Consider the following 71,437-nt stretch of genomic DNA (forward strand, 5'->3'; position numbering starts at 1 on the left):
GACAATAAAGGGGCTATCGCACAAGCTAAAAAGCCGAGGTCTCATCAGCGGAGCAAGCACATAGAGCGAAAGTATCATCTCATTAGAGAGATTATTCAGCGAGGTGATATGCAGGCATCCAAGATTGGCACAATTGATAATGTGTCTGATCCTATGACCAAAGGATTGTCTCAGGCAGTGTTTGAGAAACACTTAGAGCAAATGGGCGTTAGAACCATGGGGGATTGGCTTTGATGTACAAGTGGGAGGTTGTTGGATATTGTGTCCATCAAACCTGACTTCATGTAATGAACCAATTCATTTCATATATAAATTATTTTTATTTTATCGCATGTGATCATAAAAATGCAACTGTGTCCATAATTTGTTTAAATTTAGTCACAACTAGGGTTTAGACTGGGCATCCATATCATATGGTTGTCGCATTACATATGGCCAGACATGGTGATGTCGGGATATAAATGCGAGCACACATATTGTGTATGTGTGTTGGCGAAGAGTCTACTATGTCATATCCCACATGCATAAATGCTTGTACTAATTAATGGGATAAATATAATGTCACATCTATCTTAAGCTAATTAATGGGATAAACATAATGTACACTTAGACATAACAATGACAGAGGTCCAAATTGGACCAACGCCGTTATGTTGGTTGTGCGTCTAATTTGCATGAGTAATATGTATGTCAACAAGGTAATCACTGCCCTTATAGGGGAACACCAATGTGGGGTTTCAATGCATGCCTTTGGATTGGAATTAGAGCTCTGTACTATTTGTGAAATGGTTCTAAGATTGAATGCTTTCATATTTTAACCAATCCCGTCATTTGCATGCGCACCCCTTGAATTATATACTATGGCATAAGGGTATGGCGATAATTTCATGCCTCCCTAATATTTCATTATGAGGGTGTTGGTCAGTGGGGATACTTGGGTAATTTTATATTTATTAAATACTTGATTTTTCTAATCCTATCTTAACAAGGTAATGATGGGATTGAATTATCCCTATTAGACTCTGCCTCTTCCCTTTCTTTGGAAACAAGCAATATGGTCTAGATAAGATTAAGTGAATTTGGGAAAGAAAAAATTCGGGTGACTCTTGGGAATTTGGATTCCAAATTAAGTAGTCTTGATTTTGGGAAAGAAGAAATTAGGGTGACTCTTGGGAATTTGGATTCCAAATTAAGAAGCCTTGAATTTGAGAAAGAAGAAAATTAGGGTGAACCTTTTGAGTTCATAATAAAAACCCCCTCTCTCTCTCTCTCAAAAATACTCTAGTCTCTTCTCTCTAATTTTTCTCTTTTTTATGTTTTTGATTATTCATTCTCCAAGAAGAGAAGGATATATATTGGTTTTGAGCAACGTTTTTCAAGCTTGTGAAGTTTTGGAGTTTAAGTCTAACTTAAAGTTCTAGACCAAAGCTTGTCTTTCAACAAAGAGGAAGAACCATTGGCGGTAGGAAGAGTCACATTTGAGGCTCTCTGATCAGGTATATTTTATTATATTAATTTTTTGTTTATATCTTTTGATATAAATTTCTTTTGGTTGATGAAATTGAATGTGAAAGAACCCGATTTTCATTTCCGCTACGTCTCGGGTATAGTTCGGGATTTCCAAATCCTATCAAACCCAACTCAGCTCGCTATGTTTAAAGCTTGTTTACTTTGCCCCGATATGTTTAAAACCAGTTTCTCAGCCTAACACATTTAAAGCATGTTTAGAGATAAGTGTTTTAATAACCCCGTTTAAGACCCATCTAGCCCAATTAAAGATCAGTATCCAATTAACCATTTATTAATGGTACCATGCTTAGCTGATGAGGCCTTATCACTTTAACAGACCAATCATGGTAAGATGCCCTAAAGAGGGAAAGCCCAATTAACCCTGACAAAAACCAGCCCAGCCTGAGCCATTGACACCTCTAATCGGAGGCCATAAACCCAATAGATTAAGTAACTGCTACATCGAGGAATATTCTTCAAAACCATGCATGAGTTGATTAGCCTATTTTTCACATTCACCCTATAGGAAAATGACTCCAAAACCATTGATGATGTCAATGGTCCTCAATGAGGATTCTAGGTCTATTCCAATAGAAGGGCATACCCTGTGCACGTAGCTCCTGCATGTGCAAGATCTGAGGGGGCGAGAATTATGTAGTTTTACCCCGAAAATGATGACAGATTGTTTTGACCACTTGACCACCAAGTAGTAACATTCATATCCTTTACCATTGGACCGAGCACGCCCCTTTACTGATAATGCCCAACTAGAGTTTAGGTCTAGTTAATGGCGTAATGCCCAACCAACTTTACTCAAGACTTATTTCATGCATAGAATATGATGAAAACCTTGATTTCTACTACACAATACATAATCCACAATTGAGTTTATATATATATATATATGTCTTGTAATTTTATTCACGTGCTTTACCAAAAAAAGTAATTTTGTTCACATGGGATAGTGATGTGGATTAGCCACGTATGAAAAAAAATTGATGGTTGGATGCCTAGCATGTACTTACATTAAGACAGCGGATGGGAAAAGATTGCACTATCCCACGCAGAAGATGCTCTCCTGTTTCCTTCTATTGGCCATGGGTGCTGGTGTATGCATATGTTATCGAGTAGTGTTCTCTCACCCTAAAAAAAAATTAAACCAAAATTCAATATATTTTCCTCCAGATTACCGTAGCAAATGCTGCTTAAAATAATCATATCAACTAAAGAGTATATACTAATTCTAACTTCCAAATTTATCTCAGGGAGGTGTGTTGCAAGTGAGGGTGGAGTTGTAGGGTTGAAGTCCGAAATGGTGCGGCCCCAAGAAGAAGAAGAAGGGGAAGACGTGGAGGTACAAGTGTTAATCAGTTCGGTTTCGATGTATACAGTACGATTTGGTTCAGTTAACATTTATTTGGCTGAAACAAAAACTAAACCATTTACTAAATGGTTGCACTTTCTGAAACCGAAACAGATTTCATGATTTTAAATGGTTTTGATCTCGGTTTAATCCATATGATTTCTAAATAGTTAGCAATCGATTTGCTAGTTTATTCGCATACTTACAAAAATTTGTTTTTGTTGATAAATGCTTCAATCTTGTAGAAAATTAAATGAGGCTTCGAACAAACAAGGATTTAACTACATAAACTACATAATAGGAGTAAATTATTAAATAGACTATTGGACAACCTTTATGGTCCTTAATTCTTCCCTGAATTAAACCCATCATGTTTGTTAAAACAACCAAATAACTATGTAAAAGAAAATATTATATGGAGAAAATGAAATAAACAAAGCTGCTGATGAACATAACTTATCATTAGTGTTTTAAAATTAAAGAGCATGAGGCATTGAAAACACATCAATTAACCCCTTATTCTATTAAATCACTACGAGTTAAATGGGTTGGTTTTGACAGTGTAAACGGTTCGATTTGAAACCAACGGGTTAAACAGCTAAAATCGAACTATTCCATTTCACTAACCGGTCTTAGACTTAATACTAGAACTGAACCATTTACTAAATGGTTTTGTAGTTTCGATTTAAACAACTTGATTCTGTTTTGATAAAGGGTTTTAGTTTCAAATTCACAACCTTACATGGAGGTGGTGGCGGGTTCCACATTTTTGTTTAAAAAAAATTGAAAGAAGAAAAGAATAACAAAACATGGAAAGAGAAATGAGGTGATGGGATATTTTAAGATAATAAAATTTGGGGATTAAAAAGTAAATCTTTTCAAAATCCACACATAGTGGATGTAAAATAAATTTTAAACCTACACATATCTTGTAATTAATTTTTTTATTTATTACCAAAAAAAAAAAATTTCTTATTTAGTGGTTTTAGATAATTAACCCCTATTTTACTTCTGCAAGGGTATTGTAGTCATTCTACAAAAAAGAAAGGGTATTGAAGTCATTTGACGAAGAAAGTAGACTAGGAATTGGATAAGAGACACGTGCCTACGAACAGCGCAAACTACAAACCAAACAGTGCCCTCTCGGACCATCAGAGATATAGCCGTTGGCACTGCGCTCCCTTTCCTTTCCGTAGAGTCGCCTCTCCATATAATTACAGTTGTTTATACTCCCTAGTGTGGCTTATGTATTTCAAAATTTCGACCGTTGGAATCGCAACGTTAATGCTACATTGCTACCGCTGTCAATCGCGCAACCCAAGTCGACTCACTTAAAAAACTGACCGTTTATCTCCTCCTCTGTTTCGCTCTCTTCACCCGTCCTGGTCGCGTTACCCTCTCTCCCCACCTTCTCTCCCTCACTGTAAATTGTTCCAAGGAATTCTAGGTTACGAACAACTGATCCAACTCAAATCTGTTGCAATGGATGACTGCAATACGATGATTGATGAGACTTACGAGTTTTCTGCGCCTAGGTATTTCGATTTCATCAACGGCGAATCGGAAGAAGAGAAGGGAAAAGCAGAGCTCTGGTTCGAGTCTGCTCTCAGCTATGCTCCCTCGCGTACGTTTTCCTTTCTTCTTCTTCTTCTTGTACTGTTCTTGTTTGGTTACTTCGCATGGTAGATCTAGACTTCGTTTCTTGGTATTTTGATGTTTTTAGGGTTCTTGGTGCCGATTGTGATCAATAACCGTAATTTGGATGCCTTATGCTTCAGGATTTTTTTTTCTCGAGTTTTTCGCTAGTATATGTACTAATTCGAAATGTTGGATCTATTTTCAATTTATTTCTAGGGTCATATTTGGTATATGTTTTAATTTGATGCAGCTTTCATGCCAAGAATCAAGACTGGAAGATCTGTTCACATTGAAGCCCTATGCAACTTCAGCGATGCGGAACAAATGCAGAAGGTAAATTCACAAATTCGTACAAGATTCCCATTTTCTTGTAAAAATCAGTTCTTTAGATGTGAAAGTTTCTGAAGACACACTCATAGGAGGAATGACTGAGTAAACATCTATAATCTCTCTCCCTTTCACGGTTTCAGGCTACAGGATCCTCAGAAACCTCGACTGCCTCCCATACAACGGCACCAGCAGACAATAGTTCAAGGTATCTAAATCTTGTATTCATTTATAAAATCTTCCCTCCCTACTCCGTTCTTTTGCTGATAATTTTTTTTTTCTTCTTTTGACCTATTTAGACTTGAGTCCGAGCTGGTCTCATTGGAAACAACAAAGGAAGAAGAAAAGAGAACGACTCCCATTGAAGAGGTATGTTCAGTCATTCAGCCTCTGTTTCCGCAAAAGTTCACCTTTTATTTCCACTTGGATTGAAATATAATCCCTATTTTTTGGATTCTTTTACTAAGCAACTTCCTTCAACCAGGTTTCTCTTTCTAAGAAGTCATCCGAAGATCTATGCATTCAACAGAAAGAAAGGTTTGTTCATTGTTCTAGCCCGACCTTCATCAAAAGCTCATGGTGGTTCCTAATATTTCGATTCTTCTGTTGGGTACAGTGTTTTGGCCGCTAATAGTAAGTCTTCAATTGTGGAGACTGGGAAAGCTAGTGTGGAGGCTACTTCCTCTGAGGTCCCTGTCATTCCAAGTAGGTGTCACAATTCAGGTACGTCACCCAAATTTAAGATCTCCATCCTCTATTCGTTTGATCAAAGCTCATCTACTAAGCAACTTGTTCTACAACAGGTACAGAAACTTGTACACCCAAACCGCAGATAATCTCCAGAAAGGAAGAAACAGCAACTACTAATTCAATGAAGAACCAGAAAGCTAAGAAGATAGCTAGTCTAGTCAAAAACCCATCTGCTCTAAAGCCCAAAAATCGTTGTGAATTGTCCAAAGCAAAGAGTGGAAAACCAGCGAGTAGTGAAAGGTTAGACCTCTTCCCTTGCTTCTTTGTAGTAGTATCACCGTATCCTTGACATTTATTATTTTTGTTACATCTACTTCCTATTGCTACACAAACCAACTGATTTATTGTCTCCAACTTTGTAGTTTGAAAACTGCAAAGAACACAGTTGCAGCTCCAGATTTTGCACAAGAAAACCAAGCAATTAAGAGACAGAAGCTTGATGGTGGCAGAACAAGACAGGTTATCATTGTAACTGCTTTTCTTTTATCTCCCTAGAATTTCATTGGTTTGCTGTGCCTGATATGGATTCCTTTTTTAATGACTGGCAAAATCTAGATTCTGAATATCAAAACCCACAATTTACCCCACAAGTCAAAACCTGCTGCGAATGGTGGTGGTATCAATTTCCTCTCTTCAACTACGAAGACTTGCAAGGAGGACAGAAAGGTTTGCGTTCGAGCCAAATTCTTATAGCTGACAAAAATCAAATATTCACTTGGTTTGTTGGACTTGCTGACATGATTAAACATGTTCTTTTTTTTCTTTTTTTTTTTATTAAGGTTTATGTTCGAGAACCAGCTGCTCCATTCGTTTCAATGGCAGAAATGGTTAAGAAGTTTGAGTCCAAGACTAGAGGGATAGATCTGACCCATGGCAACAACTCTCTCTCACATGTAAAGATCTATCATTCATTACTTTTACTAATGCGTGTGGATCTGTTCCTTGAGAATGTGGGTTCTGAAGGTTGTTTCTGTTTCAGGACGATGCTGCTTCAATTACACAGAGGAAGCCAAGACTTACTCTCACAAGGCCCAAGGAACCTGAATTCGAAACAGCAAATCGCCTTCGTCCTCTCAGGGTGAAGAGCACTGCTGAACTTGAAGAGGAGATGATGGCAAAAATCCCAAAGTTCAAGGCCCGACCAGTAAACAAGAAGGTCTGGTGCTTGCTGAAAATAGAATTAATGGAATTATGGTTATTACCTGCTCTTTTTTTCTATTGTTATGTATTGTAATCATATAGTTCCTTTCTATACATTTAAGATTTTGGAAGCTTCGACCCTGCCTGCATTGCCAAGAAGCATCCCCCAGCAACCAGAATTTCAGGTAATTTCTTTCAGACAGTTAGAATGGATGATGATCAGGAGACAAAGAATTGTTAGCTAACTGAAAGAGTTTCAACTTTTTTTTATTTAGGAATTTCATTTAAAGACATTGGAGAGGGCAAACCAGCATGCTGAAACATCATCAGTTGTTTCTGAATCCTCTTGTCAGGTGAAAATCCTCTTTCTACTTTTATCTTTCTTGTCTTTCAATCATCTAGCTTCTTTTTAGGTTATTTTATTTACTGGGATTAATCCTCATTTAACAGAATCAAGGGAAGCCGTATAACAAGTTAACTGAACCTAAAACACCTCGTCTCGAGACCTTACTCCGAGCTCGTCCACCCAAGTATGTATTCTTTAATTTTTGAAGATTTATTCTTCCGTTTAGGTAGCTTTCCTTGTAATAATTTACATTATGTACTGTTTGAAGGAGAAATGTTGATTATACATAGTAACTGCTCTTTGTAGGATTAAGAGTTCACAGGAATTAGAGCTAGAGGAGCTTGAGAAGATGCCCAAATTTAAAGCTCGGCCACTTAACAAGAAGGTTAGATTTATTTTTCCTCTTACACACTCTTTTTCAGGGGGCACCGTTACTTACTTCCATGTAACACTTTATATTTGCTTCAGATATTTGAGAGCAAAGGGGAACTAGGAATGTTCTGCAATACAAAACGCAATGTCACAAGGCCTCAAGAGTTTCATTTTGCCACGGATGAAAGGATTCCACCTCAAACTTCAGTGGTAGACCTGTTTGACAAGGTAAAATCACCAACATGAAAAATAGAAGATTTCTTCTGCTGCATTTCACTCTGGATTGTAAATTTCATTTATGTCGCTTGTTATGTTCTTTCAGCTTTCTTTGAATTCAGAACCTCGTAATGAGTATTATCAAATGCGGAGGGTCACCACGCCAAATCCTTTCCATCTTCACACAGAAGTATATCACCCTTCTCTCACACATCAATTTTCATGCTCCCACTTGAATTTGAGTTACATTCCTTATTTGCCTTCTCTTCTGCACTCCAGGAACGGGGAGAAGAGAAAGAGAAGAAATTTTTACTGGAAGTGTTACAGAAACAGTGGGAGGAGGAGAGAGCAAGGGTTCCGAAGGCTACTCCATATCCTTACACAACAGACTATCCAGTGGTAAGGGAGTCTGTGTCCTAAAATTTTCACCATCACACTAAGAGTGTAGCTCGAGCAGTTTGTTGCTTCTTGTGCAGGTACCACCAAAGCCTGAGCGTAAAAAATGCACACAGCCAGAACCTTTCCAATTGGAGAGTCTTGTGAGGCATGAAGAAGAAGTGCAGAGGGAATTGGAAGAAAGGCAGAGAATGGAGAAGGAAGAGGCCCAAATGAGAGTCTTCAAGGCACAACCAGTCATGAAAGAGTAAGATTGGTCATTTTAAGCTTTTCACCAGTATAACATTCCAAAGAATTGGATTTGATTCTACTGGCTTTTCTGTGCAGTGACCCGATTCCAGTTCCTGAGAAGGCAAGAAAACCCCTCACACAGGTTCAGGAGTTTGAACTCCAAGTTGATCACCGGGTCATAGAAAGATCAGAGTTTGATAAAAAGGTAACTTTATCTTGTTCTTTGAGTGTCCAAGTTATGCAAATAAAACACCTGAAGTATTTTTATTAACCTATGGGCTCATCTAAAATTGATCTTAGATTAAGGAGAAGGAAATGACGTACAAGAGGTACAGGGAAGAGCACGAAGCTGCTAAGATGGTAATACTTTTGTGGTCCTTGCTTTTCAAATGATATACACTTTCTTTGAATTTTATAGTTTGTGTTTTCCTTCCCAACATTCATATATGCTTGTGTTTCTCAGATGGAGGAAGAGAAGGCACTGAAACAGATGAGGAGGACAATGGTTCCTCATGCAAGACCGCTTCCCAATTTCAACAACCCCTTCCTTCCACAGAAGTAAGCTAACTATTGTTATCTACTTTACTTTCATCCATTATGCCTACTGGTTTTATACAACAACCCCTTATACAGAAGTATGCAAACTATTGTTTCTACTTTAGTTTCATCCATTATGCCAACCAACTGGTTCTGTCGATGATGATGTTCGATTGATCAAACAGGTCATCTAAGGAGACAACAAAGGCTAAATCCCCTAAGCTGCGTGTTATCCAGAGAAAAGAGAGGAAGAGGATGATGATGGTCAATGGTGCTATATCAAGTGCAGCTTCAAATATGAGATGATATCAAGAAAAACTGTATAAACTAAGCTGTTCAAGCTCTCTTGAACCCCACAATTGGAGTTGTTATACTATAGTAGTGATTCATATTGTTAGTCATTAATAAATGTGAGTTCATATATTCTTTGGCCCACCCTACTGAGAAGCTGAACAATAGGCATCCATCCAATGAGAGGAATGCCACTTTCAAACTCCCATGGTACTCTGGCACTATAGGTAGGTAGTTTCTCTCTCTCTCTCTCTCCCTCTGGACTACACTACTAGGTAGCAACCTGACGAAGTGGTCCTGGATAAGGCTTACAACAAAAAAATTAGTAAATAAAGAGTGAGCCAGATGGGGTGGTCCTTTCCATTCCTGCATGTTTCAGCCCTCTTGAATCTTATAAGAAAGTGACGAATCCCAGTTGCAGGAATGTGGATAAGGAGGTGACTCTGACTTAGCCACCGATCAAAGATGTGACTTTCATGAGATTTTAAAATTCTTTCAACCTTTTCTTGGAGTCAAGAAAAAAATGGAACTTTGGAAGAGACAATTATAATTTTTTTCAATTTTTGGGTGTTTTAGAATATGATGATGAATGTTCTGAACTCGTAGAATAAAATCTCAAATGTGAACAAAATCTGGAGTGGCAGTTAGAATTTCAATTAGAATTTTTTCCCCTTAGAATAAAATTACTCAGTTTCTCAAAAGGTAGGGTTGTTCAAGATTGATGTCAAATTCGCTTTGAGGGAGAAAGGGGCATGTTGAAATTCTCTCATATATAACTTCCATCCCCAAACAAGGCTAAGAAATGCCTCAGAAGTGTCTGCAACTTGCCTTACTAAAATATGAAAATAAGAATTATAAAAGTAAGAATCATCTAGTAAAGAAATTGTAGTTACATAATTTAATGAAAATTCAAGCCACACCTTTAGTGTATTTTTCCTGTATTTATTTGGAAAATAAAAACAGGAAATTCTCTCATATATAACTTCCATCCCCAAACAAGGCTAAGAAATGCCTCAGAAGTGTCTGCAACTTGCCTTACTAAAATATGAAAATAAGAATTATAAAAGTAAGAATCATCTAGTAAAGAAATTGTACTTACATAATTTAATGAAAATCCAAACCACACCTTTAGTGTATTTTTCCTGTATTTATTTGGAGTTGTAGGAAAGGCATGCTAACAAATTTGTTGGTGAAAATAGTTTCTGCCAAGTGACAAATCAAAATTCCACAATAGGTGGGGGTGGGGGTTTGGGAATGAAATTTATGGAAGGACGTAATTTTCTTGTACCCATAGTGAAGAGAGAATTTCTACGATGAAAAATAGTGAAAAATTTCTACCTTTATTTTTGCCTTTTCATTCCCCGATTCGTCCATAATATCAAATCACTATGACTTTGTCTGGTTGCAAAGGAAATTTAAGGAAAGTGAAGTGAAGTTTTCAAACCTAAAAAAGAAACTTTTGTAATAATTACCTCACATGATCATATTACTAATTCCAAATCATTTTATATTTGGTTATTAAATTTCACCTTATTTTAAATTCAAATTTCATAGACTTTAATATATATATATATATATATATATAAAAACCGTAAAACAAAAATTAGGAGAAAAGAACACTACCCATTGTGCGCTCCTATGCCCAAACACAGGTGAAATGACTATCTCACACCCTATTGGATGCTTGGACACATGCATCCATTCGTAGAGTGCAAGGGGCCATATGACCAAGGTAGTGTTCTCTTTCCCTATAAATTACATCTAAAAAGTATCATTACTCAATATGGTGAGAAATTTAAATAGTTTATAGAATCATGTTTGATAAAGATTATAAAAAAAAAAATTAAGATTGAAAATTTTTATTTATGTTTCCTTTAATTTTCTTTGCAACCAAATGATGAAGCCTATAAGGAAAACACAACGCGGCCTGATGGGTTTAGGGTCCATTATATGTAAAGGCTCTAATTGTATCTGTGTGGGAAAACCTAGTCACAAGCAACCACAACAATAATTCAGATTTTCCCAACTAAATGTGGTTGGCTACATGGATCGGCGAGAGGGTAAAATAAAAGGGGAAAAAAAAAAGAACGAAAAAGGGAAAAAGAAACAAATATGAAAGAAACAAAATCATAGGAATGTCCTACCTAAAATTGGTCAGCAACATGGATCTTTGCCCTCAAAACAGTTCTGTTTGAGGTCATACTAGAGTCAAGACCTAGCTTTTGCAAGTATTTTCTTACAACATCATCTATGGTCATTTTAGGCCTGTTTTTACCTATTCTTGTTCTTTGCATCTAAATCTGTCCGCTTCTCCTTACTATGACATCCCTAGGTCTTTGTTGAACATGGGCATTCCATCTTAGATAACATTCTCGGAGCTTGTTTTGAATCGGGGCTACTCCCAAATCATCTCTAACTTGATCATTCTTTACTCTATCTCTCCTAGTTTTTCCGCACATCCATCTTGATCCTTATCTCTGCTCTGCTCTGCTCTGCTCAACTTATCTACATTACACTTTTTGGCTGCCTAAATATTTTGCCCTATACATCATAGTCAATCTTACAACAATCTTGTAGAATTTTCCTTTAATATTTAGAGGAATATGTCGATCACACAACACTCCAGAGGCCACTCTTTCCAATTTGTTCATCACACTTTGATTTCGTGAGAAACATCATCTTCTATATCACCTTCCTTGCTTATGATTGACCCCTAATATCTAAAAACACTAGCTTTGTAGTATCGCTCTTTCCTTAAGTTTTACTACTTCGTTATCCATCTTTGTGCAACTAAAATTACACATTATATACTCTATCTTCGTTCTACTAATCTTAAGATCTCTTGACTCCAAGGTAGATCTTCATAACTCCAACTTATCATTATTCCATGATACTGTCTCATCCACCAGAACAATATCATTGGAAAAAATCCTACACCACGTAATATCACATTGAATGTCCTTGGTTAAATCATCCATAATAAGCATAACCAGAGAAGGGCTTAAAGTTGAACATTAATATAATCCAATTAATTGTAATTGGAAACTCACTACCTTGACTTCTCACTCTAGTTGCCACTCCTTCATACATGTCTTTAATTATATCTATATATATACTCGACACCCCTTCTCCAATACATGTCAGATTTAAAAACCTAGCCACAATCAAAGGAGTATTACTATGTGAAGTGGAGAGTGAAGTAGAGGGTTTTTCACCTTGAGTGGAAATCTTTGGTTATCTCAAGTGGATGTAGGTAATCTTGTCCAACAACGTTAAAGTCCTCGCATTTTGTATGCTTGTTTGCTTGTGTTCTTCCTTATGGTTTGCATTCATCCCCAACAAGTGGTATTAGAGCCAATGATACGGCCAAGGCGGGGGAACCCTATGTACCTCTGAGGATGAATAAAAGAATATCTCAATGGCTCTTGCATGAAGGTGATGGGAAGTTCTCGGATTCTACGTGTGGGGGGGGGGGGAATTACTGGGGTTCCAATTTTTTATTTATTTATTTATTTATTTTATTGTGGTTCCATTGGAACCTTCCAAATAATAGCGAGAATGGATTCCTTTTGTCCCCCAATGCTTTTGCAGATGAATTCTACCCAAATTCCTAATATATCCGACTACCTAATGCACCCTATGGTCCAAGATATTTGAACTAGGGTTTTTGACAGAGTAGTTTCCTACCCGTTCCCACCATCATTTTCAGTGTCTTCTTCTAGAGGAGTTTTTTTTGGTAAGAAAAAGAACCCATTTTCACCTCTACTTTTAAGGTTCCCACAATCAAATAGTTGAGAAATAAAATAAAAAGAAAAGGGTTATTGTCGCCATCAGGAGTGTAGGTGTAAAAATAAAAAGCATTTGTCATGCAAGTCCTGATACGACGAGGCATTATTGGAATTTGGAGGTTCCCCCCACATAACCTAATTCTTATCTGCCACATCGTCCCCTAATTGATCTCCATTTATAAATTAAATGAAAAAAAAAAATATCATTATATCCTTTGATTTATGGAGTATTAATTAACCTTGTTATTTTAAGCACAAACCTCCACTATTTATAGCAGATCAAGAAGAAGAGCTTGAAACCAAGCCAAGCCCTGACACTCACCCCTAGAAGAGAAGAAAGGATCAAAGGAAAGAGAGAGAGAGAGAGAGAGTGTGTTGTTTGTATCAATAATCAGAAAATATGGTTTTGCTAGAAAACTTCTGGGACGAGGTAGTGGCTGGGCCTCATCCCTATCAGGGCATGAGGAAGATCACCACCAAGCCTTTGAACCTTGAAAGATGTACTCTCACCCTCTCACATCTCTTTTACACTTCTTATATATATATATATATATATATATATACTTTCTCTGGTATATTAGTACTCTTCTTCTTGTTGTCGTTTAATTTTAAATATATTTCTATAGATGAGGGAGGAGAGGGAAGCAAATCGTTGTTGATGCCAGGGAGCCCAACGACTCCGGCAACGCCGGCGACTCCGTCGTCAGCTAGAAAAGAGAACGTGTGGAGGAGTGTGTTCAACCCAGGGAGCAACCTTGCCACCAAAGGCATCGGTGCTGCTCTCTTCGACAAGCCCGAACCCAATACCCCTACTGTTTACGATTGGTACATACACTCTTTCTCTCTCAACTTTACAACAAATGTAAGTAATTACATCGATCCAAGCTTTGCCTTGCCCTCCAAACCGTTGGATCTTATAAAAGTCTATGGATCGAACGTCCTGGAGTAATAGATATTTTATATATATCATTGATGATGGTTTCTTATGAAAGTAATTTATTCCATGAATGGGTTGGTTGCAGGCTTTACAGTGATGACACCAGGAGCAAGCACCGTTGAGAAGACTGAATGAAACTGTGAAGTGATTTCTACCCAAAAAAAAAATGTGTGAAAGTGACAGTGAGAGGACATTCAGGGTGTGGAGTATTGAATAATCGCACACATATAAGTAGTCATGTAGTGCTGTGGTATATAACTATGTATACCCTCTCCTTGTACATAAACTTTCTCGTTTTATGTGTGTGTGTATGTAAGATATCAGAGGGTAACAATTGAAGAGTGAGTTACTCTATTAAATCTTGTTGGTAGTAGAGATGATGGGTTACTGATCCATCTACTACTTTGTTCATTGTAATGTTGACAATCATGACCATTAATAAAGCAAAGTGCGTTTAAATTCATCTAATTCTATAATTTACAAGTAGCACAGAAGAGATTTACCTAAAAAAAAAAAAATAGCATGAGTAGGTCTTGCGTAAATAGTTCGTATACAGGAATCCACATGTCAAGGAGTGCTGGAGTTCCATACAAATGATAGAAGTAATAATCCCACATTGAAATTAGAGGATTTGATGTAAAGACTAATAAATACTTGGGTACTCCCTCTTTAATAGTTAACTTTTGAGGAAGAGTCATACCGAAGTTCCTAACAATGAGAAGAAAGTGTGTGCAAGAGAGTGCATGACATGACAATCATTTTTCTATTAACAAACACTAGTCACCAAATCTCAACATTATCGGATCATCATATTGACGTGTCAATATATGTTTTATGAAAATATTTACAAAATATTTACAACAATTTTGAGGAAAAGATAATGTTTATGACAGCCATGGTTATGAATTGAGGGCAGCATTAATCCATTAGGCCCATACCCACCCTCTAAACATGTCAAATAAAGAAGAAAAAATTTCCATCCACTATAACTGAGGTTGGTCAATGACTTGTTTTGTAGATCCAGATCCTCTACAGTCCCTCCAATGTTTATTCTACAGTTGGGTGAGATCTGCACACATTCTTGGGCTTTTCTAGCCATTGAATGCATGTTGTAGAGAGGCTGGAGGGTTCAAGAGGATCCAGATGCCTTGTTCAATGATATATATTGATATATGATCTCAGTAGTCCTAAATTTTTTATTACTATGTTTCGTCATTTGAAAATTTCAGTTAATATTTAAATTCGATATGTGATTATTAAGGGAGTTTTGTGTCTATTTGTCAACAAAAATTTTGCTCGATTCCATCCAATTTATCACATAATAGGAACTATGTGCATACTAGCAGGTAAAATCATAGCATCTATGTTGACCAAGACAGCTTTACCTTTAAATTTTTAATAAGGATTTTAGAATATTGCATCCTGGACTCAATTTGGATTCCTCAGATCTTGATGCAACTTAATGGATCCCAAGTAATGTTGACCGAGTTTGGGGGGAAATTGGGGTAGGTATTTCATCATGATTAGTGAATTTCATGTATGTTTTCAATATCATATTCTTGAATAATTTATTATTTATTATTTTATTTTTCAAATGTACCATTTTTTTTTCTCTATATTTTAAAGGAGTTCTTAAAATGTTTTTGAGTAAAAAGATTCTTCGATTTATTTACCTGCATAGATAATGTATAAAAATAAATTAAATTTTCAATTTATTATATTCCAACATATCTCACCTCTCTATGATTTTTTTCTTCTTATATATTAATTTACTAGTAATTAAACTAACCCGAACACAAAGAAAGGGGGAAGCAAGAGCAAAAAATATGAGGACCTCTATAATAACTTGAACACCAAGTAAGGGAAAAACTATCTATAGGATGTACTTTGACTTTTCCGTATTTGCCATAGTAGATTTTGATGTGAGAATATTGTAATCTTGTGGATCCTCTTTATTTTGGTAAGTTATTTTGTAATTCAACAAGGGGGGGGGGTTTCTCTTGATGTTTTGCTAGCCTTTATATGATTTAGGGATTTCATCATGAAGGGTTTTCGACATTAAAATTAGTGTGTGCTTATGTTTGCACACCCCAGAAGGATAGAAAGATAAGTAAGGAATGATCGAATTATCATATTAGAGTGTAGTTAAGAGTCGCCTCGATTCATGATAAGCTTCAAGAAAGTTGTTTGAAGCGACATGACCATGTTCAACGAAGGCTTGAGGATGCACCAGTAGAGACAAGTGATCTGATTCAGATTGAATGAATTAAATGTTATGGTCCTGGAAGAACTCAACCCCATAAACTGGTTTACAAAGTGAGGGGACCCAAGACCATATCAACACACATCAATTCCCATAGAAAATCGATACGGGATTAGCCCCCATAAGCTGATATGGGATCGTAAAATATCACCACGCTTCTGAACCCGACGTCCACGGTGGCCAACTCTGGATCAGGTAGCCAGCGCTGGTTGGATCGAGGATCGACTGCTCTGATACCACTGTTACAATCCTGGAAGAACTCAACCCTATAAACCGGCATATAAGGTGAGGAGACCTAAGACCATATCAACCCACATCAATTCCCATAGGAAACCGATGTGGGATTAGCCCCCATAAGCTGCTATGGGATCGTAACACTAAAAGACTTAAGAATAAAGCCTAAAATGACCCTATGATAAGTAGTGAGGAATGACATGCATATTAAGTCTTGTCTCAAGTTTGAGCTCGAATAGATCTAATTGAAAGAAAAAGATACATTTTGTCAAACCCATTTAATTGGGATTAAATTAAGTTGTCATTGTTGTTGTTATTAAATTGCATTTTGCTTTATATCCAAATTCCTTAGGCTTGAAATGTAAACTAAGAATAAAATCTAAAAAAAAAAAATTATTATTAAATATAGTAAAATTTTAAAATAATTTATACATTCATATTGACTAATAATTACCAAAATTTCTTTTTAAATTAAAAATGTTCAATTACCTTCTCTTTAGTTTTCTTACAATCAAATCAAATCTATAAAGGAAACAAATAATACAGCTGTGAACATCCTCCCCAATTCATCAAGATATTTGAGTGGGGTAGTGTCAGCTTCTAGAAGAAATTGAAAAAAGAGCCCAATTTCACTCCAACTTTAAAGGTCTCACAATGAAGTAGTGTAGAGATCTCTAAATGTAGAAGGAGAAGAAATAGTAACACCATCAGTAGTAGGGGTTTAAATCAGCAGTAAGAGTTTAAAGCATTTGTCATGCAGTCCCGATACTATGAGCTATTAATGGATTTGAAGGGTCCCCATAGATAGTGTTGCCATAGTATTAGGATAAGCTCATCCTTATCCGCCACATCATCCCTTAATTAATCTCATTTCTAAAATGAAAAAAATCAAATCATGATGTCCTGGACGAAATTTAGCTGTAGTCTGGGTTGCAGTCAAGTAGCTGCAACCCCTGTGGCAGCCAACGAAATAGAATCTAAAAGGGTATTTTGTAAAATACTATAATTTAAGAGGGTATTTATGAACCCTAGGGGGAAGTGAATTATTCCATTTATTTGGCTACCAGTAGAGGGTTACAGCTACTAGTGAATTATTCCATTTATTTGGCTACCAGTAGGGGGTTGCAACTACCAAGTAGCTGCAACCCGGGTAACAGCCAATTTTTTTCCTGATGTCCTTAGATTTATGGAGTGATTAATCTAGTTATTTATTTATGGAGTGATTAACCTCGTTATCTTAAGCACAATTAAACCTCCCTCCACTATTTATAGCAGAGCAAGAACTTGAAACCAAACCAAGCCAAGCTCCCACACCCATCCTGCCTAAAGAGAAGAAAGGCTCAAAGGAGATAGAGATTGTGTATTTTTGTCAATAATCAGAAAATATGGTTTCGGTAGAAAATTTCTGGGACGAGGTTGTGGCTGGGCCTTATCCTGATCAGGGCACGAGGAAGATCACCACCAAGCCCTTGAACCTTAAAAGATGTAAATATGTGCTCTCACCCTCTCACATCTCTTTTACAGTTCTTTTGTAACTTTCTCTGCTATATTAATAATTTTCTTCGTCTTTCTTGTTTAATTTTTTATCTATGTAGATGAGGAAGGAGAGGGAAGCAAATCCTTGTTGATGCCAGAAAGCCCAACAACTCCGGCAACGCTGGCAACACCATCGTCAGCTAGAAAAGAGAACGAATGGAGGAGTGTGTTCAACCCAGGTAGCAACCTTGCCACCAAAGGCATCGGAGCTGCACTCTTCGACAAGCCCCAACCTAACACCCCTACTGTTTATGACTGGTACGTATTACTTACTCCCTACCAACTTAATAACAACTATAATTACATGGATAATCCAAGCTTTGTCTTGCCCTCCAAGCCGTTGGATCTTATAAAATCTATGGATCTAAAGGCAGGGATCAGATTTTATATATCATTGATGGTATTATGAAAGTAATTTATTCCATGAATGGGTTGGTTAATTGCAGGCTTTACAGCAATGACACCAGGAGCAAGCACCGTTGAGAAGAGTGATGTGGATTATTATTATTGAATAAGCCCATACATACATAAGTAGTCAATCATGTAGTGCTGCGGACTTGTGGTATATATAAGTATGTATACCCTGTCCTCCTTGTACATAAACTTTCTTGTTCAAAATCATGGCCATTAATAAAACATAAGTGCACTTAAATTCATTGCTGGCCCCTTGTTATGGATTCATGATGATGATCATGATGATCATGATGATGAACTACAACTGAAGACTTCACATATATAATCTGATTTGCAATCTTATCTTTTTCTCCAATCAATTTTCCAGCTGATAATAATTGAGTCCGGATCAGTTTCTTGTACGAGAAGTATTTGATTCACATTTGGAATCCATTGAATGTAAAAACCTGTTGTAAAAATTAAAGAGAGAGATTGAGTGGATTTTATGTGTGGTTCAGGCACCATTCTCATACTAGGACCTGATCCAAACTCACAATAATTCACATGTTTGACCATCCAATCCAAAGTAAGAGTATGAGTAAGAGTAAAAATATTGGATTCACAGTGATGGAGACAATCTAATTCTACAATCTAGAAATAACACGAATGGATTTACCAAATAAAAATAAAAGAGGGGGGTGGGGAGTATTTCTTATGGGGGAGTGCAGTCCCTATGCATGTGCAAGGGCTAATGAGAACACTCAAGAAAATATCCACAAAGAGTCATTTTCTCTTTAATGGAGGTGGGTCGGTGTTTACACCTCTATGTGTCTAGGTGCAGAGGCCACACAATACTGCCCCACAGAATACATTTTTCAAAAAAAAAAAAAAAAAATAGCATAGGAGTGGGTGCTACATGATTCATATAAGGAAATCCACATGCCAGGAGGAGAGAGAGTGTCCAAAAGAGTGCATGACACCGGTAAGATGGCAATCATTCTCCCATAAATAAAAACTAATCATCAGGTTTTTCTTTTTTTTTATTGGTGCCAACTTTATAGAATGGGAGTGGGGGGGGGGGGATAGGCATAGTTGTTAATAACAATTGTTATTCATTTAATTAGAATGTTAATTGAATGATAGTTAGAGAAGTACGATGAATATCAACCGATGGCCATACCGAACTTGGATAGATAGCCTAAGGGGTTTTGGTTGGTGATGTGGCAAAAATTGACCGGATGATCTTTCTTGCAGTTCTTGGTGCTTTGGCCGACCTGCACAGAAGAGATGACAGGGGAGAGTTGGGCAGACCCAACGGGGGACTCTCCGATGCCTAAGTCAGATCTTTCCACAGCAGATGCTCAAGAGAGTTTTTCCAATAAAAGAAGTGATTGATCGCCCCCTTATGATGGAGGCTTACCTTGGTATTTATAGGCTGCTGATGGAGAGAGAAGGAGGGGCGTTTGTGGAGAGTCCAGTTTAGGCGTAGAGTCCTTGAGTGGAATGGCACTATAATTCTGGGAATATTCTGGGTTCCAGGGCATATTCTGAGAATATTCTCCATTGATCTCGGAGGTGCAAGTTGTGAGAGTGGTGGACGCCTCTGATGACGTCTAGTGGATAGAATCCTACCCCTATGATCAGGGATCACGTCCCTTGAATGTAGGAGTGCATGTGTGCACGTTTCTGAGTGCATTACTTGACTATACCGAGGCGAGGTTGGTAGCACGGCCTGATGGAGGGCAGAGGTGGCAGCACAACTTGTTAGAGGGTCGAGGTGGCAACACGACCTGATGGAGGGCCGAGGTGGAAGCACGACCGGATGAAGGGCCGAGGTGGCAGCATGGCTTGATGGAGGGCCAAGGTGGCAGCACAGCTTGATGGAGGGCCGAGGTAGTGGGTCAGTCCTATTCAGGTTTGCATACACACTTCAGCCGTGCCGAGGAAGGAGACATATTTTGCCTCATCACCAGCCCCCTGCTCTAGCAGTTCGAATTGATCTGCTAGAGCATTTAATTCGATGCGAAACGCACTGCTTTACTTTCTCAGTCGAGGCTGCTCAATGGTTCAAAGACGTGACTGTCACTTGTTCAAAGGCGAAGGAGGCAAAGTGCCTTCATGGGGAGCCGCACAAGATCACAGGCCAACAGGAGGTTGAGAAGCAAATGGCCCGATCTGAGGAGGTCCGTGCCAATGATGTCGGGTTGATAACTGGAGAGCTGGAACAGGAGGTTGCTAAACAGCTCAATGCCAACAACAACTTGATGAAGGAGAATAATGCTCTCTAAGATGAGTTGTCAGAGACTTAGGGTGCTCGCAAGGAGGAGGAGCTCGCAGCTAGGGTTGGTGAGCTGGAAAGGTAACACCAGACCGAGCTGGAGGGATTTTTTCCCATTTTTGATGAATGAAAAATTTGTTTTGATGTCATCTCTCAGCATTCTTGTGCTTCTTTCTTTATTTTCTTGTACTTTGAGCCAGCTCGAAATGAGTAACTTTTGGAAGAATAAGGACCAGTACAGCTGTCTGAGTGTGGCTCCATTCTCTATCTAAGCTCGGAATTGATCTTCCATGTCTAGCTTATGAGCTCTTGAGGTGCCAAGCCTGGGACTAGCCATAGGGGTGCTGAGCTGGGGCTCGATCTTTTGATGTGCCTTACGTTAAGGTCTTTTGTGGTGCCAAGTCGGGGCTGGGGCTTGCATGCTTTATTACGTAAGGTCTTGAGGTGCCGAGCAGTGCTCGGGCTTACATACCTTAATGTGTAAGGTCTTGAAGCACCAAGCCGGGGCTTAGGCTTACATGAATTAATGCGTAAGGTCTTAAAATGTTGAGCCGTGCATTGGCTTGCGTGCCTTAATGCGTAAGGGCTTGAGGTGTCGAGTTGTGCTTGGGCTTACATGCCTTAGTGTGTAAGGGCTTAAGGTGCCTAGCCGTGCTCGGTCTGCATGCCTTAGTGCATGCCGAGCTGGGCTCGGGCTTGCATGCCTTAGCGCATAAGGGCTTGAGGTGTCGAACTAGGTTCTGGTCTTGATAGTGCCGAGCTTGAGCACTATCTTAGATGCTGCCGAGGTTATACCTTAGTCTTAGATGATGCCGAGCTATAGCTCGGTCCTACATGCTGCCAAGTTGTAGCCTGTCTTTATGCATTAGTTGTTAAGGTCTTTGTTTCCTTAGAAAAGCTATATATTTGGGAGAAGCTTCATAGTATATTGATGTGTAGTATGTACTTGGGACAAATACATTACTTCGAAATAGAATCTAATCTGCTCCGTGAATAAAATTGAATAACTGAGATATGGAAGCTAAGGTGCTGACAATATAAAATCCATAAGACTAACACCCAATCGATGGGATTTCAATGCACTCTACTGATAAAACTGTTTACTGGCCTCAGTGATTGGGACAGTAAGTAGTTGTTCTACTGGCTCGGCTCGGGTCAAAAGGCTTTCATCTCGGCAATCAATAATTTCTACTATACATGCTAGGCCTGAGCATAGTTTCTTGACAGATTTTATGAAGTTTCCATAGCATTCCCGAGATGCTGGACTTGCATTCACCAACTCCATTACTGACGGGGAATTTGACTTTCATATGCTTAGTGGACACAATCGCCCTAAGGTCATTAAGACTAGGTCGACCAAGGATTGCATTATAGGGTGAAGCAATCTTGGCGACCATAAAAGAGACCATGGTAGTGGTTGTCTGAGCTCCTTGTCCGATGGTTATGGGCAAGTCTACAACTCCTTCCAGCTCTGCTGGTATGCCTAAAAATTCGTACAAGGGTCCTAGAGCTGGCTTTAGGGTCCCAGTGCCAAACCCTAGTTTTGTGAAGGCTTCATAGGACATGAGGTCAACGGAGGCTCCTGTGTTCACTAGGACCCTGTGGAAGGGGTGGTTGGCCACCACTAATTAAACCACAACAGCATCGTTGTGAGGCCAGTTCAACTCTTCCAGATCTCTGTCAGATAATGAAATGGGTGGATCCGTTCTGAGGGCTTTGATAGGATGTTCCGTGATGCATAAGAACGGCGCATGTGCTTTAGCTTTTCTGACTGATTCCGCCGTGGGTCCACCCATGATTGTTAGAATGGTTGGACCCACTGGCTGGTTATCATACGCATTAGCTCGGTCAGTGATTGGTTCCTTCGGTGGCTCAGTCCTATCTCGGCTCAGCCTTGCATCATCTCTCCTCGGCTCAGGCCAGTTTCCTCCATATTTCTACTTCAAATACTTGTTAAGGTATCCAGCCTTAATGAACTCATCAATTTCCCTTTTCATAGAATTGCAGTCTTCAGTGTCATGCCCATGGTCTCGGTGGTATCGACAGTACCGGTTGGGGTTCCTCTCCTCTGGTTTAGCCGTCATTGGCCTGGGCCAGCGAAAATACTTCTGATCTTGGATCTCTAAGAGTAGGTTTGTTCAGGAACGATCAAGTTCATATTGCTTGGGTTCATCAGTGTCAAGTGGCCGATCTGTTCTATTCTTCTTCAGCTTAAGGGAATCGTCCCTAGGCCTCAGAGTCCTTTTCTTCTCCTTCTCCGACTGATCACCTATCCCTCTGGCGGCTAGGATTTCCCCTATGTTAGTGTATTGATTGCATCGTCTTAATAGCTCGGGCATTGTTTCTGGCAAGTCAAGGGCCAGAGACTGGACCAGATCAGGGTTCATTACCCCGTTGCACAACGTGCTATACGCCACTCTTTCCGGTAGGTTTTTTACCTCCAATGTCGCCTTGGTGAATCGGGCATGGAACTCTCTTATAGTCTCTCTCACTCCCTGCCTCATATTCATCACGTTTTGTGTAGTTTGCTTCTGCTTCATACTTGCTTGGAAACGTGTGAGGAACGCTCTTGTCAACTCTTTATAGCTGCAGATGGACCGTGGCCGCAAGTTTGACATCCATACCAGTGCATCTCTTTTTAATGAGGCTGCGAAGGCTCGGTAGAGAATGGCGTCTGATCTACCATGAATCGTCATGGCCGAGCTACAGTATAGTAGATGATCATAGGGATCTGTGGTGCCGTCATATCCATTGAAGACGGGTATCACAAAATTTTGAGGTAGCTCGGTGTCTATCAGTTCGTCAAATGGTGCATTATGGGCCGAAGTTACAGTTATGTCGGTCGGGTGCCTTTGCCTCTGCATTCCTTCTACTTGCTTAGTGAGGCACTGGATGCGGCTCTCTAGGTCATCCCTTCTCACCTCGACTCGGTGATTTGGGGATCGTCGTGCCCTTTCACCTCTTCTGGGGCTTCTTCCTCGGCCTTGGTGACCACTAGGCAGATCCTGGCCTTACCGTGGTGCACCACTGGTCGGCCTGATAGGCGAGGTCTGACCCTCATGGGGTTGATCTTGCCATTCTTCTCTGTGCGGACAAGTGCCTCTAGTGAGTCTTTGAGGTGATAGCTGGCGTCTTCCTACCCGGGGTGGGGATCTATGGGCATCATGTGTCTCTAGACTCCAGTGACGCACGAAACAGTGAACTTTTCCATTCTAGGCAGGAACGGGACCTTGCCTGCACCCCTCGGTAGGAGAGAGGGGTGGTACCGAGTGGATAGTGTGTGACGTTCTGGCCGACCCCCTCCTTGCTGTTGATTGAGGGATGACACTGTTGTCAGGAGATTCATCGTTGAGTTGTCTGCTCGGAACAGGCTTAGGTGGCTGAGCTGAACTAGTCCGTGACACTGGAAGTGCCGAGCTGAACTGATGTATGAAGTCCCACACCAGTGCGTTTGTCACTAACACCTGTAGCTGCAGGCTCTGCATCTGCTCTTCCATGTTTGGGTGAGTTACCCGGGATGATGGGACATGGCGAGATAGCTGAGGGTTCTACTCACGTTGATCCCTCTCTCCCTGGGCAACTTGTGCATCAGGCCTGATTTGCTAGGGTCCTTGTGGAGGGGTCTCTACTGGGACATTCTCCTGCTCTACCATTGGTGGTGAATGGGGACGTCTAAGTGGTAACTCGTAGGTGGATCTTACTAGTGTTGTCGTAGAAGAAACGACCTTCTCACTCCTTAATTGCATTGGTCCAAGGTGCCTTTTGTAACTGTTCCCACGGACGGATCGGATGATCTTCCCTGCAGTTCCTAGTGCTTTGGCCGACTTGCACAGAAAATATGACAGGGGAGAGTCGGGAAAACCCGACGGAGGATTCTCCGATGCCTAAGTCAAATCTTTCCAGAGCAGATGCTCAAAAGAGTTTTTCTAGTAAAAAAAGTGATTGATCGCCCTCTTATGATGGAGCCTTACCTTGGTATTTATAGGCTGTTGATGGAGAGAGAAGGAGGGGCGTTTGTGAAGAGTCCAATTTAGGCGTAGAGTCCTTGAGGAGAGTGGCACTATGATTCTAGGAATATTTCGGGTTCTAGGGCATATTCTAGGAATATTCTCCATTGATCTCGGAGGTGCAAGTCGTGAGAGGGGTGGACACCTCTGATGACGTGTAGTGGATAGAGTCCTGCCCCCATGATCAGGGATCACATCCCTTGAATGTAAGAATGGATGTGTGCACGTTTCCAGGTGCATTACTTAATTGTGCCGAGCCAAGGTGATAGGTTGGTCGAGCCGAGGTGACTGGTAGCACGACCTAATGGAGGGTCGAGATGGAAGTACGTCCTGATGGAGGGCCGAGGTGGCAGCACGGCCTGATTGAGGGCTAAGGTGGCAACACGGCCTGCTGGAAGGCCGAGGCGACAACACGGCCTGATGGAGGGCCTAGGTGGTAGCATGGCTTGATGGAGGGCCAAGGTGGCAGCACGGCCTGTTGGAGGGCCGAGGCGGCAGCACGGCCTGATAGAGGGCCGAGGTGGAAGCACGGCCTGATGGAGGGCCAAGGTGGCAGCACGGCCGAATGGAGGGCCAAGGTGGAAGCACGGGCTGATGGATGGCCGAGGTGTCACCACGGCCTGATGGAGGGCCGAGGTGTCACCACGGCCTGATGGAGGGCCGAGGTGTCACCACGGCCTGATGGAGGGCCGAGGTAGTGGGTCAGTCCTGTTCAGGTTTGCATACACGCTTCAGCCGTGCTGAGGAAAGGGACATATTTTGTCTCATCAGTTGGCGTTTGCCCTAGTCTTGTATTGTTTTAGTCCTTTTACTAATAAAGCTCTTTGTTAATTCTTAGCTATTTAAAAAATAATAATAATAAGGGAAGTAGAATGCCATGTACCGAATGCTTTTGCCAGTAGGCCAGTCATTTCTCCCTATGTGTCTAGCACAGGGGCCACACTCCCCCATAGAAAATATTTTTCTAATATATAATTATTGGGAAAAAGAACCTGCTGGTCTAACGTAGCAAATTCCCAGACACAGTAGGTGTGAAATGATCGAGCTACCTCCACCCCTATGTGTGCTAAAGATGCTCCCGTTTGTGCTCTCATTGGCATCCACGTCTAGCATTTCCTATGCCAGATTGACAAGGTTCTTTTGCCCATAATTATTATTAAACATGTTTATATATATATATATTGGTTTGATTTGGGAATAGTCGTAATTCAGTAACAATTTCCTATTGAATGGTTTTGCCTTAAATTAATTGTTGACCCCTTGTAATTTGCTGATGATTGCCTCTTGTTCTTGGAAGTTAAATTATAAGAGATCTCATATCTTAAAGATAGCGGTGGCCAAGAAATCCACTTGCTAAAGTCCAGCCTTGTTTTCTACCTGAATACCCCTGTAAGATTCAAAATGTGGTTTTCTCAAATATATATAAGTGATGAGACTAAATATGACCATAGCTCGGCACATCTCTGCCCGAGCAGTAGGCACAGGCCTATACTCGCCGACTATTTGTCTCGGACATATCTTCGTTGAGCATTCACCTCGGCCCCAGACCAGATCGAGCATTTGCCTCGACCACAGACTAGGCCGAGCAGTTGGCTCGGCCAGATCCCCACCAGGTGTTAGCCTCGGCCACAATCCCGACCAAGCAGTTGCCTCGGCCATACCTTCGTGGATCATTTGGCTCGATCACGAACCCACTAGGCTCACATATGACTTGTTCATGAACAAGTCAATGCTTGGTTCCTGCATTCAACGGCACATGTCTCTGGCTCCCATTGTACAATGAAATTCGCCCTAAACTCGGAACAACCCACACTGAAGGACCTTAAACACCCACGACATAAGGGAAAATTCCTAGGGCCACCCCAGATTCTGGATTATTCCACAAGATTTCTTTGGGAATCGGGATATCCGTAGGAATCACAAAGTCACCACTACTTAGGACTCTAACCTCGGATGAGTTAACTCCACAAGCAGCCCCGTATGGGCACCTATAAATACAAGGTAAAAACAAGTAAAAAAGGAGAAATTTTAATTGAAAAAGATTTATCTGGGGATTACCTGATACTACTTTTTGACTTAAGCATCGGAGGGTTTTTAGCATTTGACTGACCTGGTGCTCTGCTCACTTTTTGCTTGCAAGTTCTCTAGAAAGTCCGAGGCAACTACAAATCCTTGCTGGTCAGAATTTGTCGCATTAATAAGGTTCCATCTGGAGATGGTCACTCCAAATATTTGGGTCTTTTGAAGGAAATAGGAGTTTCTATAGTCGCGATCTTAAGAGGCCTATCAATGGTACTTGTAAAAGAGTTCAGGGTTGGAATGAAATCTTCATTCACTAGCTAGGTGAGAAGTTCTTATCAAGTCGGTAACTGCCTCAATGTCAAGCTATGCATCCTCTCACTTTTGTCTCCCAAGCTCCCACCATGATATATTACGGGAAGCAATCTTAAATTTTTTAGGGCCAATACGAAGGTGAAAGGAAAATGCACTGGATTCCTTAGACAAGCTACTGCTGATCCAAGGAGTATGGTGGCCTCGGCTTCAGGGACCCGTTCCTCCTACTTCCAAAGTGGCTTGGCGTCTATGAAAAAATCCAGATTCTCTATGGGCCAAACTTGTGAAGGTGATCGAAGTCTAATTTTATGCATGCAAGCCTCGAAAACTCTCCCTCATGGGCATGGTGTAGTATGCTTGAAGACTGAAAATCCTTATGAATTGTTTATTGTGGTTATCGGTACCAACGAAAGCATAAATATTTGGGAATCCAATTGGTTTTCATACACCCACAAGTTCAAGATCCAATTTTCTCTACTTGTTAATTGCTCCATCTCCAAGTTGTTAAACTTATAGATCACCAACATAAAGTTTGGAAATAAGAGCTTCTTGATTTATACTTCTAGTCAACTGATAAAACAGCGATTCTTGGTAACAAATTAAACTTATTTCTAATGTCAGGCAGGTTTTCAGGTGGGGGGTGTTGCTTATCTTGCTTTCGAAGAATTCTGGTCCTTGAGCAGATGCCATTCACCCCACCCAACTGCTATTCCTCCCACAACACAAGCATCAATGGCATCCCCCCCCCCCCGGCTATGGAAGTAAACTCAGCTATGATGCTACCCTCCCTTCTCAGTTATCTTCAGGTAGACTATGTGTGGTTATTTGTAACTCTCTCAAATCTCCTGTTGTTTCTTATTATGAACCTACCTCATTCTCTTAAGTTATCATGGGGGAAGCCATGTTTATGGTGGTCTGTTCACGACCCTTGCCGAAGTTATCTCTTGGATTGATGTTGAGTCAAATAATATGGCCCTCATCACCACTATTCTGAACCTAAGCTCTCAGACACCAGTATCAATTTTGGGCATTATTTGTGATATTCAAATCTTAGTGGATAAATTCACATCATGTAATTATCATCATTGTTCTAGAGATGGAAATGTTTTTGCGCATTCGCTAGACCGGAAGACCATGTCTTTGGCATGTAAGACAACTTGGCCGCTTTCCTCTCCCTGGCTTCTAGATCTTCAAAATTTGGATGCCTTTGTCTGGAGTAATTGATATAAAGAAGATCTCAGATGATTTCTTGGATCATTTGGACCATCAGAAGACCAGACGGTCTAGCCAAAAATATTGATTACTGAATTTCCCCAGCCAAAATTCAGCCTTTTCAAGTGAGTCAGTTGGGACCATAACTTTTGACTCAGTCAAAGTTGCGAGAGTTGTAACCCCATTTAAGAAAGGCAAGCATTGCTCTACAAGCATTTAGAAACGTTGTTTATGGGTCTGGCAGTGGATTCATCCAATTCATCCATTTTGGGGGTCAACAGAGCCTGCAAAGTTTAGTCGTGTAAATTAGGTTTTTTTCTATTTTCCTGTTATTTTACGGTTTTACCCTAATTTTTTATTTTTATACAATTGTACCCTTCCTTGTAAGTTAACTTCCACTTTGAATCAAAGGATTCAGTTTTCTCTTCTTTCTCTTTGGAACTTGGGTTTCATTTACTTTATGGATCGAGGGTTTGTTAGTGTTAGAGCAATATCTAACCCAATGCACTTTCAACTGCGTCAATAACACTTCTACTTGCCAAAAAAAGATATTGTAAAGTAACTATTTTAGGTATCTTGGGACAATCATAAATAAAGAAGGTGATATAGAGGATGATGTTTCCCAGAGAACTAAAGTAGTACGGATGAAATGGAGAGATTGTCCGAAGTGTTGTGTGACCGATGTATTTCTTTAAAGCTTAAAGAAAATTTCATAAGACAGTCGTACTACTGACTATGATATATGGGGCGAAATGTTGTGTAGTTAAGAAGCGTCATAAATAATCTATGTATAGCAGAAGTGAGGATGTAGAAATTGATGTGTGGAAAAACAATGAAGGATAAAGTAAGGAATGATTATGTTAGAGTTGAGTTGGGAGTTGCCCCAATTCAAGATAAATTGTGAGAAAGTCATTTGAGGTGACATGACCATGACCATGTTTAACGGAGGCCTAAGGATGCACCATGCCAATAATTAAGGACGAGTGATATAATTTAAATGGAAGACTAAAAGACCTAAGGACAAGGCCTAAAATGACTATAGGAGAAGTAGTGAGGAAAGACATACATAGTTTAAGTCTTATCCCAAGGGACCTCAAATAGATCTGATTGGAGGGCAAGGATCCATGTTGTCAACCCCAATTAGTTGGGATTAGGCTAAGTTATTGTTGTTTTTGTTATTATTAAATTGTATTTTTCTTTACATCCAAATTCCTTAGATTGAAATATAAAATAAAATTGGGCAAGAGAATGCTACCCACTTGGGCAGTGAACAGACCAATGGGAGGCTGCGGAGGCATCTTCAATGCAGAGACCAATGTTGCATTGTTTCTTTTTTATTTATCTTTTAGCGTCTGTGTATATCTAGGTATAGACACACATAGGCAGATAGCTTTCTTTTTCTCATAAATATTACATCTAAAAAGTATCATTACTAAATATAGTAAGAAATTTAAATCGTTTACACAATCATGTTAAATAATAATCATAAAATTTTCCCTTACCTTTTCTTCAATTTTCCTTACAGCCAAACAGGTCCTATTAAAAAATAAAATAAAATAAAAAATCAAATAATGCAACTATGAACTAATTCACCTCCTTTACCAAAATAATAATAATAATAATAATTCATCCCGTGGATCGAGATATTTGAAGTGTTTCCTACCCCTTTAATTTTGACCATCATTTTTGCTTCTAGAGCAAAAGAGCCCATATTCATTACGACTTGTAAGGCTCCTGCAATTTAATAGTCCAGTTATGGGAAAAAAAAAAAAGTTTCCGTCGCCATCAGTAGTAGGAGTCAAAAGCATTTGTCACGCAGTCCCGAAACGACGAGCTATTAATGGATTTGGATGGTCCCATTATATAAGCTAATTCTTATTTGCTACATCTTCCCTTAATTAATCCCCTTTTTTAAATGAGAAAGAATTCATAATTTCCTTTGATTTAGGAGAAATTAAGCACAAACCTCCACTATTTATAGCAGAGAAAGAGCTTCAACCCAAGCCAATTAAGCCCCTACACCCACCTGGCCTAGAGAGAAGAAAGGATCAAAGGAGAGACAGTGAGAGTTGTCTCTGCAGTTTGTATAAAAAATCAGAAAAACATATCCATGCACCCTCTCACATCTCTTTCACAGTTCTTATATAAATATCTCTTCTATAATTAGTATTCTTCTTCTTCTTGTTTAATTTTTGTACCTACTGTTACGACTGGTATGCACCAACTTAACAAATGTAATTAATTACATCCAAGCTTTGCATTGTTGGGGTTTCACACGAAAGCAACAGTCTCAAATTCAATATTAATAACCTAATGTGGAGGTATAAAAGGATTTGAGCACCCTCTTCTTGATGGCTAGCTTTTAAGGATGAGTTACTTGAATCCCAATAATTCTTCCCCTTCAAGCCATTGGATGGAACGGCTGGGATCATATTTTATATATCTTTGATGATGGTATTATGATATATAAATTTGTTTGATGAGTTTGGGTGGTTATTGGTTGTGAAGGCTTTACAGCGATGACACCGGAAGCAAGCATCGTTGAGAAGAGTGAATGGAACTATGGAAGTGCGTGAGGAGAAGAGTGGATTATTGAATTACACACACTTATATATAAGTAATCATGTAGTGCTGTAGACCTGTGGTATATATAAGTATGTATACCCTATCCTCCTTGTACACAAACTTTTTTTTTTTTTTTGTGTGTAATGTGTATGTAAGAAGTTACAGGATAACAATTGAAGAGCGAGTTACTATGAAATCCTGTTGGTAGTAGAGATGATGCGTTATGGATCCATCTCTACTACTTTGTTTATTGTATTGTGGATTATTATGACTATTAATAAAGCAAAAGTGCACGGAAATTCATAAACTAGTTTATAATGTGAGGAAGCTGAAGATCATATCAATCCACATCAATTCTGTTATTGATGTGAGATCAACTCCCTATTTGATTGATATGAGATCATGTTAGATCAAACACCAAAAAATACGAAAACAAATAGATAAAAGATTCGTACAACACAGAGATTTAACGAGGTTCACACACCAATGTAGTGTGCTACGTCCTCGGGCGAAGAAGAAGATGTTTCACTATACAAAAGAGAGATTACACCCAAATAGTGGTGAGAAAACTCGCCCTAAAACCCTAGCTCAAAAAACCTCCGAAAATACAATGACTTTCTCAACAAGACAACAGTACATTATATACTCCAAGTCACTGGTCGACCCATCGGGTCACGGTCGACCCATCGGGTCACGGTCGACCCATCGGGTCACAATCGATCCGATCGGCCCAAGCCCTCTACTTCCATCACAGATCTCAGAAAACTTTTTATTCAGGTCGCCACCAAAATATGTCAAAATGGGTCAATTTTCAAAATGGGTCAAGAATTCGAAACAAACTTAACAGATCATGTGTATACAAGAGAGTGCACGACATTGGCAACGTGGCAATTATTTTTCGCATAAAAGAAACGGTAATCATCAAGTCTCACCCATTCTTACCTACAATCCTTCGTAGCATGCATTTGACGTTATGGTGTGAGATGCGATTATCTATTTTATCAAAAATATTTGCAAAAAATTCGAAGAAATGATACTGTTTATGACAGCCATTGATGTGTCAGGGGGCAACATTAATCTATTAGGCCTAGAACCACCCTCTAAACATGTCAAATAAAGAATGAAAATGTCCAATCCGCCCACTATAGTTGAGGTTGATCAGCGACTTGTTCAATGCTATATGTTGATATGATCGCAATAGTCCTAAATTTTCCATTACTATGTTTTGTCCATTTGACAAAATACAATTAAGATTCAAATTCGATATGTGATTAAGGGAGTTCAGGGTCTATCAATCTACAACATTTTTGCTCCATCCAATCTATCACATACTAGGAACTATATGCAAACTAGGTAAAATCATAGCATTTGCGCCTTTAATTTTGCAACAAGGATTTTAGAATATTGCATCTTGGGATCAACTTGGTTTTCTAAGATAACCCCAAGGGGTTAGCTGAGCTAGCAAGGGACCTTTGTTTCAGGAAGCGTGTGATTCTAAATTCGACTCCTCTTACCTCCTTGAGGCCACTCAAATGGAGATGTTTAGTATTCTTCATTGCTTTCAATGGAAGTTGAATGGTTCTCATTCAACCCCGATATGACCTGGTTCATGCAGCTGTGGAGTCAGTATGGGCCCGTGGGAATAGTTAGGCCGAAGGTAGGATTGTGATCATGATTAGTGAATTTCAATTATGTTATAATATCATATTCTTGAATAATTTAGTTCTTTTTTTTAAATGTCTAATTTTTTTTTACATATTTTAAATTTTTTTTAGTAAAACTTAAATTACTTGCATAGAAAATGTATGAAAATATATTAATTTTTCAATATATTATAGTGCAACATAACTCTCATCTAAACTAAGTTTAGCGGAGATGAGAATGCTGAGAATGTTGTGCGGCAAGACCAACAGAGATATAGTAGATAATGATTATATTAGAAGAGATTTAGGAGTCACCCCTATCCAAGACAAGCTTCGCGAGAGCCAATTGAGGTGGTATGACCATGTCCAACTGAGACCTATGTATGCACCAGTGAGGAAGAGTGACCTGATTCATTTGGATAAAGCCAGAAGAGTTAGAGGCAAGCCCAAAATGACTATTGATGAAGTGATAAGAAAAGATATGTATATGGTAGGTCTCGATTGTAGTATAACCACATGATAGAATTTTGTGGAGGACAAGGACCCGTGTAACCGACCCCTTGTAGGGGATATTCCTATGTTTGTTTTATAGTTGTCTTTATTGGCAACTCGGCCACGTGACGATAATGATGTGACCCGTCTGGGTGACGTGGATGAAAATGATGACATGACAGTGTCTAGTGTCACCGATGAGACAACAGAACTCCTTGGTATGCATGGAATGGTTTGATGCATCCTTAGTATATGGTGCTGGTTTCTAGGTCAAAACTGGTAAAATTGGTCTATTTATGATCGGGAGCATTTTTGGCAGTGAAAATGATATTTTTGGAAGATCATTTCTCATAAAAAATATAGATTGTAATTTATCTAGTCCAGTGCATCTGATTTTGTTGCATTCCGATACCGTATGAAGAAGTTACGGCATTTATGACAGTCGAGGGTAGTTTTGGCATTGAAGATGAGTTTTTTAAAGGAAGTGTTCTTCATGTAACAATACGACAAAAATCCAATATTTCCAATGGTTCTGATTTCTTCGCATTACGATTCCGTATGAGAAAGATACGTCATTGAAAAGGTCTAGGGGCATTTTGATCTTTTTACATAAATGAGTCAGATGATTGAGTCTTCTGGAAAGTCGTAGAGTGTCCAGTTACAGTTCCAACGCATTTCGTTTCATCTCGATCGGATATCGAATGAAAATGTTATAAGTGTTTCCGTAAAGCCGGTTTCAAAATCCAAACCGAAAATCTATCAGTTGCTCTCAGTGTTGGGTGGATTTTTTATAATTTATTTTTAAAATTTGAAGGGCTTTTATGTAATTTCAAGATTTTGAAGGTCTGAGTTGCAGGGGGTCTTTAAGCACTGAAATATATAGAGGCAGGGGCTTGATTGTAATAAAGAGGAGTAAAGGGAAGTGAAATGAATGGTCCAGATTCGACCAGGTAGGCTTGATGCCCATCCAAAGGCTGCTGAGATTTTGTGCTGACATGGACGAGATAGATGCTTGCGTATAGGATTTGATTGGTTAGGTGCATAAACCTTGATATATTGGTGCTACACCTTATCCAGGTATATTGTGGTGTTTCGCGTATGTATAGAAGGTATAAAAATGATTTCGATCTTAAGGATACCATGAGATCTGATTAAAACCATCATAGAGGATTCGGATCCAATGGTCGATAAGCCTTTCACTTTTGTGAGTGGGAGACAAGCTCCCTTAAAATCTGGAAAAGCAACCAATCAAAGATCGACAACAAAAGTACATACTGACTGATGATGTCATCATGACATCATTAGTTGACTATTTTATTCGAATCTTGTGGTTGAGATTTACTATCAGTTATTTTAATCGGACGGTCCAGATTAAGATATTCTCCTTGATGAAATCTACAGCCAGATTTGAGCCCCTGTTGCACATGCTGCCGGTGTAGCCTACGCCACTCCTACGAAGATTCTATTTCAGGCTATCTTATTGCTCCAACTTCAAATGGTCATATCTCCCTCATTTTAACTCGGATTTGGGTGAACCAAGTTGCTGCTTCTTTGTGTTTTCAAGCCCTACACTATGGAAGAAAGAAAAATGAGTTTTGAGTGAAAGAAGGCTACGGTTTTGGCAAGAGAATCTCCCCCTCTTTGTTGGTCCTTGAATGAACATGAATACTTGATGATAAATGTTCTTAGGCCATTAAAGGAGGTAAAAGAGGTGGTTTATGTTAATAATACATTAACTCAAAGCCAAGGAGAAAGAGAAGAAAGCAAGGATGTGTTTGCTTTGAAGAGTAAGAAGCCAATGAGAGAGAAGGTGTAAGCACCAAACTTGTCAGTACAAGTTTTCAATCATCTCAGGCAATCGGTTGTGAAATTCTCTAACCTTTGGTTTACATTATATGCATATATGTATATTAGGGTTAGTTGAGGATGAATGTATACATGTTAGGTTAGTTGTGGATGAACTGTAAGCATGCTAGCTAGTTGTGGATGCATATGCTAGGCAGAGCTTGACTGTAGGGCATTGATATAAGCCCAATTTAATTGTATTATTTGTTGTGTTCATAGTGGGTGCTAAGCATTGGGAGTGGGTGCTCCCGTATAGTGGGTGTTACACATTGTACCAGCACTGCGAGTTCCATCTCAACTTCGGCTTGAAAAAATTGGGTGTGGGTGCTCCCGACTGTGGATGCAGTCAAAAGTAGTGTATTGAGTAGGTACGAAGCCTTTACAGGCACTACTCCGAGAATGTAGGCAAATTGCCGAACCTCATAAAAATCATGTGTTGTGGGTGCTTGTTGTTTGTATTTTATATTGAAGTGCGTGAAATGTGGAATGGGTGTGCATACTTGGAAATGCCTATGAGAGGCTGAGTGTGCATACTACTGTGTGCAAACAAGGACAGGTATATCAGGTTTTTCTTGGTCAGATATCAGACAGATTTTTGGGAATCGGAATTGGACTCACTGATTCACCCCCCTCTTAGTGACTGCCGGGTTACAATACTATGATGCTTTAATTTCTTTGTTTACCTACTTTTTACCTCATTTTACCTTTCTTATGTTGCTTCTTTATATTCTTATTCCTATTTTGTATCCATGTAGCCGATCCCATTTAGTTGGGATAAGGTTATGAATATTATTGTTGTTTGTATCTTACATCTCTTTTTTTTTTTTTTAATATATTAATTTTACTAGTTTTTAATTTAGCCTAAATACGAAGGAAGGGAGAAGCAAGGGCAAAGAAATATGAGAACTTCTTTAATAACCTGAAAAATTAAGGGGAAAAAACTATCTATAGCATAGTTAAAATGAGATAAAAGAAAGAGTAGAGATTTCGACCATGTGAAATGTATTAAAAGTGATGTTGATAGAGTGCTAGTAAGAGATGAAGATATTATGAAAAGATAGGAAAAGTTTTTTTGGGGGTATTACTTAGATCCACCAGATAAAAAATATATTTACAAAAATGATAAGTATAAATTATATTGTACACCACAAGGTAAAATGTTGAAAAATTTACCAAATCCTCATATAAGTAAGAAAAGCCAAGGAAAAAACCTAAAATGCATCCAACATCCTTCTCTCCCTCTCTCATTTCTTCTACGGTTCTACCTCTGACAAAGGAACACTACTAATACTCCCTCTTCCCTTCCCTACAATCTCGCCCCACCCTCCTCCCTGCAAACCCCGTTCACCATCGCATCCTCCTCCTCACAAACCTGCCATGCACCACCACCACCCACCCCCTCCCTCCCTTTCCCACTCTCTTTCCCGGCCCCTAGCTTCTCCCTTCCAACAAACATGCCCCATCATGCTCTACTTTTTAATAAAAGCCCTATGCTGTGAAACTCCCTCTGTTGGGCTGAAAAGGCAGATGCATTGTATAAAAGCAGATGGGTTACATCTGATGCAATGGGGGTGTTTGTGAGCTCTAGAAGTTTTTCTATCAAAGTCAATATCTCCCCACTCCTATTCTTCCATATAACGAATGAGACCATTACAGTCAAAGCAGATTTCACTACCAACAGGAACTACTACCATCAATAGCATCTTTTGGAAATCAGAACATGCGTTAGATTCTGAGGCTGCTCCAATGTTGTAGATAACTCCTGAGATCGGTATGATAAGATTGTAGAATTCCCACAAAATACTCAATTTTCGCCTAAGTTGAGAGAAGGCTCAAATTTTTAGTGGTAGAGTTGTAATTAATATTCAAACATTAGCTTTTCTCCCACTTGCAATGGTAGTATTATCAAATGGAACACAAACCTCATCTTTGTAAGTATTGTTGTTGTTATCCACACTGGGTTCTCTACTTAGATTTACAGCATCGAACTCAATTGCTAAAATCTAATTCTGTATTATTGGAGGGGTAGATGGGACAGACCGGGAGAGGGGGAGAGGGGGAGAGGGAGGGAGGGAGGAATGGGTGATAGTGATAGTGGTGGTGTGAGGCTGATTTACAGGAAGGAGGTTAGGGCAGGGTTGCAGGGTAGGGAGGAGGGAGGAGGGAGTGGTTACGGAGTTATTCCTTTATCTGAGGAAGAAGAAAGAGAAGAAAAATAGAGATGGACGTTGGGAAATTTTAGGTTTTTCCTTCAGGTTTTTTTACTCACATAAGGATTTGTTAAATCTTTTCAATATTGTACATTGTGATTGTTTAAAACTGTCATTTTTGTAATATTTTTCTAATCTAGTAGATCTAAGTAATTCCCTAAGTATTTTTACAGCCTATTATTAAATGGAGACATTTCGAGTAAGAGTGGCTTGGAAGAATGCACTACTCATCAATATATCATATATATATATATATATATAAATGACTGGAGTTAATTAAAGAAGCCTTAAGAAAGATGAAAATAGGCAAGTTATTAGGACCTGATGAGATCCCAATAGAACAATGGAAGAGCTTAGGATTATATTAGGTAACTTGATTAACCAATCATTGTAACAAGTTTTAAGCACAAAAAAAAATGTCAGATGATTGGATAAGAAGCACTATATTCTAATTTACAAAAATAAAGATGATATTCAGAACTACAATTACTATAGATGCATTAAACTAGTGAATAATAATATGAAATTGTGGAAGAAGGTTATTGGAACTCACGTAAAAAGAGAAATTACTGTCTCAGAGAACCAATTTAGTTTTATGCCACTTAGATCCATAACAGAAGCTATTTACTTACTAAGAGGCTCATGAAAAGATCTAGGGTTTGCAAAAAGGACCTTCATATGGGTTTTATTGACCTAGAAAAAAGCCTATGACAAAATCCTTGGAGAGTTGATCTGGCATGTATTAGAAAAGTAAATACATGAATATAATTAAATATATGTATGCGGATGTAATGCTAGTGTGAGAACCATGGGAGGACAAAGCAGTGAATTGCCAATTACAATTGGACTACATCAAGGATCAACTTTGAGCATTTATTTCCATGGTGTATGCTCTTTACTACTGATATTGTTTTGGTTGATAAGACAAAAATATAGATTAATTCTAGGTTGGAGTTATGGAGATCAACCTTGGTATGAAGAGGTTTTAAGATAAGTATAACAAAGACTATGTATGTGATTGTAACTTTAGTCACACTACGATGGATGATGAAATGGAGAAAATTGAGAAGAGAGAGAGATAAGCAAAGTGATTATTTTAGGCATATGGGGTCAACCATAAATAAAGAATATGATATAAGGGATGATGTTTCACAGAGAATTAAAGTATGATTATTGATTAATAAAGTGGAGAGGTCTATCTAGAGTGTTGTCTGAAAGATGTACTCCTTTAAAGCTTAAAGCAAATTTCTATAGGACAGCCTTACGATCACCTATGATGTACAAGGGTGAATGTTGGCAGTTAAAACGCATCATATAGATTAGCTATGTATAGCAGAGATGAGGATGTCGACATGAATGTGCGAAAAAAAAAAAATAAGAAGGATAAAGTAAGGAATGATCAATTAGAGTTGAGTTGGAAGTAATACCGATTCATGATAAGCTCTGAAAAAGTCATTTGAGGAGGCATGGCCATGTTCAACAGAGGCTTAGGCATACACCAAGAAGGATGAGTTCAATAGAGGCTTAGGGATGTACCAGTATGGATAAGTGATCTAAATTCAAATTAAAGGAACTAAAAGACCTGGGGGCAAGGGATCAAAATCCTCTGCGGCAAGTAAACTTGGCGTACACTGGCAGAGACTATCTCGAAGACCGACACGTGTCCATGACACTTGAGGAGGCATGGCAATGTTCAATTTGGCTACCTTCTATTCAGATCTGAAATTTTTACAAACTCGATCAGAAGTTGATCCTGGAGGAAAGCCCTAGGTCTGCTCATCCTTTTCCCCCTGTTCTTCGTCTTCTCCCTCCTTCCTCTCTTCTATTCGAACGAAGATAGCAGAAGTTGGTCTGCTCATTTTGCTTGATGATTTTCCTATATCTAACCTATTTGTGCTCTGTTTAACCTTGTGCTCTTCGTGTTCCTATGTTTTCCCAAGTTTCACAAAGCCCATAGGAGAAAAACGTCTCATGATTGCCCAAGTTTGTCTGAGATCATCAGTGATTATATGCACATTGGCTGGGTTTGATGCCACCTACAACCATGAGCCAGCTTTCCAATACGATTCAAATTGAGAGAGTGAGAATAGAAATACCTATAAATTATTGTGGTGACTGCAAGTATATAAGCATGTTAAGCCCTGCTTTTGTTTTGTGTTTTTGAAAGGAATTAACAAAAATGCCAACGAAGAATCTGCTATCTTCGTTCGAGTGAGAGAGAAGAAAAAGATAGGATTTCCTAACTAAAGCTGAGCTTCGTTTGAATAGAAGGGAGGAAGGAGGAAGAAGAAAAAGATCAGGGGGGGGAAAGGATGAGTCCGTCCTCCTAGAGTTTTCACAAAGGATCAATAGGATTTTCACAAAGGATCGGCTTCTGATCGGTGAGCAAATCTCTTCAAATAGAAGAGAGGAAGGATGGAGAAGATGAAAAGGGGGAAAATACTAGGGTTTTACAACAATCTCAAACCCGAATAGCTAAAGCCCATCCTAAACAGTCCTCGCGATCTAGCCGTCCATGTGTCAAAGTACACGTGTTGTCATTGTAATTGGTCTCCGCCAGTGTCCGCCAAGTTTCCTTGCCGCAGAGGATTTCGATCTGGGTCAAGGCCTAATATGAGCATAGGATAAGTAGTGATGAAAGACATGCATAGTAATCTTATCTCAAGTATGACCTCGAATGGATCTGATTGCAAGGCAAGGATCGTGCTGTCAACCACAATTAATTTGGACAAGGCTAAGTTGTTTTTATTGATATTATTAAATTACATTTTGCTTTACATCCAAATTCGTTAGAATTGGTTACCAAAAAAATAAAAAAAAATAAAATCCTTAGACTTGAAATATAAAATAACTACATCTAAAAAAGTATCGCTACTAAATATAATAAGAAATTTAAATAATTTATACAATCATATTGGATAATGACTATAAATTTTTTAATTTAAAAAAATTTTCTCATGCTTTCCTTTAATATTTCTTACTACCAAATGGAGCCTATAAAAAACAAGTAACGCACCTATATATCAACCGACTACCTTATTCAGCTCGTGGATTAAGATATTTGAAGTGGGGGTTTTTTTATGGGGTGTTTCTTACCCGTTTCAACCATCATTTACAGTGTATGCTTCTAGAGAAAAGGAGCCCATTTTCATTGCCACTACTAAGGGTCCCATAATTAAAAAGTCTAGAAATAAAATAAAAATAAGGATAGTGACCCCATTAGATATGCTAATTCTTATCCACCACATCGCCCCTTAATTATTCCCCATTTATAAAATATTAAAAAAAATTGATCCTTAGATCTAAGGAGTAAATAACCTTGTCATTTTAAGCAAAACCTCCACTATTTATAGCAGAGCAAGAGCTTGAAGCCAAGCCAAGTACCCACACCCACACCCACCTCTAGAGAGAAGACAGGATCAAAGGAGATAGAGAGAGGGAGAGTGTGTTGTTTGTCTCAATAATCAGAAAATATGGTTTTGCTAGATAATTTATGGGACGAGGTATTGGCTGGGCCTCACCCTGATCAAGGCATCAGGAAGATCACCACCAAGCCCTTGAACCTTAAAAGACGTACTGATCACCCTCTCACATCTCTTTTACAGATTTTTATATAACTTTCTCTGCTATAATTAATATTCTTCTTAACTATTGAGATCGATATAAGTAAATGTTGTTTTATGGTTGTCCTTGTTGGCAACTCGGCCACGTGGCGATGATGATACGGCCAGTTTGGGTGACGTGGATGAAAATGATGATATGACAGTGTCTAGTGTCACCGATGAGATAATAGCACTACTTGGTATGCATGGAATGGTTTGATATATCCTTAGTATGTGGTGCGGGTTTCTGGGTCAAAACTGGCAAAATTAGTCTATTTACGATCGGAGGCATTTTCGACAGTGAAAATGATATTTTTGGAAGATCATTTCTTCATAAAAAATATAGATTGTAATTTATATAATCCAGTACATCTGATTTTGTCGCATTCCGATACCGTATGAAGAACTTACTGCATTTGTGGCAGTCAAGGGCAGTTTCGGCATTGAAGATGAATTTTTTAAAGGAAGTATTCTTCATGTAACAATACGACAAAAATCCAATCTTTCCAACGGTTCTGATTTCATCACGTTCCGATTCCGTATGAGAAAGATATGTCATTGGAAAGTCTAGGGGCATTTTGATCTTCTTATATGGATGAATCAGATGATTGAGTCTTCTAAAAAGTTGTAGAGAGTCCAGTTACAGTTTCAACGCACTTCGTTTCATTTCGATCAGAGATCGTATGAAAAAGTTATAAGTGTTTCCGTAAAGCCGGTTTGAAAATCCAAACCGAAAATCCATCAGTTACTCTCGGTGTTGGGTGGATTTTTTGGAATTTATTTTTGAAATTTGAAGGGCTTTTGTGTAATTTCAATATTTTAAAGGTCTGAGTTGCAGGGGGTCTTTAAGCACTGAAATATATGGAGGCATGGGCTTGATTGTAATAAAGTGGAGTAAAGAGAAGTGAAATGGATGGTCCAGATTCGACCACGTAGGCTTGATGCCCATCCAAAGGCTGCTGAGATTTTGTGCTGACATGGATGAGATAGATGCTTGCGCGTAGGATTTGATTGGTTAGGTGCATAATCTTTGATGCACTGGCGCTATACCTTATCAAGGTATGTTTGTGGTGTTTCACGCGTGCATAGAAGGTATAAAAAAAGATTCTGATCTTAAGGATATCATGAGATCTGATTAAAACCATCATGGAGGATTCGGATTCAACGGTCGATAAAGTTTGACAAGCAACCAATCAAAGATTGACATCAAAAAGTACACGCTGACCGCTGACGTCAGCATGACGTCATTAGTTGACTATCTTATTCAAATCTTGTGGTTGAGATTTACTATCTATTATTTTAATCGGACGGTCTAGATTAAGAGATTCTCCTTGATGAGATCTACAGCCAGATTTGCGCCCCTGTTGCGCGCGCCACCGGTGTAGCCTACGCCACGCCTACGAAGATTCCATTTCAGGCTATCTTATTACTCCAACTTCAAATGGTCATATCTCCCTCATTTTAACTCGGATTTGGGTGACCCAAGTTGCAGCTTCTTTGTTTTTTCAAGCCCTACACCATAGAAGTAAGAAAATTGAGTTTTGAATGAAAAAAAGGCTACAGGTTTGACAAGAGAAGCTTTCCCCTCTTTGTTGGTCCTTGAATGAACATGAATACTTGATGATAAATGTTTTTATGCCATTAAAAGAGGTAAAAGAGGCGGTTGAGGTGTGTTAATGATACATTAACTCAAAGCCAAGGAGGAAGAGAAGAAAGCAAGGATGTGTTTGCTTTGAAGAGCAAGAAGCCAAGGAGAGAGAAGGTGTAAGCACCAAACTTGTTAGTACAAGTTTTCAGTCATCCCAAGCAATCGGTTGTGAGATTCTCCAACCTTTGATTTACATTATATGCATGTATGTATGTTAGAGTTAGTTGTGGATGAATGTATACATGCTAGGTTAGTTGTGGATAAATTGTACGCATGATAGCTAGTTGTGGATGTATATGCTAGGCAAAGCTTGACTGTAGGGCATTAATATAAGCCCAATTTAATTGTATTCTTTATTAAGTGCTTAGTGGGTGCTAAGCATTGGGAGTGGGTGCTTCCGTGTAGTGGGTGCTACACATTGTATCGGCATTGCGAGTGCCATCTCAGCTTCGGCTGGAGAAAATTGGGTGTAGGTGCTCCCGACTGTGGGTGCAGTCAAAAGTAGTGTATTGAGTAAGTACGAAGCCTTTATAGGCACTACTCCGGGGATGTAGGCAAATTGTCGAACCTCGTAAAAACCCTGTGTTGTGGGTGTTTGTTGTTTGTATTTTATATTGAAATACGTGAAATGTGGAATGGGTGTGCACACTTGAAAGTGCCTATGAGAGGTTGGGTGTGCATACGACTGTGTGTAAACAGAGACAGGTATATCAGGTTTTTCTTAGTCAGACATCGGACAGGTTTTTAGGGATCGAAATTGGACTCACTGATTCACCCCCCTCTCAGTGACTGTCGGTTACAACAGTATATATATATATATATATATAACTTTCTCTGTCATCTGGTATCAGAGCCACGGTGGCGGTGAATTCGGTTTATTTTCTTGTGTAGATCTCTTTTCATTTGTGTAACCGTTTTATTTCTTATTTTTTATTTTTGACGAAGTATAAGCCTTTGAAATTTTAGGAGGAGTGGCAGAAGAGAGTGTAAGCCCACAATTGTGCCCAAATTAAGTTAGAAATACCCCTTCAAATGACTAGATCTAGGAGGTTACCCCAAGCTTAAGATTTCTCAAAACATGAGTCGTCTATCCCTCTCTATGTCAATGAGATTGGCAAGTGAGGCAAGCACAAGTTCTAATGTGCTCCATTATAATGAACAAATAACAGATCTTGATAAAAGACTTCAAAAATGGGACATACCAAAGATTTCACAAAAAGATTTTACGAAAAAGATTAGCTTTCTTTTGAAACAATTAAAACCATCGAACAAACAATTAACTTCACCCCAGAAACTAAAGAGATCACCCTCTTTGACCCTAGGTCTCTACAAGACCTTTACCTCAAACACAAATTCAACTATGTCCATGTCGGCCTTGTTCAAGTTGCCATCAAACCTCTCCATCGTAAGGGTCTTAACACATCCCTTCTGTTAGCCCTTCGTGACCAAAGATTTCTTGAGTTCAATGATTTCCTTTTGGGAGCCATTGAAACAATCCTCTGTTATGGATATGTTCATTTCAATGTTTATTCAAACATGTCTATAGCATTAGAGGACCCAAATATCCTTCACTCTTTAAAAATCAACCTTAAAACCCATGGGTATAAGATGATGCATGGGTCTGTTTCCATTTTCATCATCCACCTTATCAAATATAAAGCTATGAAAACTGTCAAACCCCGAGCTCTCAAATGTTCTCCTAAAGGACAAACCCTCTACTTAGAGACAGATTGCCTTCAGGGTCAAATAGTTTACCCAAAACTAGTCCAGTGAAAAGACATCTCTTTCTCTGCTGAATGTCAGTTGCAAACGACTGTTATTCCACCTCAAGTTTCAAACACCAATAACCAATCCATTTCCCAAAATTCAGATGGATTAGTTACTCTTAGGTTTAATAGACAACCACCTCCTTCCATCTACCAAAATTCCCGTAGGTCATGCTCGGATGCTTCAACCTCCTCTGATTCTTTTCATTGGATTCCTCCTCTTAGGACTCCACCCCCAACTTCAAACCTTTTTGGATTAAATTCAGCCCAAAGTGTTGTCCACGGTACTTATGATATATTATCATCTATATCTGATTCTACCCAGTGTAGACAACAACAAACTGACCAAAACCAACCCCATTCTCCGACACCATCTGAGGTAGCTCCACCCAAACGAGACCCAGGTGTCTACATGGTTCAAACTAATAAGGGATATCAAATTGACAAACCATTTCTCATAACCGATTTTGAATGACCCAAAAATAAACAAAAACGTGATTGGTTCTTTAAAACTTTTAATCTTGAACAACAAGCCCAAATCAAAACAAATTGATATGACTTTATGACAAATCTTAAAACAAATGTTTTCCTTTTTTACTTACTTTGATATTTATGCTCAGGATAACAATATTGATTACCCTTGGCATAATCAAATCCTTACTCAAAATGCTACACATAAATCTTGGACCCTTAGCACCGGTCTACCTACTACTGCTATCCACCCCCCCGATGGAAAATATCAAATATGCCTTTAAAAATACCAAAATAGTCGCTTCTCCACTCAAAGTTGCCGAACAAGATGACCCAAACAGAAAACAAATCGAACAATTAAACTTTACAAATTTGAGTCTTCAAACCATTGGTGATCAACTCTTCCGAGTTGAATGCCTTGTCCAACCAAAACCGTTGGCCTCTTCATCCTTGACTCCGGCCCCGGTTCTACCTGCAATTCCCCTTTTCAAACCATACAACATCCCAAGAAAATAACAAAAAGAGCTCAATAAATCATATTTACTTGACCAAATAAATCAGCGTCTCACATCTTTAGAAGCTCCACAAACACCTTTGCCAAGTCAATCTACTGTTGAATCAGTTGTCCGAAATATTACCACCCTTTTAAGATATTCTTCTGATTCTTCCTCCAATATAAGAAATGAGTTAAATAACTTTCCTCAAATCAACCAAATTGGTCAAAGTTCTACAAAGTGGCATCATCTATGAGTGGAATATAGATGGTCTGTCTGAACATAATCTCGTGAACAAATTACAAGAAATGACTATGGTCATCAATGCACATCGTATCAAGAATACTGAAGACAGTGCAGTTGCTACTCTTCTCATTTCCGGCTTTACTGGCCAACTCAAAGGTTGGTGGGATTATGTCCTGACTGACGGTCAAAAAACAGAAATTTTACTGCAACCCAAACTTCTCCTGATGGGACCCCCCTTCTTAATGGCATTGGTGAACCCATAGAAGATGCTGTTAATACCCTTATTTTTAGCATAGCCAATTACTTCTTAGGTAACCCTTCTCGTCTCAAAGATAGAACTGCCGAACAATTATCAAACCTTAGATGCAAAAAATTACATGACTTCAAATGGTACAAAGACACCTTCCTGACTAAAGTCCTTACTAGACCTGATGCTAATTTTCCCTGTTGGAAAGAGAAGTTCTTCACGGGTCTTCCAACCCTTTTTTCTGAAAAAATCAAACAAAGACTTCGCAAAGAAAATGATGGGATTATCCCATATGACCAAATGACGTACGACCAAATTATTAACTTAATTCATGAAGAAGGTTTAGCCCTTTGTACTGATATTAGGTTAAGAAAATAAATTAATAAAGAAAATAAATTTTATAAACGAGAATTAAGAGGTTTCTATGAACAGTTCGGTTTTGCCCCCCTTAAACCTCCAACAAAATACAAACATAAATCTTCTCGCAAATATTATAAGGATTTTTACAAATCAAAGAAGTATATTTCTCGCAAACCATTTACTACTCTAGAATTTTATCAAAAATCTTCTTCAAAACCAAAATATAACAAATACAAGAAGCCTTTCAAGGCAACTAAAAATCAAAAAGATTTTAGGCAAAACCCGAACTCTCAATGATGCTTTAAGTGTGGCAAGCCTGGCTACATTACTAAGTATTGTCGAGTTTTCAAAAGAATTAATTCCTTACAAATATCTGAACAAGATAAAACTCAAATCCTTGCCCTATTCCAAGAAACTTCTTCCTCATCCTCTGATGAAGAAGCTCATAGACTTAACCATATCCAAGCATCTGAGCACTTGACTTCCAGTTCAACTGATAATGAGAATTTTCAGGCTTGTGCTTGTGATTCTTGCATTATTGGATTAAGTTGTGAAGATTGTGCTCCCAAATCCGTCCGGATGCTTAGAGCATCTCTCCAATCGAATATCTTCGAATTTATTGATAATCTGACAGACCCAGAATAAAAGAAAGCCTGTCTTGAACACTTAAAACAAAATATTTCTACACAAAATACTCCTCAACCTTATAATCTCCAACAAATAATGTAAAAATTTAAAAATTACCAAAACCATCTACTTTCGACCACTCTAGTCACATCAAAACTCCGGAAACAAATACTACAACTTTGCAATATGAAAATATCAAATGCCAATTATCTCTTCTTAGTCGATAACAAAGCCAACAAGCCTCTACATCAAATATTGAACCTACTCCAAATGAACCTTTTTCAAATCCTTTTTCAACTCAAGATTTAACTAACCCAGAAAATCCTCCTGGCTTTATGGCTACCATTACTTGTCAAAATTGGTACATCCATATTACTCTGGTGATTAATGCTTCATTCAAATTTTCAGTCATTGCCCTTGTTGATTCTGGAGCTCATCTCAATTGCATCAATGAAGGTGCTATTCCAACCCAGTTCTATGGACAAACGACCCAACGTCTCAATACTGCTAATGGGTCTAGGTTGAATGTCTAATATAAACTATCAAATACCCATGCATGCAATGGTGGCCTATGCCTTCCCCAGACTTTTAATTTAGCAAAAGATCTCGATCAAATCATAATTCTTGGTCAACCTTTCTTAGAGAAAATCAAACCTTTCAAAATAACCCAAGATGGTATTACGACAAAATTCCAAGGTCAGAAAATTATTTTCCCTTTCTTACAAGCTCAAACTCCTATTAACCAAAATATTAACAAAACCAAATAATTAAATTTTCTTAAAGCAGAACTTCTCCATCAAAGAATCTCTGAACAACTTAAAAATCCCAAAACCATTCATCAAGTTAACCAAGTTTGTTCTAAATTTGAACTTAACCTCTGCTCTGACGTTCCTGATGCTTTCTGGCATCGCAAACAACATATGGTAACCCTTCCTTATGCTTCAGGTTTTTCCAACCTCCAAATCCCTACCAAAGCCCGACCCGCTCAAATGAACCAAACGCTATTAGAAACATGCAAAATAGAAATTAATGACCTCCTGGCTAAGAAACTCATTCGGCCTAGTACTTCTCCCTGGAGTTGTACAGCCTTTTATGTTAACAAGGCAGCTGAAATTGAACGTGGGACTCCCAGGTTGGTTGTCAATTACAAATCTCTGAACGATGCCCTTCAATGGGTTCGATATCCTATTCCCAACTAAAAGGACCTTTTACAACGAATTTACCAAGCAAAAATCTTTTCAAAATTCAATATGAAATCTGGATTCTGGCAGATTCATATCCAAGAAAAAGATCGATATAAGATTGCATTTACAACTCCTTTCGGTCTATATGAATGGAATGTTATGCCATTCGGCCTTAAAAATGCTCCTAGTGAATTTCAAAAGATTATGAACGATATCTTCAATTCCCATGGACAATTTACAATTGTCTACATTGATGATGTTCTGGTCTTTTCTAATTCAGTAGAACAACATTTCAAACACTTAAGAACTTTCTATCAAATTATTAAATCAAATGGCCTTGTCCTTTCCAAAAGAAAAATGGAGTTTTTCCTTACCAAAGTTCGTTTTCTTGGCCACTTGATCGAAAAAGGCACCTTAACCCCTATCGATCGTGCCATTTCCTTTGGTGAAAAATTCCCTAACCAAATTCTTGACAAAACCCAATTACAAAGATTTTTAAGCAGTCCAAATTATGTTCGCGATTTTCTTCCTCAAATTAGTAAGATTGTCGAACCCTTATACCTCCAACTCAAAAAGAACCCAACCCCTTGGTCAGTAACCCAAACTACTGTCGTACAAACAATTAAAAAATTAATCAAAGAAATTTCCTACCTTTTTATTCCAAACCCTGAGGCTTTTAAGATAGTAGAAACTGATGCCTCAGATATTGGATATGGTGGGATCTTAAACAGAAACTCCCAAATGAAAACAAAGAACAATTAGTCCAGTTTACCTCTGGTATCTGGAATTCTGCTCAAAAGAATTATAGCACTATTAAAAAGGAAATTTTATCCATTGTCCTTTGCATTCAAAAATTTTAAAATGCATTATTAAATAAACCATTCTTAGTACGTGTTGATTGCAGCACTGCTAAGTTTGTTTTGCAAAATGATGTTTCAAACTTAGCTTCAAAACAGATCTTTGCCCGATGGCAAGCTTTACTTTCAATCTTTGAATTTCAAATTGAGTATATTAAAGGAAAATCTAACTCCATCCCTGAATTTCTCACCCGTGAATTCCTACAGGGCCAAACTCCACAAATCAACCTGCTCAGAATGGCTCCCCTAAAGGAGTCCACCTCCTCAAACTCCCTTGTCCGATCCAAATCCAGCTACAGCACCACTACCACCCCCTCCAATCAAATTGTTACACAAAGCCAGTCACAATTGGCCTCCGCAAACAAACCATACTCCCATACCGTGATTCTTTCCTCAGCCGCTTGTCCTCTTCAAGCCACCAACAAAGCAAGCTCTAGCCTTAAAACGACCCAGGCTAAACCCCTCCAAACAGCTCAGGGATCCAAAATTAAAAGTCAATACCATAAGAAACCCTTTAAGGAAAATCTCTTCACCTTGAAGAATCTCTTCACAACTATATTGATTCACCCATCAATATAGCTCAAAGAATTTTCTTCCAAGGATGGCACTTTTATTCCCCTTCTGCTGCAAAGACAAAAGAATTCTACGAGTACATCCTCGTAGGTACCGACTCTGTTAGATTCAAACTAAATTTTGATAAAAATGACAAATCCCTGGTTACTCACAATATTATAACCATCTGCAAAATCCTTAGCCTTCAAGATTGGAAAAATCATCATTTCACTGCAAAAAATTTTTCAAATACCTATAACCCTCCTGGTTACACTTACTATGATTACCAAGAGGCATAGTACAAAGCCTTCTGCTTCCAAAACAGAATTAGCCGCCATTCCTGATTTTTCTGTTTTGATTATAAGTTCAATAACTAAACACCCCACTAGTTTCCTCGATGGTGGGATCGATATGGACTTATAGTTGACATCCTCCCACCACAAATTTAAGACTCTTACCAACTATTTTACAAACACTCTACACCACATCCTCACCAACCTGACCTCCTCCGGTTTTTCCTGCACTGTTGCCTGGCATGGATCCTATTCTGGGAATATGAGATATATGATTTCCAGACCCCTGACTGGGTTGCCCCAGTTCTCTACCGAATTTTTAATGTCAAATGGTGGGACAACTGTGACCTCTCCAAATGCAAAAAAATGGCACTCATTCAAAGTCTTACGGGCCTTAAACCAATCCCGACACTTTCAGCCTCATCCAAATCTAGCATCAAAAGTGAGAAGGAAGCTCTTCTAGCTCATCTTGCTAAGCTCGATTAGAAGTCTCCAATGATGTTTCCTACAGTCTTAGTTCTATCAAAGGCTCCATGCTGGCCCACTGCCATAGTGAACAAATGGCCCAAAATCCCTATGAAGATGAACCAGATGATGAGCCCTCCAGCTCTAAAGCATCATCTTCAAGCAAATTCAAGACTGTGACCTCGCGGAAATCCCGTCGGGCCACCTCAAAATCAAAGTCTTCTACCAAATGTTGATTTGGTCATTAACGTCTGCTAGGATGGTTATAAACTAGCCGACCGGTGATGTCAAAAACTCACCTAGTCAGTTATTCACAGACGACCACATAGAGGAAAGATGGTACTACTACTGTCCTAGGTTATAGGACAGTCAGGCCAATAACAGGCTCAATCAAATATGGTACAGTCTCCTTGATCAAACCAATACAAAAAATAGTGTCTTTGACACATGAAATGCCGTAGGTGAGATCATTGAAGATCCCAAATCAAAGGTCAAGACCAAGGATTCCATCTCAATGGCTGAGATTGAAAATCCCAAATCAAAGGTCAAGACCAAGGATTCCATCTCAACGACTGAGATTGAAGATCCCAAATCAAAGGACAGAATCAATCTCAACTTTCGACATCTACAGTGCCCTCAAATAGTGTTCCAAATTCAAATGCACAGTACCAAATGAAATTTAGCACTGTTCAAAATGTAATCTTCAATAGTGTCAAAATGAAACCCAAATGTGCCGCAAACCTAAATGTAATGCAAATATGTCTCCTTACTCTATAAAAGGAACATAACCCCTTCTCCCAAATTACTTGTAAAAATTCTCCTAAACATTAGAACTAAAAGAGAGAAGCTCCAGAAGGATCGCCCCTCTGAGTTCTTCAAGATCTTCAAGCTCCACTGGATTTCCAAGTGCTCTATCGGCCTTCAACTATCTCCAAAGTCTGATCGTCCCTTCTAAGACTGATCGCCCTCAAAGGTTAGCACCAGCAAACTCCAAAGCTTCCACTAAGATCAACACATCCTTCTTCTTCTCAAATCCTCCAACCTAAGCCTACCCAAGCCTTTGTAACAAAGATCTCCAAATATTATTAGTAAAGTTTACTTTTGTTATTTTATGGTTGTCTTTGTTGGCAACTCGGCCACGTGGCGATGATGATGTGGCCAGTTTGGGTGACATGGATGAAAATGATGACATGATGGTGTCTACTGTCACCGATGAGATAACAGAACTACTTGGTATGCATGGAATGGTTTGATATATCCTTAGTATGTGGTGCGAGTTTCTGGGTCAAACCTGACAAAATTAGTCTATTTACGATCGAGGATATTTTCGACAATGAAAATGACATTTTTTGAAGATTGTTTCCTCATAAAAAATATAGATTGTAATTTATCTAGTCCAGTGCATTTGATTTTGTCGCATTTCGATACTGTATGAAGAAGTTACGACATTTGTGGTAGTCGAGGGCAGTTTCAACATTGAAGGTGAATTTTTTAAAGGAAGTGTTCTCCATGTAACAATATGAAAAAATACAATCTTTCCAATGGTTCTGATTTTATCACTTTCTGATTCCGTATGAGAAAGATACGTCATTAGAAAAGTCTAGGGGCATTTTGAGCTTTTTATATGGATGAATCAGATGATTGAGTCTTCTAAAAAGTCGTAGAGCATCTAGTTATGGTTCCAACTCACTTCATTTCATCTCAATCGGATATCGTATGAAAAATTTATAAGTGTTTCCATAAAGCCGGTTCGAAAATCCAAACCGAAAATCCATCAATTGCTCTCGGTGTTGGGTGGATTTTTCGGAATTTATTTTTGAAATTTTAAGGGCTTTTATGTAATTTCAAGATTTTGAAGGCCTGAGTTGCAAGGGGTCTTTAAGCACTGAAATATATGGAGGCAGGGGCTTGATTGTAATAAAGAGGAGTAAAGGGAAGTGAAATGGATGGTCAAGATTCGACCACGTAGGCTTGATGCCCATCCAAAGGCTGCTGAGATTTTGCGCTGACATGGACGAGATAGATGCTTGTGCATAGGATTTGATTGGTTAGGTGCATAATTCTTGATGCACTGACGCTACACCTTATCAAGGCATGTTGTGGTGTTTCGCGCGTATATAGAAAGTATAAAAAAGATTCCGATCTTAATGATCTCATGAAATCTGATTAAAGCCATCATGGAGGATTCAGATCCAACGGTCGATAAGCCTTTCTCTTTTGTGAGTGGGAGACAAGCTCCCTTAAAATCCAGAAAAGCAACCAATCATAGATAGACAACAAAAAGTGCATGCTGACCGTTGACGTCATGACGTCATTAGTTGACTATGATTCCATTTCAGGCTATCTCATTGCTCCAACTTCAAATGGTCATAACTCCCTCATTTTAACTCAGATTTGGGTGAATCAAGTTACAGCTTCTTCGTTTTTTCAAGCCCTACACTATGGAAATAAAAAATATGAGGTTTGAGTGAAAGAAGGCTACGATTTTGGCAAGAGAAGCTTCCCCCTCTTTGTTGGTCCTTGAATGAATATGAATACTTGATGATAAATGTTCTTAGGCCATTAAAAGAGGTAAAAGAGGTGATTGAGGTATGTTAATGATGCATTAACTCAAATTCAAGGAGGAAGAGAAGAAAGCAAGAATGCGTTTGCTTTAAAGAGCAAGAAGCCAAGGAGAGAGAAGGTATAAGCACCAAACTTGTCAGTACAAGTTTCCAGTCATCCCTGGAAATCGGTTGTGAGATTCTCTAACCTTTGATTTACATTATATGCATATATGTATGTTAGGGTTAGTTGTGGATGAATGTATACATGCTAGGTTAGTTGTGGATGAACTGTAAGCATGTTAGCTAGTTGTGGATGTATATGCTAGGCAGAGCTTGACTGTAGGGCATTGATATAAGCCCAAATTTACTGTATTATTTATTGAATGCTTAGTGGGTGCTAAGCACCAGGAGTGGGTGCTCCCGTGTAGTGGGTGCTACACATTGTACCGGCACTATAAGTGCCATCTCAGCTTTGGCTTGAGAAAATTGGGTGTGGGTGCAGTCAAAAAGTAATGTATTGAGTAGGTACGAAGCCTTTACAGGCACTACTCCGGGGATGTAGGCAAATTGCCGAACCTCGTAAAAACCTTGTGTTGTGGGTGCTTGTTGTTTGTATTTTATATTGAAGTGCGTGGAATGTGGAATGGGTGTGCACACTTAAAAGTGCCTATGAGAGGCTGAGTGTGCATACGACTGTGTGCAAACAGGGATAGGTATATCAGGTTTTTCTTGGCCAGACATCAGACATGTTTTTGGGGATTGAAATTGGACTCACTGATTCACCCCCCTCTCAGTGACTGTCGGGTTACAACAACTTTCAAATTGCATTATTATTTTCTGCATTTGCATATAGCTCACTTCTTGTTCTATCTTCAGATCAAAGCCTATAGTCGTGCCTCTTGATTCTGAAAAATAGATCTGGTTAAACAGCTTTTATTTTCTGTTCTTATTTTGAGGTCATAGTCTTGCTTCTTTATTTGTTTATTTTAATTTTGCACAAATTAGTTCTAGGTACGGTATTGCACCTATCCTAGTTCTCGTCTCCCTAAATCGGAGTAAGGTATCGCACCGGTCTCGTTCTTCTCACCATACAGAACCAAGAGAACCCTATTTTCCTGGATTTTGGAGCAGATTGATCCTGTTATCTGGTATCAGATATATGTATAGATATATATAGATGGGGAAGGAGAGGGAAGTAGATCGTTGTTGATGCCAGAGAGCCCAACGACTCTGACAACGCCGACAACACCATCTTCAGCTAGAAAAGAGAACGTGTGGAGGAGTGTCTTCAACCCGAGGAGCAATCTTGCCACCAAGGTCATCGGTGCTGCTCTTTTTGACAAGCCCGAACCTAACACTCCTACTGTTTACGATTGGTAATTACCAACTTAACAAATGTAATTAATTACTTCCAAGTTTTGCCTTGTTGGGTTCTACACGGAAGCAACAATTTCAATTATAATATGAATAACGCGATGTTAAGGGCATATAAGGATTTGAGCACCCTCTCTTCAATGGTTAGTTTTTAAGCATGAGTTATACTTGAATACCAATACACCTTTCCTGGCTACAATCATATTTTATGTATCTTTGTGTTGGTGTATGATGTCTTGTATTCTGTCATAATTTAATTCAGGAAGTACCAATACACAGGCGCCCTGACAGAACCGAACGGCGGTCCCGCTTATCGGTAAGCAAGCTATGGGGGTTGCAAGCCCAAGGAGGGCAGGAGGCCCTCTTTGCATAGCGGGGGTGTAGGGTGCACAACCCCCGCTTGAATTTTTTAATTGGGTATAATTTTGCACCTTTTAGATTAGGGTTTTTTGCTATATATTTATAACGAGGTTTACTTTCTCTGTAAGCAACTCTAAGAGGTGTGAGGACGAGCGCTATAATTTTATTTTTCATTGATAGTGAAGCAGAATCTCATCTAACCGAGGACGTTGACAATCTTTCCGAACTCACAAATCTATGTGCATTGTTTGTTCTTTTTTTTCCATTATCTTCCTCATCGCTTTTAGGTTTGCATTTCTATACTTTGATTATGGCATTATGATATATAAGTTTGTTTGATGAGTTTGGATGGTTATTGGTTGCAGGCTTTACAGCGATGACACCAGGAGCAAACATCGTTGAGAAGAGTGAATGGAACTATGGAAGTGCGTGGATTATTGAATTACACACACACACACACACACACACATATATATATATAAGTAGTCATGTAGTGCTGTAGACCTGTGGTATATATAAGTATCTATAACATGTCCTTGTACATAAACTTTCTTTTTCGTGTGTGTAATGTGTATGTGAAGTCACTGAGTAACAATTGAAGAGTTTACCCTATGAAATCTTGTTGGTCCTAGATGATGATGGGTTATGGATCCATCTACTACTTTGTTTATTGTAATGGTCGCACTTATGACCATAAATAAAGCAAAAGTACACTTAAATTCATCCCAGCCCCTTGTTATGGATTTTATGGATGATCAGATAATGATGATCAATTATAATTGATGACTCACTCAGGGTGTTTAGTGCTCTTCACTATTTTTGATAAAAGTTAATTATTCTCATTTAATCATGGTATGACTCGGTATAAACTCTTCAAACGGGCATATCAACATCCTCAGATATCTTTCTTATACAAGATTGGATCTCATCGGATAAAGACTCAAAAGAAAAACCTACCCTGCAGAGTGAGGTCCAGACAAATGATCGAACCCACAACCAATCAACTCGAACGGTGATAGATTGAGGGTCTTTTCACCATTAGGCTACCAACCCCATTGGTGATTCCATTTTTATGTTGACAGTTCACATATTTGGACTAAACAATGAAAAAAGTAAGAGGATAAATATTGGATTGCAACGAAAGTGGTCGATACAATCAAATTCTACAATATGACAACCATGGTTGTGGATCAGGAGGAGGCAGCATTAATTCATTATGGCCCAGACCCACCCATCCACCCACCCTTTAAACATTCAAATCCTTCCAAGATAAACAAATTTGTCTAATCCACTATAAGAGGCTGAGGACATATTATTTGAGAGTATATGTTGATTATGATCTCAGTATAGTCTTGGATTTTTCATTCCATTGTATTGGTATTGACAAAAATTCAATTAAGAATGAACTTTGATATGACTAAGGTAGCTTGGGGTGAGTGTTGACTATCAATTTATAAAATTTGAGTTCCATCTAATCTGTCACATTATAGCAATTATGTGTAAATCAGGTAAAATCAAAGCTTAAGCTTTACCTTACTTTTTAGCGCGGATTTAGAATATTGCATCTTGGATTGAACTTGGATTCCTAAGCCATATTGATCTAGTATGGGAAATGGTGGTAGGTACCTGATCATTATTAGTGACTTTTATTTAGACGAAAAAATTTCTCATTGGTTGGAGGAAAAGTAAACTGCCAAGGGTTTTAAATGTTCCGACCCCTACAATACAAAGTCAATGGTATCTTCATTGTTACGGATGCCCTACTAATACCATCCAAAACCCTTGATCAAGGAAGCAGGTGAAGGAAAACTCCATCGTTTCATTTATGTTGAAATATCATATTCTCAAATAATTTTTGTATTTTTCAAATGTTTAAAAAAATATGTATATTTTAATGGAGAACACCATAGCTCATCATAATGTGGCGGTGCCTTGTCCTTCCTGCCCTTTCCCTTTTTTAGAGAGAGAGAGAGAGAGAGAGAGAGATATGGATGAAGGGAAGCGAAGAAGATGAGATGCTCCAGTGAACACCTAGGGCCCGTTTGATAATGTTTCTGTCGTTTCTGTTTCAAGAAATGGTAGAAACATAAATTTTCGTTTTTAGAAATAGAAATAGAGTTAAAGGTGTTTGATAGTCATGTATCTAGAAGTCGATAGTAACCAGTGAAAAGAATGGCCACGAGTCTTTTCCAGAAACGGTGAAACAAGTTCTATTTGTTTAACCTTGATCGTTTCTTGAACCATAAATAGGTAGAAATTTCATTTTCTATTTCTGAAAACAAGTGAAACGAAATAGTTTTATCAAACGCCTTTTGTTCCTTTTCTACTGTTTCTGGACACAGAAACGGTAGAAACGTTTTTCTTGAAATGTTATCAAACAGACCCCTAGTTTCTAGAGGTGCTTGAATGTCCAATACGGATAAATGGTAAGGTAGTCAAAATCAAATCAAAATTGTTTATTGATATTGAACTAAGGCACCATTTGACAACGTTCCTAAAAACGAGTTTCTGCGTTTTTCTGTTCCTAGAACGAATTATAAACAGAAATTTATAAAAATGTATGGTACTAGAAACACCCAGGAAAAACCAGTGAATGGAAATGAGTGGTGCAAACTTTTTACCCCCATGCCCAATAAAAGTGCCTAAGGGGGTGTTTGGTTCGGTAAATCAAATGGTGTATGTATCGGATATGAATGTCAATCTTTTGATAGACATTCTTCTGAATTATGTTTCTTTTTGAAAAATCGTTTGGTTGCCTTAAGGCTAGTGCATGTTTCTCGCGGGTTGAGATATTGGCTTCCGTAGAGAACGTCTTTCCGCTTTCTCCTATTATACTAGGTGGTAAAAAGGTTGCTCAAATCTGAGTTTAAGTGTTGAGGTGAACTCAGATTTGGAACACATCCTTTGTAATATGGTCATACATGGGAAGTAGGATGCTCACTTATGAGGGCCATCATAGTGGAACCAAACAACTCCAAAAATTAAGAATTATCATTCTAAAGAATGTCATCCCAAAGATTTACCAAACCAAACACCCCCTAAAGAGTTCTAACCTCATGCTGCTCTTCTCAAGTAAGAAGAGCAGTGGAGGCACTCCTCTGCAACTCTTCTGCAATCTCACACTTTGGACCTCTGCAAGTCTCGTGAATCTGTTACTCTCGTGAAGCCTCTCCAACTCGATAAGAGGTCTTATCACTTCCCAGCTTGTGAAACTTATGCAACTCATGAAAGGGTAAGAGTTGTAAAGCAACCCTCGGTGTTCTACTAATCTACAAGATCGACTTCTAGGATACCTCTCGTCAACATTCAAAAACCTTCTTGCGACTTTAAATCTACTAGATCAAGCTTCAATTCCCATTACCCTTCGTTGCTCTCCAATCCTCTGCAAGGTATGCCCCTGTTCTTCCCAAGTTCTATTGAACCCTAAAATGCATCATTGGAAAGGATCGAATAGCTATAAACGGTGCTGGTTTTTTGAACCTACTTTGCAGAATTGGCCAATCGACCGTGATAGCGGTTCATCTTCGACTTTGTATTCGAAAGATTAGCTTCTCTGCAATCGTGCTGTCGGTTTTTTGCTGCAAGAACAATAAGGGGATTTTAACCCTTTTATGATTTTAGCCCTCAATTAAGGGGATTTTCCACTTTCTTTTGATAAGGGGTTCAATCAGAAGGTGGAAGAATTTCTTCCTCTGACCTGATACGATTCTGATACGGGTTAGGGTTGATTTTTTTTTTTTTTTTCAGTTGAAGATAATGAAAATCAGTGATATGGGTTGGGGTTGTTTCAGAATCTTTGAACTTTCATAATCCACTGGCCATCATGCATTCTTAAGTAATTTTGATTCGAGCAAAGGTTCTACACCTTGTTCAAGAAAGTGATACATCCAGCATACACATTGTATAGCCAAGGAGAAGGGAAGGATATCATTTTCAAAATCAAGATTATAAGAGACACTCAAGTAACAGTTATCCAAAAGCTTATAAAGGCAGTAATAAAATCATTAAAATCATATATTTGGGGAACGTAAATATCTTTACAAAAATTATATTGTTCTCTTTGAAATTGTTGTTGGATTTGTATAGTTATACATTTTTCTTTTAAGCATTTTATAATATGTTGTATTCTGATACCTATATTATCATTGTCTGGGTTATCATTTATAGGATGCCATTTTTGTCTTATCTCTTCTCCTAACTGTCCTGGCAATTTTTGGAATAATTTATCTTTTACTGATTGGGTAAAATAGTTTTGATCCATCTGTTTCAATTATTTTATATTCATTTTCATATGGGTATCTTAAGGGAGGTATGTTTTGTACAATATTTTTTGTTTTATCTATTAATATTCTATCTTGTGTATTAAACTTCTTTTCTCCTTTAGGGTTTGTTTTAGAATATAAAGGTCCTATTATTTTTCCTAAGTTTGGAATAAAATCTCTCACTTGGTTTACTAATCCTATAAAGCTTTTTATTTCTTTTGTGGTTTTTAATTCTGAAGGAAATTCTAAAATCTTAGTTGCTATATGAGGTTGTAATTTTATTTTTCCTAATCCTACTTCTAGTCCTAAAAATTTAATTTCTTCTTTTCCTATTTCCATCTTTTTCTTAGAAACTACTAATCCATGTTTATAAAATTCTGAAAATATTTTATGTAAATGTGCTATATGTTCTGATTCAGTTTTTGAAAAGACTAGTATATCATCTATATAAACTATACAAAAATTTCTATATGGTAGAAATATATTATCCATCCTTCTTTGAAATACCGAAGGTGCATTTTTCAATCCAAAAGGCATTACATTCCATTCGTAATGTCCTTCAGTTGTTGTAAAAGCTGTCCATTTTTTAGATTCCTCTTCCATAGCTATCTGATGAAAACCTGATTTTAGGTCAAATTTTGAAAATATTTTGGCTTTTTGTATAAATTGAATTAAGAAATTATTTTGTGGTAAGTTATATGCATCATCTATTGTATTATCATTTAATCTTTTATAATTTATTACCATTCTACTTTTACCTCTTCTTTTTTCGCTTTCTTTCATAACTATCATAGCTGCTGATCTATGTGGGCTGTTAGATTCTCTTATTAATTTTAATTCTAATAATTCTTTAATATGTAATTTAAATTGTTCTGAATCTATTGGATGATATTTTGGTACTCCTGAATTTATTTTTAAATTTGTATTTATGATTTCTAACCTCATTGTAGTTTTATCCTTTTCCCAATGTCTCAAAGGGTTTTTATCTTGGATTATTTCTATTTTTTCTAATCTTTCTATCGCTTTCTTAATACTATTAGAATTTTCTAAAATTGCTAAAATTGATGATGGATTTATCCCATCTTCAAAGTTTGTTGGATCTTGTTCTAAATTGATTTCCTCAAATTCTTCAAGTCCTTCATAATTATTATCATTTTCTTGGGTTATCTCAATATTACTTTTTACTTCTCTATTTATTTTACATTGTCCTGGTATATTACAGGGACATTCTTCAAATATTTTTTCATTATTTTTAGGTTTTGGATATGGGGGATAGGTTGGTGTTTGTGTTATATTTTTGAATATTATAATACTATGTTTATTAACATATAATCCTCCTGATTGTGCTAATATAAATCCTAATCCTAATAACATATCCCAAGGACATTTCCTTAGGTATACATCATTAAGTGGATAATCTGTTGAATATTTATCACATACATCTTTAAAACTTATAGAAGCTGGTTTTAATTTATATTTATATTCAGTTTCTATTCCATCTACTGATGTTGCTATTGTTGGCTTCTTAGTTTCTTCAAAATCATATTGGTCAAAAAACTTTGGATTTATTATAGAACTCGTACATCCTATATCTATTATAGCTTTTAAATAGACTATTTTCTTATTTATTTTTATTCTACAAAGTGTTTGTAAATTGTTTAAACTGTTTTTTACTTGACAGAATATGGATGTTTCCATTTCTGGTTTTTCTATAGTGGCTAACACCTGATATTCTGTATTTTGATTACTACTACTAGGTCTATTATCTGTTGATCCAAATCCTCCTATTCTTTTTGTACGAGGTCCTTGTTCATAATTTGGTAGTATTATAGCCTGTGCTATTTTTTGTCCTGTTTTTACAGTATGTGTTGTTTGAGTAAAATTTCTTATTATTACGTGAATATTATCTTCATAATTAGAGTCTAATATTCCTCCTATTATCATTAGTCCTCTTGCTGCCATACTAGATCTTGTTTCTAGTTTTATCCCATATTTTTCTGAAATGGAATATCTTACTTGGACGTCTATTATTGTAATATCATTAGGTAATAAAACTGTTTCTATAGGTGAAAAAATATCATAACCTAAAGATCCTCTTGTCGATTTTTCTGGTTTTATTCCTCCATTTTCAATTATCTCCATCCATTCTATTTTTGGTTCTTCCAATACCATTAGATCATGGTCTTCTTTATTTTGTAGTTGAGCCTTTAATATAGTTATTTCGTCTTCTAAAATCTCAATCTTTTTAGTAACTATTTTGTCCTGTAATTTTACTATCTTCTCATCAATCTTCTGAACAACCTCTGATTTATCTAAGCAATGCTTACATCTCTCTTCAAAGCATTTTTCACATTGATATCTTACTGTTATCCATGGATATCCTTGACACTTTTTACATGCTATATCATGTGATCTTGATCCATTTTTCCATCGATGATCATTTTCTATACATGTATTTGTTAAAACACATGTATTTTCTAAATATTGTTGCATTACACTTGGTATTTCTTCTTCTTCATTTTCATCCTCAAGATTTGGATTAAATATTTCTATTGATACAATACTATATATTGATTCTGTATCACTTATATCATCTTCAATATCTATCAAGCAACATTTTGAATCTTGTACCACTAAAGATCTTTTTGTATCCTCATTTATCCTTCTTGGACACTTTGATGCCAAATGATCATCTCTATCACATATAAAGCATCTCAGCTTCCTCTTATAGATTCTATCTGGATCATACATCCTAGCATGNTAGTATCTTTCCAGATTCTTTTTTGTCTGCAAATGTTACTGGTTCTTCTATCGGTAATCTTTTTCCTCTAGGCTTATAATATCTAAGATCATCTTTTAGTTGTCCTAACTCTGTAGGTTCTAGTTTCCATCTTGGTCTATTTCCCCATGCCATGTTTGGGTTATTAGGACCATATGGTCTTGTATTATCATATCCTCCTTCATTCATAGCCTCTATATTTTGTAATTCTTCTATGTCAGATGCTAGACTATCATTGTCATTTATTTTTTCATTGATTAATATTCTAGGATCTATTTCACTAATTTCACTAATTTGATCTTTAACACTTTCATTTTCTTCTTCTATGGATTTTCTTATCCATGATGGGTTCTTGTAGATGAGAACCTCAAGAATGCATGATGGGTTCACATTATCCAATACTATTATATATAACATTTTAACTTAAGGTTGCTCCAATGATAAAACATCCATGATCCAATAAATCTCATTATCATAAGTTCAAACCTATCGAAATGGAAAGTAACAAATTCGATCAAATACAATCATACTATAGTACTACAAATTAAAAAAAAGTAGGGCCATACTAGAAGAAGCAGTAACTCTCCAATAAGTATTCTAGGCTAGAAGGAATCAAGGCCATACTAGAAGAAGCAAAGCCCCCTTTACAACTTGACATTTCACTTCATAGATACTTAGAACTAATATAGTTCAGTAGGGAGGAAAAGAAGCAAGTCCCTAGCAAGCTTAGTCATCAAACCATTGCAAAAGCCACAGTTAGAGAGAGCTCAAAGATCTTCCCACCATTCTTTGTTAAGCCAAACATCAGGCATACAAATGGCCAATTTAATCAATAATCATATTCTGCATACTTTAACAACAACCGTCTAGTACAGTTGGTGAATTGTGGTGTGCAAAAAACCCATGTTCACCAGGAGGTCTCAAGTTCGAACCTGCTGGCTGTTACCTACTTCCCTCCCTACTTATGGAAAAATAAAAAAAGAAACATATTCTATATACCTGAACTGTTATGGTTAATAAAACTAAAACCGAAAAAAAAAAAAAAGAGTTTTTCAATACTAGAACAATGTTTATTTTGAACAATATATTACATATGAAACTTCTTAGGTGCAAGGCAACAAAAATTTAACTTTAAATGAGTCCTCTTTAAAATTGGTCTCTTAAATGGATTGAAGGAAATACTAATAAAATGAGTTAGAGATGGGTATAAAAAAGAAAAATCCCATAGTTAAAATGGATTAACCCAAAGGTGGTCAAGTGGTTAAGTTAAGGTATTCAGTTTTTAACCCACAGAACTCAAATCAATCAAACTATGTCTACACAACCCAAGTTTAACAAGTTCAAACCAATTAAACTATGTCTAAAAAATATGAGTGCTCCAATAACAACCACTATTTTCTCAACTATACATACCACAATAGCCTTAGTACTAAATACAAGTAGTATTGAAAAAATGACAAGTAGTATTAAAGGGGTCGGGCTAAGTCTTAAAAGAGTTGGTTTAAGTCGAGCTTTTAAAAGTGTTGGTCAATCGAGCACTCGTCAGGCTAGGTGGTTGCACCATGTGCTACATGTTTATAAACGTGTCGTTGATCAGAGACACATTTATTAATGGGGCTGGTCTAGGTCGGATCATAAACATATCGGGCTCAATCAGACCTACTGATTTGGGCTTGGAATTGACACCCCTAATGCCTCTTATTGAAAGCGTTGTAAGTTATTAATGTCAATTTTATAATTAATGATAGTTGCATTAGAATCCGTTTCCAGAAACAAATGTTATTAAGCGCCATGTCTGCTTGAAACATTTTCAAATACAAGTTCATCAAATGCTTTTTTTAACTCCAAAAATTGTTTTTCACAAAAAAAAAAAAAAAAATCCAAAAATTATTTCTAGCACAGAAATGAAAAAGAAAAAGTTTCTAACAGCAAAAAACATTTTTGATAACATTTTTAGAACATAAGGATTGCATTTAGTGGTGATTCAGGCTTTGTACATTGTCACGTTCTAAAAAAATGGATTCTTTTGTTTTTTTATTCTTTTGAACAAAAATAAAATAAAAAACTATATGGTAAGTCCGATTTAATTTTATATATTTTAAAATAAACCGAACATTTTAAGGTTTTGGAGTCTTTTTTGGAAAGTGATGCTTTTCATTTTTGATTTTGAGCAAATGGCGCTGAATCAACTTTATGTAACGGCCATAACAGAGGTGAAGATTTAGAGTCTCTTTTTGAACAAAAATGGAATAAAAAACGTTTTTGACGACATTTTAAGGTTTTGGAGTTTTTTTTGAAAGTGGGAGAAATACGTACTTTACCCCCGAAACATAACAGAGGTGAAACAAACCCTATTTACCCTCTTTCGTACGAAAGGAACATAACAAATAGTTGCAACGGCCAGAGATACGAAGCGAACTGTAGCAGAACGCAGAGCCCAGTACAATTGTCGATCTGCCGTCGGTGATCCGAGGTGAAGGTCTCTCTCGCACTCTCTCTCTCTCTCTCTCGACTGTCCGACCCTCTCTGCTCCCACGCACCCCTGAGTATCTTTGATAGCTCTTATCTTCCCTCGATACCCTCCTTACCCTAGATCCCCTCCGGATTCTCTCTCCCATCTCTCGATCTCCCTCCGCCCTCAATCTCTCACTCCCGATTAGCTCGCTGCTCTACCCTATCCCGATCTCCTTTCTCTCTCAATATCTCATTCCGATTCGCTCGCTACTATCCACAATCCTTGGTTGGTGATGCTCTACAATACTCAGATTAGGATGGTTGAATCCAATATGCTTAATTTGAATACTCTAAGGGATTTGATTAGTGATTGTGGTTCTTGACTTCTTCTACAGGTTGTTATTATTCCATCTCTATGTTTTCTCAAGATAGCGAGGAAGAAGGCAACCCAATTACAAGTAAGCTTGAAATCCCTCCCCCCTTTTCTTGAGAAAATGCCTTCCATGAAAGATGAAATGTGGATGCATAAAAGTGAAATCTTCCCTATGTCTCTGTTTCTTTTTTTCTCATTATTGTCTTTTCAGTTCAGGTAATTCTTTGAGTGTCTCAATAGCTGAATTGGGCATCATCAGTATTGCTCTAGGAACATATTCAGTGTCCCAAATCGTGAATAGATACTGAAGTTCTCGAAGCGACTCAACAGCCAGGTATTTCGAATGTGTGGGATCTCCTTCACGTGATGGGAAATTTTTGTTGCCTTGCACCTTAAAGAAGTTTCAGATGTAATATATTGTTCAAAATAAGCATTGTTCTGGAATTAAGAAACTCTCTCTCTCTCTCTCTCTCTCTCTCTCTCTCTCTCTTTTTTTTATATATCGGTTTTAGTTTTATTAACTGGAGCTATAGAATATGCTTATTGATTAGACTGGTCATTTATATGCCTGATGTTTGGCTTAACAAAGAATGATGGGAAGATCTTTGAGCTCTCTCTACCTGTGGCTTTTGCAGTGGTTTGATGACCAAGCTTGCTAGGCTCTTGCTTCTTTTCCTCTCTACTGAACTATATTAGTTCTCAGTATCTATGGAGTGAAATGTCAAATTATAAAGGGGGGGCTTTGCTTCTTCTAGTCTGGCCTTGCTTCCTTCTAGCCTAGAATACTTATTGGAGAGTTACCGCTTCTTCTAGTCTGGCCCAACTTTTTTTCATTTGTACTGTAGTATGATTGCATTTGAATTTGTTACTTTTCATTTAGGTAGGTTTGAACTTATGATAATGAGATTTATTGGATCATGGATGTTTTATCATTGGAGCAACTTTTAAGTTAAAATGTTATATATAGCTTAAATCCATATACACATAAACACTGAAATATTGCACCCAAAACATGTCCTTTTGGGACCAAAATGAAAAGGCTACTGAACGAAATTTACAACTAGAGTTCCAATTGCAGTCATGGGCAGTGAGTTAAAGTATGAGATTGGACAGAAGCCTTACATCAAGCTCATCCTGCATGCCCTAAAGCACAAGACATCAGCCGTCAATGGCATTCTTGTTGGTTCTCTTGGCAAGAATGTTGAAGTCATTGATATTGTTGATGCAGTCCCTCTTTCTCACTCTCAGATTGGCCTCCTCCCAACTCTTGAAATTGCACTAACTCAGGTTGGATGTCCAATACCCACTCCTCTAAACTCTCTCTAATTCTTGATTGGATCTATAGTTTCTAATTTATTAGTGTTGAATGCTTTGATTGGTCAGATAGAGGAGCATTTTGGAGCACAAGGTTTAAGTATTGTGGGTTATTACCATGCAAATGAGAGATATGACAATTTTGAACTTGGTAATGCTTCGAAGAAGATTGGCGATCATATATGCCGTTACTTTGCACAGGCTGCAGTACTTCTGGTGGGCTAATTTTGATGATTGTTTATGTTAGTTTTGGAGTTTTCCTGTACTTGACGTGCACTGATACTCAGTTTAATTGATCTGAATTTCTACTGATTCCGGTTTGAACATTTTGAGTTAATGATTCTGTTTGCTTTTATTTGTTCAGTTGGATAACCAAAAGCTTGAAACCCTCCCCAAGGGAAAAGATCGGAACCCTGCCTTGCGGGTAAGTTCTAATTATTTAAATTTCTAGTTTTCCCTTCCGTATCAGTTACTTTGTTTCTCGCTAAATACATGGGGTTTTTTTATGCTGACATCGCTAGGATCTGCTGGTTTTTTTTGGTGCTATTGTTTGTAACTATTTAGACTTAATATTTACTTCATAAATTTCTTTAATGGGTTTTGGGTACTGCCATTTTTTTGGATCTGAATGTACTGTTGTGGAGTCATTTGAAAGTTTAAATGATCACTTGCAAGGTGTTTCTTGCAGTCAGTTTACATTCTGTTCTAGAAAGAGCACAGCAATATACAAACACTATACATTATCACATTTGGTTACTGTTGAAATTGCAAATTCTTTTGCATTAACTCTTATTTAGAAAATTTAGTTCATTCCTGAAAACTCTCTATACGATCCCAGCCATAGGGTCCCCCGAACAGCTTATGACATGCAACATGGACCCCAGGAAACTCAACCATCAGAAGTTATAAAACTTACAAAGCAATAAAGTTATACAACACATTTTTTTCCTAACAGAACATTGTTTCTGAAGCCTCTAATGGGAATCTAGGTACCTAAAGGATTATGGTTCAGAATCCCAATGAAAATTCCGGGACTGCAGAGGGTGGGGATCTGAAATCAGTATTGATCTTTGGCACTAATAGAATATCAGAAATAGCGACTCTCAGATTTAGTAAATCAGAAAATAAGAAAACATATTTGAAACCAGATTTTGAAACTTTCCGAAAATAAGAAACAGACTCAAGAATAGAAACTGAACTGAAAACAGTGACAACAATAGAAAGAAGTTCTAAATTAAAGCAAGTCTATGTAGTACTTATGCAGAGACAGATGACCAGTAAGTATGCAAAGCACCATATGCATGATCAGATAGTAAAGGGGCTTTATTTGATAGTCTCTAAGGTAGTTCTGGTAACACAGACAAAAGAATGATGAAATCATGGCCTGCGACAATGCTCTCTTGCCCAACCTTCCTTCACTCCCCCGGTGAGATTGCCAAGGGATGAGATTGCTTGGCATGCGTTATCAACCTTCCTGCTGCTATCGAAAAGCCATAGTGAGTCCGCCCTAGGGAGCTAGAGTTTGGGGGAATAGACTTTGAAACTTAGGTCAAGGGCTAGGTTCAGAAATAGAAACTTGTAGAAAATGGAAGAAATGGACAGAATTAGTACTCAATGAAAATAGAAACCAATGGAAAATAGAAGCTTGAGAAACCAGAACCAGAAATCAGTATTGCAAAACAATTTCTGGAAACTGAAGTTTCATACTCGAACAGAAACTAGAGTCTCAGAAATCAATGGCATCTTTTGGTCTGAAACAAAACTGAAACAGGGCTTGAATTAATGATGGAAAACAGAAAAGAAAACTAAAGGTAAATTGGCAGTCGACCAATGACAGAATATTGGATCATGAACAAAAAAATAGAATTGAGAAGGTGCAAAACTTACTAGTCACAGAGGCACTAGGAGTGCAGAAAACTGACCTTAATTATATGAGAAGAAGAAGAAGAAAGAACGATAAGGAGAAAGGATATAATCTTGGAGTCACCAAAAAAGGCCTCAATTGTAATCATCACCAATCAACATGCTGAATCACCACATCAGGGATGGAACTGAATTGGCACAGTACCAAGTTCTGAATCACTACAGAACAACTGGGCAAAAACTATCTTTACTCATGAAATCGTTGGAGGCTGTGAGGCCCTTACATGCTTATGCAATGTTTCCGTAAACTAAAGCAAAACATAGAAATAGGAAGTATTTTGTAAACTAGGAAATAGAAACAAACACCTAATTTTGTTGTAGGCCTTTGGGCTTATAGAACTGGCCCAATACAATTGAAAACCCGAAAATACTAGGTCCATTACCCGTATAACCCATTGGGGACCTCAAATTAATTCCAACTTGAATCAATATTGAACTGTAGGTTCTTGTTGACCCGAAAAACGGAACCAAACCCAAAATAACAGGCTTTTCTTCTCTTCTTGCTGAAATTATGCATCACCTTTAGACAACTCAGTTTACAATCTCAGCATCCGAGAGACGTGTAGTTCATTAAAGAAGCAAGGTTTCCATGATGATTAATGAGAGGCTGAGAGAGTCTACATGGCCACTGTTTGGCTCATCCATCCTGCCAATTTCATAAGTTGAGTCCCTCTCCAGCATAGTTGTCATTGCTCCAAGAAGAATCAAGGCGTTGGAGGGCTACCTAAGTGCTCAGGTGATAAGGGGCCCGCCTTAAGGCGAACAAGGCAACCAAGTGTTATTTTTTATTTTCCCTTTTTTCTAACATTATTTAGTAAGCTACATATACCTTGTAACATAAAAATCAACATTAAACCACATCAAGTCAATAAAAATCAATATTTAGCCACATCAAATAAAAAAAAAATCAACATTTAGAGAATTGCTTTTGTTCTATTATAAGTTTAACTAGTCAAATATTTTATTTTTACATGAGACTTTTTTGTATTAGGTATAACATAAAACCCACTTTCCAACAAGTCTAAGATTATTTAAATTTGAGTTTTAATAACAAAGTTATGTTTTGGTCAAACTTATTTAAAGTGCGTGAATGCTATTAAAATATCCCAAATGAAAATAATTTTATAGATATCAAAAGAAAATATTATTTTACTAGCCTATTGGATTTTAGCAATGTGTTAACATGATAAGATTTATAAAATTTTCATAATTCAGAAAACCCCCAGCATTTAAAAGTTGAAAATCGCCCCTATAATCAAAATCCAGTTTTTGTTCTTGGACTAGGGGGTTGACTTTTTATTATTTTAGAATTTGATTTTTAAATTATTTTTATTGGATTCAAATAGGGGGTATTTTCTTATTTATGAATAAATCTTAAGTTTATTTAAATGATATTTGGCATAAAAGTGCTAAAACATAAGGCAACATGCAATGCAATGAGGCAACTATCGCCTAGGCCCTAGGCATAAATAAGTGCCAAAACACAAGGCGACATGCAGTGCAATAAGGCGACTGTCGCCTAGTTGCACCAGGCAGACCGCCTGGATGCCAAGGCGTCGCCTTCACAACTATGCTGTCCATTGCAACATCATGAAGATGCTTGCAAGATTACAATACCAACCATAAGGTAAAGAGAGAAACTAATGTAGAGGTGTCATATCCAACGCACTCCACGTTACTGGTTTGGTTCCCAGTTGAGACTGGTTCCAAACACACACATGCACACACACACACACACACACACACACACACACACACACAAAAGAAGGAAGAATTCAAGAGTCATTAACGATGCTAGCTAATGGCAATGTGTCTAGAATGGGTTGGCAGGCTGCTGCTGATTAAGAAGGAAGAAATCAAGGGGATTGTTTTAAAATCACTCTTGAACCTTTGTGAACCAGTCTAATACTTACACAATATTATTGCACATCCAACAATCTGTCATGGAACAACCTTGCATTCTATTCATTTTTGTGACATTAGAAGAAAGCAATTGACTATTTGATCGTGTCCATCCTAAACCTGAGCTTCAAGGTGGTGAGATATTTTCTAGATGGATGTGGAACTAATCCATTCTTAGGGTTAGATATCAAAGTGGATTGCCCGTGGCATCAATCATGTGCGATTTATGGCCCAAAGTTGGAAGAGTTGATGCAAAGTGCGGCTATATGGTCAAGAATGGAGTTTATAATTCTTTGTTTTTTATGACGCAAAGCTTACAAACCCACCCATGAGATTTGGTCTAAGGGCCCAGACCCATTCCAAATATTTTCGCCAGATCCACTCCCTCTCCACCCCATAAACATGAAGCCCTTTATTTTTTCTTTTTCTTTTTGGCTAACGACGGGTGTCCAGGCCTTCAGCCTGACTATTCCCGTGGGTCCATATTGACCCTACAGTCACATGAATTGAGTTATACCAGGGTTGAATTAGAACCATTTAACTTTCACTGAAAGCAGTGAAGAGCACTAAACAACCTCTGAAGGTCCCTTGCCAACTCGACTACCCCCATGGGGTTTAGCCCCTTTGTTCCTAACTTACTAGCAAGCTGATTAATTAAAGTAAACAAGGGAAATGATAAACTCATAATAAACCCCACCTGAGCCTTCCATCTCATTGAGGTTCCTACAAGAGGCCCAAAGAGCTGGACTTCTCTGAATAGAGCTTAATTCCGACTTGATTGTTTCCAAGACTTCATGTCCTCAACTCTTGATGCCTTTAGGCCGCTGGCCCCCAGCCCATATGAATAAGGAGGTTGAAATTAAAGTCATTGTGACACATTACTTCAGCAAAACCTGGTGGTGAATCCTCCATGTCGCTAAAAGGATCATAGAAAAAGGGAAGAGAAACATGATCCCCTCCTCTCTCCTCTCTTTCCCCCCTTCCAAAACTTACAGAAAAAAAAAATGCTAAAGATTTTGTTTAAACATGCACCTCTAGGGAATTAGGTACATGTTGCTCATCAAAACTTTTAGAATTTCCCTTTGTTTGGACTACCATATTTGAGATGTCCCACCGGGCGTGCCAAAAAATGTTGGCCGCAATTCCCTTTTAATCTATAACGATTTACTGATCGTATTTTCTTTTCCTTAGGCGTGCCAAAATCCCTTTTGATGGATTCAATGTATAATCTGACTTCGGTCAAGGTGAGTCTGGTGAGATGAGTTCTCTCGTGCCCCGATTGCTCCAGGGACTTGAAAGACTGATGGGAAATTAAAAGACTAAGAAACCAAATTCAAAGAACAAAAGAACTAGAATTTCAAGGAATGACTGTAACTGCATTTGCGATTACAACTAAGAGTTTCATTAACAAGGAAACTCGTTGAAAGATGAGGCTTACAAGAAAAAAGAAAAAAGGAAAAGGAAAAGAAGAGTTCAACTCTAAGTCTAAATCTACAGTAAGAGATAAAAATCTGGAAGAGTTGCATATTGGTTTTGTTTGTTGAGTTGATTGTCCTTTACACGAGTTTCTTTCTCCTTTAAATAGTAGCCTCCAATTTCAAATACAAGAATCGGTTGAATAACCCTTCCCACTCCCTCATCCTTCTCACAACCAAAAGGCACCTCTCCGAGCAAGTTAGTCTTATGGTAAACCTCCAATACTTCATACCCACTTTCCTTTTGATAAGAATTCCATGCAGTTATGCACGTAAGGGATCATCTAATGAACCCAAAATACACCACCAACAGTATTATAGAAATATGCTGAACAAGGTAGCGGATTTGAATAATGGAGAGTGGAAAATGGAAAGGTGATTGGAATTTGATTATGTCTAATGGATTATCAGTTTTGAAGGAGCACTAAGGTTGCTGTCACAGAAGGAAAATGTTGCAGAGAATAGGGATGCTTTCATGCCTGTGAGAGAAGATCAATGGAGAATCCATGAAGGTTTTTCCATCTTCAATTGGTGTAGAAAACAAGGGAGTTATTCTATTTATGATGGAGGGCCTCTAGTGAAGAAGGGGAAGATTAGAGTGGAAGGGGAGGGGGGGAGGGAGAAGGGAACACACTCTCACAGAGCACAAAACCAAATCTCCATTTAACTATTCAATTCAATCTCTAACTTGTCCATCGATTACAGCTAATATATAGGGAAAATAAAGACATCAAACTAAAATAGAAACTAGTTTAACTAGGAAACAAACCATAAAAGGAAACTTAACTCAAAAGAAAAGAAATAATGGCTCCTAACTCCTGGGTATGGTATTACTTGGAATTAAAGACTTAAAATAATGAAATACCACTTCTAACCCTTGTTGGACCAAAACCTTTGGTTGAAATGGTTCTTGTTGGCTCTTGGCTTCCAAAGTCGGTCATGCTGGTCTAACCAATTAAATGCGGTCGTATCTGCATCAATTTAACTTTCTTTCTTTACTTTTTTTTTTT

General features: G+C 38.0%; 5 protein-coding genes across 16 annotated transcripts in view; all 5 read left to right on the forward strand.

Annotated features, from left to right (window-relative positions):
- The first annotated feature begins 4,116 nt into the window (after window positions 1–4,116).
- LOC122073978 (protein TPX2) lies at window positions 4,117–9,260 on the forward strand. Its single transcript, XM_042638735.1, has 23 exons — window positions 4,117–4,496; window positions 4,761–4,843; window positions 4,981–5,045; window positions 5,137–5,206; window positions 5,322–5,374; window positions 5,454–5,560; window positions 5,641–5,827; window positions 5,950–6,046; window positions 6,143–6,253; window positions 6,367–6,480; window positions 6,567–6,743; window positions 6,850–6,912; window positions 7,003–7,080; window positions 7,178–7,257; window positions 7,380–7,458; window positions 7,542–7,673; window positions 7,768–7,851; window positions 7,941–8,060; window positions 8,138–8,304; window positions 8,385–8,493; window positions 8,589–8,648; window positions 8,752–8,846; window positions 9,011–9,260. The coding sequence occupies exons 1-23, from the start codon at window positions 4,355–4,357 to the stop codon at window positions 9,129–9,131; spliced, it is 2,394 nt and encodes a 797-aa protein (XP_042494669.1). The 5' UTR covers window positions 4,117–4,354; the 3' UTR covers window positions 9,132–9,260.
- Window positions 9,261–13,265: 4,005 nt separating this feature from the next.
- On the forward strand, window positions 13,266–14,280 carry LOC122079111 (dormancy-associated protein homolog 1-like). Its single transcript, XM_042645398.1, has 3 exons — window positions 13,266–13,404; window positions 13,531–13,729; window positions 13,927–14,280. The coding sequence occupies exons 1-3, from the start codon at window positions 13,305–13,307 to the stop codon at window positions 13,961–13,963; spliced, it is 336 nt and encodes a 111-aa protein (XP_042501332.1). The 5' UTR covers window positions 13,266–13,304; the 3' UTR covers window positions 13,964–14,280.
- Window positions 14,281–17,587: 3,307 nt separating this feature from the next.
- Window positions 17,588–30,731, forward strand: LOC122090385 (auxin-repressed 12.5 kDa protein-like). Of its 2 annotated transcripts, none has more exons than XM_042661095.1 (3): window positions 17,588–17,823; window positions 17,934–18,132; window positions 30,607–30,731. In XM_042661095.1, exons 1-3 carry the CDS (start codon window positions 17,724–17,726, stop codon window positions 30,641–30,643), a joined length of 336 nt encoding a protein of 111 aa, XP_042517029.1. In that variant the 5' UTR covers window positions 17,588–17,723; the 3' UTR covers window positions 30,644–30,731. The 2 variants fall into 2 exon arrangements, with proteins under 2 accessions (XP_042517029.1, XP_042516294.1); XM_042660360.1 differs by lacking the exon at window positions 30,607–30,731 and adding an exon at window positions 18,321–18,530.
- Window positions 30,732–40,326: 9,595 nt separating this feature from the next.
- Window positions 40,327–54,347, forward strand: LOC122082969 (auxin-repressed 12.5 kDa protein-like). The gene is made up of 3 exons (XM_042650723.1): window positions 40,327–40,426; window positions 53,389–53,587; window positions 54,311–54,347. Exons 1-3 carry the CDS (start codon window positions 40,327–40,329, stop codon window positions 54,345–54,347), a joined length of 336 nt encoding a protein of 111 aa, XP_042506657.1.
- Window positions 54,348–63,320: 8,973 nt separating this feature from the next.
- LOC122083530 (ER membrane protein complex subunit 8/9 homolog) overlaps window positions 63,321–71,437 on the forward strand; it is a 23,000-nt gene continuing 14,883 nt past the window's right edge. The window contains exons 1-6 of one of the 11 annotated variants that reach the window (XM_042651385.1): window positions 63,321–63,459; window positions 63,836–63,898; window positions 64,025–64,147; window positions 64,892–65,100; window positions 65,197–65,343; window positions 65,492–65,551. In XM_042651385.1, coding sequence (XP_042507319.1) covers window positions 64,894–65,100; window positions 65,197–65,343; window positions 65,492–65,551 — 414 coding nt within the window. In that variant the 5' untranslated portion in view covers window positions 63,321–63,459; window positions 63,836–63,898; window positions 64,025–64,147; window positions 64,892–64,893. The other 10 variants (XM_042651442.1, XM_042651405.1, XM_042651377.1 and 7 more) reach the window with 10 other exon arrangements.

This window comes from Macadamia integrifolia, chromosome 1 (genome assembly GCF_013358625.1).
Source record: "Macadamia integrifolia cultivar HAES 741 chromosome 1, SCU_Mint_v3, whole genome shotgun sequence".
NCBI classification, from domain to species: Eukaryota; Viridiplantae; Streptophyta; class Magnoliopsida; order Proteales; family Proteaceae; genus Macadamia; species Macadamia integrifolia.

What these genes read in the sequence shown, in the direction of transcription:
- LOC122073978 (XM_042638735.1), top strand. Translation starts at nt 4,355, where the DNA reads ATGGATGACTGCAATACGATGATTGATGAGACTTACGAGTTTTCTGCG. An exon ending in TTTCTGAATCCTCTTGTCAG is followed by an intron (nt 7,081 to 7,177) that starts GTGAAAATCCTC and finishes CTCATTTAACAG; the next exon opens with AATCAAGGGAAGCCGTATAA. An exon ending in GCACAACCAGTCATGAAAGA is followed by an intron (nt 8,305 to 8,384) that starts GTAAGATTGGTC and finishes TTTTCTGTGCAG; the next exon opens with TGACCCGATTCCAGTTCCTG.
- LOC122079111 (XM_042645398.1), top strand. Translation starts at nt 13,305, where the DNA reads ATGGTTTTGCTAGAAAACTTCTGGGACGAGGTAGTGGCTGGGCCTCAT. An exon ending in GCCTTTGAACCTTGAAAGAT is followed by an intron (nt 13,405 to 13,530) that starts GTACTCTCACCC and finishes ATATTTCTATAG; the next exon opens with ATGAGGGAGGAGAGGGAAGC. An exon ending in ACCCCTACTGTTTACGATTG is followed by an intron (nt 13,730 to 13,926) that starts GTACATACACTC and finishes GGTTGGTTGCAG; the next exon opens with GCTTTACAGTGATGACACCA.
- LOC122090385 (XM_042661095.1), top strand. Translation starts at nt 17,724, where the DNA reads ATGGTTTCGGTAGAAAATTTCTGGGACGAGGTTGTGGCTGGGCCTTAT. An exon ending in GCCCTTGAACCTTAAAAGAT is followed by an intron (nt 17,824 to 17,933) that starts GTAAATATGTGC and finishes TTATCTATGTAG; the next exon opens with ATGAGGAAGGAGAGGGAAGC. An exon ending in ACCCCTACTGTTTATGACTG is followed by an intron (nt 18,133 to 30,606) that starts GTACGTATTACT and finishes TTGGTTGTGAAG; the next exon opens with GCTTTACAGCGATGACACCG.
- LOC122082969 (XM_042650723.1), top strand. Translation starts at nt 40,327, where the DNA reads ATGGTTTTGCTAGATAATTTATGGGACGAGGTATTGGCTGGGCCTCAC. An exon ending in GCCCTTGAACCTTAAAAGAC is followed by an intron (nt 40,427 to 53,388) that starts GTACTGATCACC and finishes AGATATATATAG; the next exon opens with ATGGGGAAGGAGAGGGAAGT. An exon ending in ACTCCTACTGTTTACGATTG is followed by an intron (nt 53,588 to 54,310) that starts GTAATTACCAAC and finishes TATTGGTTGCAG; the next exon opens with GCTTTACAGCGATGACACCA.